The following is a 72,089-nucleotide window of genomic DNA, read 5'->3' as shown; positions in this document are numbered from 1 at the left end:
GTGTGTGTGTGTGTGTGTGTGTGTGTGTGTGTGTGTGTGTGTGTGTGTGTGTGTGTGTGTGTGTGTGTGTGTGTGTGTGTGTGTGTGTGTGTGTGTGTGTGTGTGTGCGTGCGTGCGTGCGTGCGTGCGTGTGTGTGTGCGTTTTTAAGATTATTAAAGAGGAACCACATGTAAAGCAAGTTATTTTTAGTTTGAATAGAGTAGGGTTCTTATTTCAGTCTGCATCCAACTCCAGTGGTAAGGATTTTAACCACTTCACCCCCAATGGTTTTTACCCTGAGCAACAAGAGCAAATTTCATCTGTCAGCGCTCCTCCCTTTCATTAGCCAATGACTTTATCATTACTTGTCACAACAAAATGATCTATATCTTTATGCTGTGTCTGTGATTTGTGAATAAAGTTTTTGGACTTGGAAGTGTGCAGACTCCATCCATACTACAGTTTCCAGCACCTTGGCTTCCAGCACCTCCAATCCGGTAGAGATAGAGCAGTGTTTTTCTCTCCTCCAGAAATGATCTATATCTTGTTTTTTTTTGCCATCAATTAGGCTTTCTTGGGCTTGTTCACACCTAGGGCGTTATGCGTTTTTTTTTTTTTGAGCGCCAGCGATTTTTAAAAACGCCCTGAGATCGCTAGTGCAATGATTCCTTATGTGATAGTTCTTATCAGCGCGTTTCGCCGCTTTCTGCTCAACAAAGCGCTGCATGTACCATTTTCGGGGCAATTTTGCTACATGGTAAGGTATAGGAAAAGCGCAAAACGCTCACAAATCGCTTTATCCGGTGATTGCGTTCGCACTTTCATGAATATATACATTTCTGGGTGAAAGAGTTCACTTCCTGACCGACGTCAGGAAGTGAAAAAACTGAATCGCTCTGCAAATGCGCTTTGTACAAAATCGTAGTGCTCAGTGGAGCGCCAGAAGGGGAAAAAGAACGCACAAAAAATCTAAAATCGCTGGCGTCAGCGATTTCAATTGTAGATGTGAACAAAGCCTTAGGGTGGTACGTTTAGTTATGAATTATTTTATTCTAAATGCGTTTCACAGGAATAATGAGAAAACAATGGGAAAAATGCATTATTTCGGAGTTTTCGGCCATTATAGGTCTAAAATAAAACATGATACTGTGAATAAAGCCCACGTATTTTACTTGCCCATTTTTCCCAGTTATTCAACATTTAAATTATGTCCCTAGTATAATGTATATCCAAGCAAAGCAGGCACCACCTTCAGTAATTTAGGGCCCGTTCACACTGCACGCGTTTCCAGCCGCGTTTTGGAAACGCGTGCAGGTGGCCAAAACGCACGACATCAGACATTGCATAGAGTGCAATGTCTGATGTTCACACTGCATGCGTTCCGGACCTGTGCGGTCCGGGAACGCATGCTGCACGCAGATTTTGCAAAAACGCGTGGCTGTCCCATTCACTTTTCAGTGATGGGATCAGCCACGCAACGCACACAAACGCGGATGGCCATGCGTTCGTACGCGTTGCGGTCCGCACGCATGGCCATCCGCATTTCTGATCTGAACGGGCCCAAGTAGACCTGAACTCAGACCTCCTCTCTGCTCTAAAAGATACACAACAGCATAATAACCTTAAACAAAAAAAAATCTTTATTACAGCTGATACAAATCCTAAAATAAATCTGCACAGTTTCTACTTCCTGATTCATGGAAGCAGACATATTGTTAACAGCCTGTGCTTTCAAATGGACTTATGTGCCATCTCTGCCATAGGCAGTCATGTGACACAGGGGAGGATCAAATTACAACTGGAGATTAGACACAGATGAAGGGGAATTAGACAGTTTATACTCTCTAAATACATACAGGGTGTGTTTCTCTGTTTTCCTTCTGTCCTGTGCAAGAGTTCCGGTCCACTTTAACCACTATGCGACCGCGCGCTGTTTTAGAACATCCTGTAGGTCCCTATTAATGGACCACCGGTTATTTTAAAACCTCCTCCCCGTCGCTGCTACCATGAACGATCGCGGGCTCCCCTCCCCTGTCAGAACCTACAGTACTGCGATTGGTCAAAGGGAACTCCACTTTTTTACTATGTATGGCATGAGGCTATATTACTGTTATATTTGCTAGGGCAAATAATATGGGCTTGTAATTAGTAATGGACATGAAAATAAAAAAAAAATGCACCTTTATTTCCAAATAAAATATTATTGCCATACATTGTACTAGGAGCAAAAACAACAGAAGTGGAGGAGCACCCATGCAAGAGGATATGGGGTGTGCCGTAGCTTTAAGATCACTGTACCGAGTTTGAAACAGTGGGCTGTCAGCCGCTACAGCCATTTTCATTGCTGACTTGTCACTTTTTATGACTTTTCCAACAAAGAGATACTAGGGCTTGATTCACAAAAGGGTGCAAAGTGTTAGCACGCCTGTGAAAAGGCCCTTAGCACGCCTAAAGAGCTTTAGGTCATGCTAAGCTTCGCACGCTAAGTTAGCGCACGCAAAGTTTAAGCGCCGCTTGGTGCGCGGGGAACGTCGCACCGGGTGCGCCCAAAATGACGCACCGGGTGCGCCTATAACGTCGCACCGGGTGTGCCCAAATCATCGCACCGTGCGACGTTTCGGGTGCACCCGGTGCAATGTTCGTTCCGCTCGCACCAAGCGGCACTAAACTTTGCGCGCAATGAGTAAAAGCTGTGAGCGTGCAAACTACTTAGCACTGTAGTTAGCACACCCAAAGCTTTTAGGCGTGCTAACTAAGTTAGCACGCTTTTGTGAGTGGAGCCCATAGTGTGCTCCTCTGTCCACATTTCTGTACAGCCTGGATGAAACTGTAGTGTTGCAGCCATGCACAAACAAGTCACAGATGACAGGCAATTATCTCAGTAATCAAGCAGCAGCTTACACAGGAAGCAACCCTCTCTCCAAATCCACGAAACGCTAGAGGTTTTTGAAGCAGATTTTCAGAGCGATTCTAGGCATGTTTAGAGAGATTTTCTAAACATGCCTATCATTTTTTGAAGCGTTTTTGTGTAGCAGATTTCATATTTTGTTATAGTAAAGCTGTAACTGAACAGCTTCTGTAACAAAAACGCCTGGAAAACCGCTCTGATCTAGCATTTTTCAGAGCGGTTTTCCACTTTCCTATACTTTACATTGAGGCAGAAACGCTTCAGAAATCTCAAAAATGCTGCAGCTGCCGAGTTTGCGTTTGTGGAGAAAACGAACTGCTCTGGTGTGCACCATCCCATTGAAATACATTACCCAAGCAGTTTTCAGACAGCTAGCATTTTTAAAAAACGCTCCAGCCCTAATGCAGGGGTCCTCACCGGAGAGCAGGTGTTATTCTGTGCACTGACTGCCCTGCCCCAAACAACCTAGATTTACTTCCTGTCCCATCTATACTTTTATTTGATCTATTTGTGGTAAAAAGGAGTCGATGTCCATCTGATTCCATTCGAGTGATCGAGTTTGCAGGAATTTAATGGGAAAATTGATGTGCATAATTACTCTGTGATCTACAAAGGGCCTCTGAATTTTATCCTGACTGAAAAACTACATGTGAAGTTTGGCATTGATTATCCCCGGATGACATGCATGCTGCCTAATTACAGTGGCTTGCAAAAGTATTAACCCCCCTTTAAGTTTTCCACATTTTGTCACATTACTGCCACAAACATGAATCAATTTTATTGGAATTCCACGTGACAGACCAGTACAAAGTGGTGTACACGTGAGAAGTGGAACAAAAATCATACATGATTCCAAACATGTTTTTACAAATAAATAACTGCAAAGTGGGGTGTGCGTAATTATTCAGTCCCCTGAGTCAATACTTTGTAGAACCACCTTTTGCTGCAATTACAGCTGCCAGTCTTTTAGGGTATGTCTCTACCAGCTTTGCACATCTAGAGACCGAAATTCTTGCCCAATCTTCTTTGCAAAACAGCTCCAGCTCAGTCAGATTAGATGGACAGCGTTTGTGAACAGCAGTTTTCAGATCTTGCCACAGATTTTCGATTGGATTTAGATCTGGACTTCGACTGGGCCATTCTAACATATGGATATGATTTGTTTTAAACCATTCCATTGTTGCCCTGGCTTTATGTTGAGGCTAGGTTCACAGTGCTCAGTTGCGATGCAGAAAAATTCTGCATGCCAACTTACTGCCCATATAATTCTATGGGGCTGTTCGCAGTCATGGATTGCGTTATTCTAACTCACTTCATGCAGGCTTTGCATTAAGGTCTATGTCCAGTCTCAGTTGCAATTCACACACATTTTAACACATGCGTTATGCAACTGACCACTGTGAATCCAGCCTGAGGCTAAGTTCACAGTGCTCAGTTGCATTGCAGAAAAATTCTGAATGTCAACTTACTGCCCATACAATTCTATGGATCTTTTCACAGTAATGGATCGCGTTATTCTAACTTGCTGCATGCAGGCTTTGTATTAAAGTCTATGCCCAGTATACTTTGCAGTTCACACTCATTTTAACTTATGCGTTATGCAACTGACCACTGTGAATCCAGCCTAAGGATTGTTGTCCTGCTGGAAGATGAACATCCGCCTCAGTCTCAAGTCTTTTGCAGACTCCAAGAGGTTTTCCAAGATTGCCCTGTATTTGGCTCGATCCGTCTTCCCATCAACTCTGACCAGCTTCTCTGTCCCTGCAGAAGAGATGCACCCCAGAGCATGATGCTGCCCACCATCATGTTTGACAGTGGGGATGGTGTGTTCAGAGTGATGTGCAGTGTTAATTTTCCGCCACACATAGCGTTTTGCCTTTTGGCCAAAAAGTTCCATTTTGGTCTCATCTGACCAGAACACCTTCTTCCACATGGTTGCTGTGTCCCCCACATGGCTTGTGGCAAACTAGAAACGGGACTTATGCTTTTCTGTTAACAATGGCCTTCTTCTTGCCACTCTTCCATAAAGGCCAACTTTTTGCAGTGCATGACTAATAGTTGTCCTATGGACAGATTCCCCCACCTGAGCTGTAGATCTCTGCAGCTTGTCCAGAGTCAACATGGGCCTCTTGACTGCATTTCTGATCAGCGCTCTCCTTGTTCGGCCTGTGAGTTTAGGTGGACGGCCTTGTCTTGGTAGGTTTACAGTTGTGTCATGCGCCTTCCATTTCTGAATGATCGCTTGAACAGTTCTCTGTGGGATGTTCAAGGCTTTGGAAATCTTTTTGTAGCCTAAGCCTGCTTTACATTTCTCAATAACTTGATCCCTGACCTGTCTGGTGTGTTCTTTGGACTTCATGGTGTTGTTGCTCCCAATACTCTCTTAGACAACCTCTGAGGTCATCACAGAGCAGCTGTATTTGTACTGACATTAGATTACACACAGGTGCGCTCTATTTAGTCATTAGCACTCATCAGGCAATGTCCATGGGCAACTGACTGCACTCAGACCAAAGGGGGCTGAATAATTACGCACACCCCAGTTTGCATTTGTTTACTTGTAAAAAATGTTTGGAATCATGTATGATTTTCTTTCCACTTCTCACGTGTACACCACTTTGTATTGGTCTTTCACGTGGAATTCCAATAAAATTGATTCATGTTTGTGGCAATAATGTGACAAAATGTGGAAAACTTCAAGGGGGCCGAATACCTTTGCAAGCCACTGTATGGACCTGGTACTACACTCGCTATCCCATAAAACAAGGAGCTGAGTCTGCAGCGTAAGGCCAGTAATCATTAAAAGCAGAGACATCAGTAGCCACATCTCCTCACCGTGAAAATATTCCATTTAGCGGATGGAATTTCCCATCTACCTTTCCTCCTCCGCCTTATTAAACTAATTCCCCTAAACAGACACAGTCAAAGCAAAGGAAATATTTATTAAATGATGTGAGCCCATTTTTATGTTCGTCGCAGGCCGGGATTTATAGCGGCTCAAGGAAGCAAGTCAAAGGTCTCATTCATGAACCTCCGGGCTTCTGTCCATGAAAACGTTACATTTCATCAAGAGGAAAAAAAGGAATTTGAGGTCTCCGCACAGAAATGTCTGAATCGTATAGTTGGTTCAAATGAAACCAATGATCTATGATTAATATCTGCTCTCCTTTGATTAATATCCACTCAGCAATGCTCTATAATGCCCAGAAAATTACCTATTTCAGGTGGGAGCCAGTTGCTTCCCTGCTGTCTGCACTGAAGGGCCCGTTGCACTAGTTTCCACCTGAAGACAGATGCGAGATGCCGGTGTTCATTCACAAAATGAAAGTAAACACAATCACATGCACATTACAGTGGAACCTTGGTTTGCGAGCATCATTTGTTTTGGGAAACATGCTTGTAATCCAAAGTACTCATATCAAAGCAAATTTCCCCATAAGGATTAATGGAAACCCAGTTGATTCATTCCACAATCCAAAACCAGTTAAGGTGGACATACATCAGAAGACTTTGCAGCCGATCGACCATCCAATTAGATTATTATAATCAAATTGGATGAAAATCGGTGCCCCCAAGTGCATGACCGACCAAGTGACCAATTTCAGGATGGAAATTGGTCGCATTGTCAATGCTGCAAGTTGTCGGGCCAAAGTTGGTTGTTCGGTTGCGTGGCGGGAACGGCGTGCAATTTCCCGACTATTGACGAAACCATCCACCGCCCTCACCGCTGTGTATGTGTAATGTCCCCCCATGCCCCGTGTTAATTATACATTACCTGTCCGTGGCCACCATTGTCCCCTCTTCCTCGGCCTTGTCACCTCTCCTCAGCCTCCACTTGTCCCCTGCAGGCTTCCAGGATGCCTCTTCCACATACACGCACGCCCAACGTGGTTTCCTGGTAAGGGCGTGCACATGACGTCACACGCACGCACCCTTACTAGGAAACTACATGGTGCGTGCGTGTATGCGGAAGAGGAATCCTGGAAGCCTGCGGGGGACAAGTGGAGGACGCGTAGAGGTAATGTATACACTTTGGCACCGGGGAGACATTACATTAGGGGGGCACAGTGGCGAGGCAGCACACAGGGCCGATTCCGGATCGATTTCAGCATGAAATTGATCGGGAATCGGCCTGTGGTGTATGGGCAGCTCACAGATCTCTCTCTTATCAGATTCAATAAGAGAGAGATTTGTCTCGGTCGAATCTGCCCATACATCCCTAGATCTATGACCACCTTAAGGGCTCGTTTCCACTATCGCGAATCCGCATGCGTCCAACGCATGCAGATTCGCACACGTAATGCAAGTGAATGGACCTGTTTCCACTGTAGCGTTTGCGTGGTGCGTTTTTATGAGGGGTGAAAAAACGCACAAAAGAGCCAACGAATTCGCCTGCTAGTGGAATGCATGCGAATCGCCGCTAATGTATTTAATAGGGAAAGCGCATGCGTTTTTTACGCGTTATTTTACGCGATTCCGCATGCGATTCCGCATAGGAACCAATGTAAATTAACACAGGCAGTGACATGGTTAAAAACCTACATAGCCTAACCTATGCGAAATCGCATGCGTAATCGCGTAAAATAACGCGTAAAAAAACGCACCTTCATGCGATTTCTTCTGCGGTGGAATCCAGGCGATTCCGCACCGCTACAGTGGAAACGAGCCCTTATAGTAAAATAGTACAAAATGAAAACGTAAACAAGACTTTCACTATACCAGAATCACTGCCCTCTGATGGCTCGCCCCAACCTTTTTTTTTTGCGTGTGGCTTTAACAAGAAACGTATCCAATCACAGTTGCTTTTGGGGATTTCAAAAACTATCAGCTCAGTTGTGCTGACATGACGCATATATACTTTTTTTTTGCTTGTTTATCAAGACATTGCTTGTATGTCAAGTCAAAATGTAAACACAAATTTTGCTTGTATTGCAAAGCGCTCCTAAACCAAGTTACTGTAAATCCAAGGTTTTACTGTACTTCCTGAGTACGGTTTAGAACACAGGAACGAAATGTGGGGACATCTAGTGGCCAAAATGTAAAAAGACACTATATTACATTAGACAAGACAAGACAAATAAAATTTATATCGCGATTTTCCCCTGGTGGACTGAAAGTGCCAGAGCTGCAGCCACTAGGACGCGCTCTATAGGCAGTAGCAGTGTTAAAATAAATTACCAATTATTTATTAACCCATTATTCTCCTCTCCTCCATAGTTACTTACCACCATAAAACAATTCTAAAAAAAAAAACCAAAGTGACAGCATAAAAAAAATACATAAATAGTTACCTTAGGGACTCAGCTTCTTAACCAATTAACCTTAACTTTTTAACGTAACTTTTACGTCCAGGAGGCCAGGTGCGCTCCCGCGGCCGATCGCGCGCGTGCACGCGTGCTCCCAGCCCGCGGTTCGTTAGCCAGGCAATCAGTGAATCGGGCTATGGTGCCGATCACTGATTCCTCTCCCCCGCAGAAAAAGCGACAGCTTCTCTCGGAAACTTCGCTTTTTCTGGCTCTAGCGTCCCTCCAAGCGTACGCTACGCTTAGAGTGACGTCACGTAAACAAACTCATGGCTGCCATCTTGTGGCCAAAAAGTAAAACTACACCTAAATGTAAAAAAATATAAAAATAATCATATATTTACATTTAAAAATGACAATTTAAATCCCACCCTCCAAAAAATACCCACATGAAATGTTTAAAAAAAAAAACAAAAAAAATTACAATAAAAAAAACAAAACACGTGAATATTTACTTAAGGGTCTAAACTTTTTAAATATCAATGTAAATATGAACTATTTCTATTTTTTTTTAATTATGAGCTTGTAAATAGGGATGGATGCAAAACGGGGAAAAAAAATGCACTTTTATTTCCAAATAAAATATTGTCGCCATACATTGTGATTTTCTCATTCTTCCTGTTAAAATGCATTTACAGTAAAGTGGCTCTTAGCAAAATGTACCCCCCAAAGAAAGCCTAATTGGTGACGGAAAAAACAAGATATAGATCAGTTCATTGTGATAAGTAGTGATAAAGTTATAGGCTAATGAATGGGAGGTGAAAATTGCTCGGATGCATAAAGTGAAAACGACTGAATGCGAAGTGGTTAATATGTATATCATGAGGGTATTTTTGCAAATAAGGCTTGTACTTATTGATATAGCATATGTAAACACAAAATGGAAAAAATACACCTTTATAAAAATAAAATAAAATATTGTCCCCATACATTGCATACACAATAAACATTGCAATAACCAGGATAAATGGACAAATAAACTGTGTGGGTTTTATCTACAGTAGCACATTTTATGTTAAAACTATAATAGCTGAAAACCAATAAATAATTAATTTTTTTATTTCCTTTAAAATGCATGTAATATAAAAAAAACCACCTAAAGAAAGCCTAATCTGTGTCAAAAAAAACAATGTGTAGGTAATTTCGGTGTGATAGGTAGTGATACATTTAGTGATACATTTACTGGTGAATGAATGGGAGGAGCGTGAAATATATAAATTTGTTTTGGTTTTTAAGGGAAAATAATGTGTGGTGGGGAAGTGGTTAATTTACGTGGGGCTCCTTCCAGCCCCCTGTAATCCTCCTATGTGCCGCTGCCCCCTCAGAAAGATCAGCGATTGGAGCTCCAGTCGCAGCTACTGCAGCCAATGCAATTTGCATAACTGAATTCTTAACCCTTAGGCCCCTTTCACACTGGCGCTTTGCATTACCCTGTTTTGCCGCAGTCAATAAAAGTCTATGGGGCACTTCATACCGTGCGTAGTGCAACATGCGCGGCGAACCGGAAATCATGTAAGCCTATGGCGATGCAGTCTTTTCAGTGATTTTTTTAGTGAGTTCGCGGTGCACATGCGCGAAAGCGTATTTTTACAATACACTTCTGCGCAACTTGAATTTTGGAAGTGAACGCTAGAGACCCTCACTTCCTGCTTGGCTCGCAGCCACAAGGGGGATTACCGCACATTACCGCAGTAATCCCCGAAGGCTATTTTTAGCCTAGATCCATGCAGTAATGGCACTGTACATCCACATTTATCTTATTCAGCTCTTGTACCCTTTAAAGTTTTGGGAGGTAAAAGACTTTTTTATACCACGTGCAGTGTCAATTTGCATCGGTTTTGGTCTTATTAGCTTTGCCATCCTGTTATCTACAAAAGATTTTTTTCCCCAATTCCATTAGTAAAAAAATAAAAGTATTGAAGAAAGATGAGTGGTGCCGGACTCATCTTTCTTCAATACGATTTGGAACTGCTGGCTGTCATTTCCTGGTTCCAGGCACATCCCTACCTTTGAGAGCGCTGGGGGTGCGAACAAGATCTACTTTTCTAAAAAAATAAAAGTAACAGTATTCAATAACAACTGAAAAAAACAGAAAGCACAGGTTTTTGGCTCTCAAGCACTATCAATGCTGGTGGACTATGTACAGTATTTTCTGAACAATGCCAGGGTGACAGACAATACGGTAATTATGATCCTATAGTGCTTTTCTTCTGTTGGTCTCAGAGCTGCAGCCACTAGGGTATGCTCCACAGGCCACCCTGGACCCCCATGGAGTCTTGCCCAAGATTTCCTTGCTGGCTGAGTATGTACTGATTGCAGCCAATTCAAACCCTGGTCTCCTATGTAAAAGGTGGTGTCTTTAACCAGTACAGTATCTAGCCACATAGCAGGTTGCAGGATGTAGAAGCTGAACAGGGGGAAGGTTTTTCTTGTCATAATTTTAAAATCAGTGTTCTCAAAGCCACAAGGTCTTTTCGAAAAAAAATATATATATACAGTATATATATTTTTGATATGATGCAACTTGCCACCAGTGGCCCTGACATATGTAGCAAATTTGGAGATGTCCACATTTGGTGGCTTTGCCAAACCAAAACCAATTGAATGCAACAGTGTTTTCCAACCTAAACTTTTTAGGGCTGGCTCGCACTAGGGGCAGTTCCGCTGCCCTTGCCGATTGCCAGAATTCAAATCTCTTTAAACGAGAACACACACGATACAATAAAACAATTTTCCATTTTTTTTAAATGCTGAATATTTTATTTTAATTTTTGATAAAGAAAGGTGATCAAATTTCCATTTCTTTCCAATATTTTTTTTATCAGATGCAGTGGAAAATTTGGTTTAGTTTTTAAGAAAATTGAATGGTGTAGGATAGATTGTACATTTTTTGACTAACAGACAATATTTTTTTTTCACAATTGGGGAAAAAAACGAAACGCACATGTGATACATTTTTTATAAAAAGTCAAGCATAAAAATTGATTGGAAAAATTTAGAAATTGTATAACGTGTGTGGCCAAATAAAAGAGGAGCTGTAGCAAAAATAACATAATGAATACAGTTGCTTATTTTTTATTCATAAATTATTTAGTCAGTGTTTTAACATGACATTGGCAGCCAACTATGAATTTCCAATTTAATACTGTCTTCTATGCAATCATGGACAGTTTGCTGTCTGTGAACCTTGTTGCATTGTGGGAAATAACAGCTTTTTCCAACAGCCAAGCAAGCAGTATCTCCCTCTGTGCAAAGAATGCTAAGTAAATGAACATTCCGCAGAGTTCAGCTGACAGCACTAAAAATGTTGCCACCAGGGATACATTTTAGGATGTAAATCAGAGAGAGTAAAGATTTTATAATGGGCAAACACTGAGTAATCTATAAATGAATATTGTAAAAAAAAATAAGCAATTTTATTAATTATGTTATTTTCACTGCAGTTCATCTTTAAAGGGGAACTTCAGCCTAAACAAACATTTGTCATTAAGTTACATAAGTTATGTTCATTAAAAAAGATAGATAATATAATCTCTTACCCACCCTGTTTTAAAAGGAACAGGCAAATGTTTGTGATTTCATGGGAGCAGCCATCTCTTTCACGGAGGCAGCCATCTTTTTGGTTTAAAGGAGGTGACAGGGAGCATGAGACAAAGTTCCAACTGTCCTGTGTCCTGATCACCCCTCCCAGCTGCACACGGTAGGCTTCAAATCTCAAATTCAAAACAAACAAAAAAAGTGCACCAAATAGCAGAACGAGAACAACAACATCAGAAATCCCATCATGCTTTGCACAGCATCAGGGGAAAAATGCCAGGGCAGTTTTCTTCTGTGCAGCTAAAAATGAGGCTTGGGTAAGAAAAACAAAGTTCTGATGCTGTGAAACTGTTAAATAAACAGCAAGCCTTTTCAGTGCTGCTGAGTAGATTTTTAGTCTGAAGGTTCACTTTAAAGAGAACCAGAGACTAATAAAATAATAGATTTATACATACCTGGGGCTTCCTCCAGCCCCATCAGCCTGGATCGCTCCCACGCCGCCTTTCTCCGCTGCCTCTATCCACCGGTACCAGGTCCCGTAATTTCGGCCAGTGGCAGTCAGGGCCAGTTGACGCAAGCGCAGTGCGCTCCCTCCGTACTGTGTAGGCGCATTCGTAAAGCAGGCGCCGGTCAGATGAGGGAGTCCCTGTGGATGCGAACAGTTCGCCGCGTCCGACGGAAGTGACGGGACCCAGTACCGGCAATAGAGGCAGCGGAGGACAGCGGCGTGGGAGCGATCCATGCGGATGGGGCTGGAGAAAGCCCCAGGTATGTATACATTTTTCCCATTTTCCATCCTCGTACGTCTCTGGTTCCCTTTAAGTGTAAAAGAGCCCTCAGGCTAAGTTCACAGTGGGGTGTTGTGATGTGACACACAGAATGACATAAGAAATGTGAGTCTATGCAAAACGCAACGCACAAAAAATGCATGAAAAACGCACAAAACCCATACATCAAAACATATACGTTGGCTCTTCAAAAATACCATATCAGATATGAAAGAGCCCTTATGCTGGATACACACGGTGCGTTCCCGCACTCGGTGCCCCGCTCGATTCCCGGCCGCTCGATTATTTACGAGCATTTACGAGCGCATTTCGATGATTGTTAGGTCGATTCTCATGCAAAGTATGCCAAATCGACCTAACGATCCATCGAAATGGGAAATAATCGAGCGGCCGGGAATCGAACGGGGAATCGAGTGCGGGAACGCACCGTGTGTCCTCTCCCAGAATCACAAATGCACAAAAATCACATGCGTTTAGCAGTTGCATCTTTAAGTAGGTGGTAGCTTGAATTTGATACAGTGGGTAAGGTATTTATAATCCTATGGGCACAAAATAGTCTTTTTTTATTATTTGTTTTAAGCTTGGCTCTTTAAAGGGATACTGTAGGGGGGTCAGGGGAAAATGAGTTGAACTTACCCGGGGCTTCTAATGGTCCCCTGCAGACATCCTGTGTTGGCGCAGCCACTCCCCAATGCTCCGGCCCCGCCTCCGGTTCACTTCTGGAATTTCTGACTTTAAAGTCAGAAATCCACTGCGCCTGTGTTGCCGTGTCCTTGCTCCCGCTGATGTCACCAGGAGTGTACTGCGCAGACACAGACCATACTGGGCCTGCTCTGTGCGCTCTTGATGACATCAGCGGGATCGAGGACACGGCAACGCAGGCGCAGTGGTTTTCAGACTTTAAAGTCTGAAATTCCAGAAGTGAGCCGGAGGCGGGGCCGGAGCATCGGTGAGTGGCTGCGCGGGCACAGGATGTCTGCGGGGGACCATTAGAAGCCCCGGGTAAGTTCAGCTCATTTTCCCCCGACCCCCTACAGCAGGGATCTCAAACTCAATTTACCTGGGGGGCCGCAAGAGGCAAAGTCAGGATGAGGCTGGGCCGCATAAGGAATTTCACAATCGCGGCGCATCGCCACCTCTGCCCACCCCTCTCACTATTCCTTCACAGAGAGGGGCGGGGAGAGGCGGCGATCCGTTGCCGCGATTGACGTCAGGAGGGGCTGGCAGGCTGATGACGGATCCCCGCTCTGTGTCTCGACAGGAAAAGTGCGCGTGAGCGAGCGCGCGTTCCCTGCTAATCTTGCCCACCACACTTTGACGCCAATTGGCGTTAGACGGTCCCCAGAGAGCCACGCTCCCACCGCCCATCGGGGTTAGGCAGATAGATAACTACAAAAATACTTTTTTTTTTGTAATTTTAACAGATATGTTTATACAGCATTGTCAATCCTTTTTTAATGTTTTATTTTTTTTTTAAAGCTCATCTTTAACTGTGAGAACACTTTTTTTTTTTTAAATTAAGGTTTTCCGATTTAGGCTTACCATCTTGGCAGCCACACACGAACAATAAAATGATCCAACCTTACAGCAATTCGATAAAAAATGATCGTTTGTGCAGAAATATTTAAATTGGTTCAAGAAATCTGATCTAATTGCCTGTTTTTTTTACAATATAAGTCAATCGGGAGTGATGGATTTTGCTTATGAATTTTTATGGAAATTGAATGGTGTAGGGAAGATTGGCAATTTCTGTCAATGTATAGACAAGCAAATTTTTTTCAGAGTTTGCATTTTTTTCCATAATTAGGGAACACATAAGTGGTACATTGGACAGATCTTTCATATGTTATGCCTGATACACACCATGCAATTTTCTGTCAGATTTTGGGTCAAAACAGGTCTGATTTCTGAAAAAAGGTCTAAAATTCAGATCAGACTTGTCAGAAAGGCCTGGTGCACACCAGAGGAGTTTTTCTGAGCGTTTTGAGTTTTTGAAACCTCCTGCTAATGTTATCCTATGTGTCTATGCACACTAGAACGACGAGGTTTTGTAAAAAAAAAAACCCATAGCACAGTGGTCCTCAAACTAAGGCCCGCGGGCCGAATGTGGCCCCCTGAGGCTTTTTTACCGGCCCCTCACACACAAAATGTAATATTGTAACGATCGGTGTAGCAACACAGATGTCTGATTATGTGTGATCTGCAGAATCACCAATAATACAGATGCTATACCTGATTATGTGGTGATCTGCAGAATCACCAATAATGCAAGTATAGCTAACAGGATAATGCAATAGTGTATAGTGCTTGGTGCAACAGTAATAGAATAGTATAACTAGGCCTCACCAGAGGAGCTGGTGGGCACTAAGATACATAGATTGGATGTTTGATAGAACCTCACCAGAGGAGCTGGTGGGTACTATAATAACACAGTAACTGACTAGTCTGGCAGAACCTCACCAGAGGAGCTGGTGGGTACTATTATAACACAGTAACTGACTAGTTTGGCAGAACCTCACCAGAGGAGCTGGTGGGTACTATTATAACACAGTAACTGACTAGTTTGGCAGAACCTCACCAAAGGAGCTGGTGGGTACTATTATAACACAGTAACTGACTTGTTTGGCAGAACCTCACCAGAGGAGCTGGTGGCTACTATTATAACACAGTTACTGACTAGTCTGGCAGAACCTCACCAGAGGAGCTGGTGGGTACTATTATAGAACACCTCACCAGTGGCATGGTCCCACTGGTGAGTAGAGAGGTCAGACAGGCTTAGTTCGGCAACTGAGAGGCAGATACAGTACAGAATCAGTAGGCAAGAGAGTAGTAAGTATTCAGGCAGAAGTTCAGCAACTAGATCAGATGGGCAGAGGTAGAGAATCAATAAGCAAGAGCAGAGTCAGAGGTAGCCAGAGTCATACACAGAATATCAATATACAGTAACACAATAATCCTAGTCTTGTGTGAAATCCCTGGTTTCCTCCCAGATCAAAGCGCACCGGATACTAGTCTAAGGTCTGAGCGCTAACACGTATGTATTCGAGTGAACAGAGAAGGCTTAAAGGGATACTGTAGGGGGGTCGGGGGAAAATGAGCTGAACTTACCCGGGGCTTCTAATGGTCCCCCGCAGACATCATGTGTTGGCGCAGCCACTCCCCAATGCTCCGGCTCCGCCTCCGGTTCACTTCTGGAATTTCTGACTTTAAAGTCAGAAAACCACTGCGCCTGCGTTGCCGTGTCCTCGCTCCCGCTGATGTCACCAGAAGTGTACTGCGCAGACACAGACCATACTGGGCTTGCGCTGTGCGCTCTTGATGACATCAGCGGGATCGAGGACACGGCAATGCAGGCGCAGTGGTTTTCTGACTTTAAAGTCAAAAATTCCAGAAGTGAACCGGAGGCGGGGCCGGAGCATCGGTGAGCAGCTGCGCGGGCACAGAATGTCTGCGGGGGACCATTAGAAGCCCCGGGTAAGTTCAGCTCATTTTCCCCCGACCCCCTACAGTATCCCTTTAAGAAGCAGAGGAGACCTCATAGCCGCTCCCACCACAATCAGCCAATCCAGAGCAGCGCGAGTCCCCTCTGACGTCAGCCGACTAGTAGGTCAGCTGACGCGCCTCCTCCCAGCATAAAGGTCCTGTCTACGCGTGCGGCCGCGCGAAACAGCAACCCTATGTGCCAATGACAATTCCGTCCTCGGCATGCTAGACGCCGACGGACCGGAAAAAAACTCTGAACAGGGAACCGAGGCGGCTGCGGAGACACCCGGCGTGTCCGCAGCCGCAGATGTTGCAATTATAGCTGCGGTTAGCTACATCTTTAAATATTGGTGGTCCACATATAGAATGAAGCCAGAAAGCAGTAATTTGCTGGTTTCCAATCAAATTCCACATCTGGTTACACTGTTGTCCAATTGGACTGCAGGTTGTCACCTGGGTATGCTTCACTGTCTGGCCCACAAAGACATCATTTTATGTATACTTTGGCCCCCCAGTAGTCTCAAGTATGTTGACCCGGCCCTTGACCCAAAATGTTTGGGGACCCCTAGCATTACATTGGGAAGAGCTTTTGAAACCTCTAGCGTTTGGGGAGCTTTTCTGGTGTGTCTCAGCCCAAATTATTCTTTTTAATGCGAAAATCTGATGGGAAATTGCACGGTGTATACCAGGCATTACAATCGATCAGAAAAATTGAAAAAAGAAAGTTTAAAAAATAGTATGTTGAGTGGCTGCCTTCAGTCATAGGGCATGATTCCCAAAGCTTTTTCACCTGTTTCCATCTGTTTTCACCTAATCCATTTTTATGCTCCCAAAGAGCAAAATTATAATATAATTAAGGTAAGAAAAGTAATATTGAAATGAAGTTTATCAGGAACAACTTACTTTGAGGGTCCATTCACACTAGAAGTGCTTTTCTGAGTATTTTGCAATTGATTAGCGTTTTGTTTTTTTAAATCGCTCCCATTCACTTTCATTAAAAAACATGTTAAATTTTGCTGCGATTTTAATTAAAGTGAATGGGAGTGATTTTAAAAAACGCTAATGAATCGCACAACGCTCAGAAAAGCGCTTCTAGTGCGAATGGGCGCTGAAAGGTTATTTTTATTAATTAGGTGATAAATAGGTGGTGTGAGAAGTTTTGTGAATAGAACCCATATTCAATTAACTGTGCAGAGCAAATGGCATATAGCTGTGTACGGTACCCCACAGCCACCAATATACCCACAGGCAGTACCTCTGCACACCTGGCACAGGGATAGCGGCTAGCAGGTGCCCTGACCATTCTAGAAATAGGTGTTCTGCCCTGTGCTGCCCCCCAGCAGCTGCTCAGCCTGTCAGCTCGGAGCCTGGGTGGCGTTTGACAAATGCCAGTGGTAAGCTGTCACCAGCCGGGCATTCCTCTCCCCCCCAGCTGCATTGTGGGTACGAGCAGGATGCAAAGATGGCTGAAAAGCAGCGGCACGACGGCCGGGTGAAGATAGGACACTACATCCTGGGGGACACGCTGGGGGTCGGCACCTTCGGAAAAGTGAAAAGCTGAGTGTAATCTCCCTTCTATCAGCGCGTTGCCGGGGGGACGGGCGGCCGCGGCGCTAGAAGCTGGACTGCGCTGTTGGCGTAGCGTAGCGGCGGCCTCACAGAACCGGGGCGCCCTCTAGCCGCAGCGTAGCGAGCTGTGTGAATAGCGCTGGGAAAGATACACTTTAGTATCAGTGAGGGTCTGCCAGCCCCTCCCCTTTATTTATACCGCTGGTTATAGGCGTAATACAGCTGATGAGGCTGCTGTATGGGGGCACCTGGCAGGGGCTGTCACTGGAGTCTGTTATGCTTATGTTGCTTGGAGGAAGCATGTTGTTGATGGAGGGGGTTTAGGCTATGTACATGTTATTAATGGTTGTTCACATGTAGCTGTGGGGTCTCACAGATATTAACATGTTGCTGTGGGCAGTGTTATACATGTTGCTATTTCAGGGAGCTGTTTGACTCTTTAACCATCAGCGCTTGCATTTAGCTTCTGTGTAGTTTTAAGATGTGCAGGTTTTACTTGTGTATTTTACTTGTGTTTTTTTTTCTTTTATATTTGCTTACATTGAGGCCTGGAACCTACTACAAATCGCAAACCGCTTGCGCAACCGCTAGCGTTTTTAATGAGCTTTTTGTACGTGTTTTTTTGAGCGTTTTTCGGTGACTTGGGTAGCGATTTTAAAAAGTATAAGCTTTTTGCCAGTATTGTGATAGCGTCTAGCCATTTTAATTCTGATCGGTCCTTTCAATTTATTTATTTATTTCTTTTACAGTTTGCAGTCATTTAAAATCGCACACAAATGTGTAGCAATTCATGAGCGATTTGCCATCGCTTCAATACTTTACATTGAAGCGTAAATGCTCCCAAAATGCTGCATGTTCTGCGATTGCGATTTTGCTAATCACAATCACTGCTGGGGAATTTGTTACATTTACTTACATAGGCAGAGCGTTTAGGGAAATTGCTAGTGATTTAAAGCGCTCCCTAAATGCTAAAAAAGCGTTCAAGTGGGTTCCAGGCCAAAAGCTGTTTTCACTACGGTGTCGCTGCTTTTTCTGTCCCAATTGGACATGGCACCCGTGCTGATGCAAATTTGCATCCGAATTCGTGGCTTTGGAGATTCAAATGCAATGCCCCCCCCCCAAAAAAAAATGTCCAGCAGGCATTGTTTTCTTTTTCTGCATGCAAATTGGAAGCAGTCAGTTGATTTCAATAGACTGTGATTCCGAATTCTATGCGGGGAAACGCAAAATCAGCTATAATGGAAACATAGCCTAAGGGTGGCCACACACAATACAATAACATGATGCAATTTTTATGGCAATTCAATTAAAACCTCCGGTTGTATAGAAAAATCATCAGCTTTTTTTTTTCTTAATTTGCTCGAGAAATCGAATTGCATGTTTTTTTTAGGTTTTTTTTCGATAAGAGATCAGCAGTGGCAGGTTTTTTGATAATTTTTTATGGAAATTGAATGGTGCAGGGTCGATAGTTAACTTTCTTAAAGTGAATCCGAGATAAACTTTTACTCATTGCATAATTGTGTTCCTTTCCTATAGTTTATAGGGCATTCCTCAAGCCAAATATTTTTTTGTTTTTGTTTTAATACTCTAATTCCCTATAAACTAAACAAGCCTCACCCACAGCTTTTCAGAGTGCCTTGGCATTTTCAGACAGTAGCAAGGGCTTACAGGAGCTCAGTCTGGGCAGGAGGAGGAGGAGGTTACTAGCCATTGATTTCAGAGGCATAGGGGACGAGGAGAGGGGACTGAATTTACACACAGGCAAGCTGATAGCATCTCCAGCCCTTAAGGTGCTTACACACATGCGACTATAGTCGTTTGTAACGATCGTTCCCCGATCTTTACCAACGACGATCGTTACAAAAAACGAACCACCGACTATTAAGGCAAACGACGAACGAGCCAAATCGCTACAAAAGAAAGTTCTGTCTCGGCGGATTTTAACCAACGACGATCGTTTGCAAAAGTAGTACATCGTTGGAAACGGTCGTTCGTACTAGGCTTGACATGCGCATTTCACTATTTCTCCCTGAAACTTCTCATTTTTATGCGCAGGCGCAATAGTTGCTTTACGTGATGTAACGTTCGTTCTAACGATCAGATCGTTACACACCTTTTAAAACTAACTTTACTTAGGTCGTTCTTTCATCAATTAAAAGTTCGTTCGTCGTTCTCAACGAACGATCGTTGTCGCATGTGTGTACGTAGCATTAGCCTGTGACAATGTGACAAACAGAACATGGCTGCCCTCATTGTATCGCAGGAATAACTATTCATAAACTTTTGCAGCTAGATATGCTTTGTAAACTATCTAAACTTTAGATAAGATATATAGACAAGTTACTTGTTATAGTTAGTTTTTCATCTTGGATCCGCTTTAACCTCTTGAGGACCCCCCTAGTGACTAGACCATTTTTTACAATTCGGGCCACTGCAGCTTTAACTATGTGCTGTAAAGCCGTGCAACTTAGCACACAAATTTATCTTGCCTCCTTTTCTTACCACCAACAGAGCTTTCTGTTGGTGGCATCTGATTACTGCTGCTATGTTCTTTGTTTCTTTTACTTAATTTAAGTGTTCTTCTTTTAAATAAAAATTTCATTTTTTGGGGGGGGGGGAGTGGGACTGAGCAATTGCCATTGTGGAAGTGCTTTTAAAAATAATGAAAACCCTGAGAATCCCCTATGAGGAGATGGACTAGTCCAAAACCTGTTCTGTCAGATTTTTACAATGTATTGTAAGGGACAGTGATATAGGAAAACATATATTCATAGTGCAATTTACTCTGAAACAAACGTACATTTTATATGTATGCAAACACAGGCATTTTCAATTTTACAATATTCTGTGATAGTGGTCAATAATGATACAATCTTGATTGTACAATTTTACCAAATCTATGTAGCTGAAGGGTAGACAAGTGAGTAGTGAATATATTTTGATTGGATACTTTTGGGAGTCCCTCCCTCATATTTCATAAAAGTGGTAAAATGGCACAATCAAGATTGTATCATTAGTGGGCAGCTTTAGGGCTTTTTCTCATAGGCAGTTGACCTTGGCGTGTTGTTCATCCTTTGTCAGCTGCTTCCATGGATGCATTTGGCAGGTGATTGTGTATGACATCACTGGCACCACCCAGAACTGATCACATCCCTCCTCAGCGTTGCTGCCAATAGCCACACCAAATAAATGAACTCCACTCACACATATCATTAGACCAAGCATGTACTTGTCCTGTGAGAACACTGTGTCCTGCTCCTATCTGAACTTTTGTTGGCTTAGGGCTTGTTCCCGCTGAAATCTGCATGTACAGCAGCAGAAAAACCACATACATTTTTTTGTTACATGTCTATGTGCTTTTCTTAGTGCACTTGCATTTAATGGCTGTATTCATAGCATTAAAGAAAAAACATAACCAACAATTAAACTTTATCCCAGTCACTATCTGATAGCCCCTTTCCTATGAGAAATCTTTTCCTTTTCTCAAACGGATCATCAGGGATCTCTGTATGGCTAATATTGTGGTGAAACCCCTCCCACGGTGTGATGTCAGGACCATGGTCTTGACAGTTTCCTATCTGTGATCCTCATTGCATTGTGGAAAATAGCTGTTTACAGCTGTTTTCAACTGCCAAAAAAGCAAGCAGCATCTCCTTCCACTGACATCACCTGCCAGCAGTAAAATTGTCACCACGTGATAAATGTCAGAATGTAAATCAGGGATAGAAAAGATTTTACAATGGGAAAACACTGGCTAAATCATTTATACATAATTATTGTAAAAAATGAAGCACTTGTTTTATTACATTATTTTCACTGGAGTTCCTCTTTAAAGTGTACCTAAGCCGAAGCTCAGGTACACATTGAGATACTTACCTAAAGAGAGGGAAGCCTCAGGATCCTATTGAGGCTTCCCTCAGTGCTCTGATGTCCCCCGGGAATATTAGCAACAAGGCATTGTCACAAATCATATCAGGACCGCGCAGCTCCTCTTCTTGCAGCATGGCCACGCGGTAGCTACGCAGGCTCAGTGCTACTGTACTCATGTGGCTACTGTACGACAACGCACGTAATAGAGGAGGAGTGCAGCTCCGATGTGGAGAGGGGCTGTACTCAGCAACGGGGGAACATCGGACCACCAAGGGAAGCCTCAATGGGAACCTGAGGCTTCCCTTTCTTCGGGTTACTATCTTATTTTGAACCCGAGCTTTGGCTCAGGGTCCCTTTAAGACATGTACATTTCTGTAGGAAATGCATGCAGCAATGTATGATAAACAGGCACTGCAAGTAAAAGCTCATATGTGTTTGTGTGCGAAAACCCACGCATTAGTAGTCGGCAAAACACATAAGTTCGCAAAAATGCACGTTAGAAACAAATCCTCATTGCACATGCTCAAATTGACACATACAGCAGAGACACAGAAAGGCTCCCATACATACTCACAACACCACTGCAAGCACAACAAAGACACAAAAGAAATGCCTCAACTTTGTTTATAATCTCACCACTCAATCAATAAAACGACACCTCTGCAGCATACCTATCCGCACACTATTCTAGTAAATGTTTGCAAATGCAAGCAAAACCCTTCCAACACACCAAACACTGCCAAACGCCACCGCTGGAACTGTAATAATAATCTTACAATTACAAACCCACAAAAAAAGGAACAGTCTTTCAGCACTCTGCTAACTGCACACTTTTATGAGGAGTTAGACAGTTACATCTTCGTTTAACAATCTCTAGTGTTGGAACTGTAAAAAATAAAGAATAAAGAACAAATAAAACTTTCAACACTGCATGCTTTAGCCAGTAATCAGTAATAACTTGTTATAATAAATACCAGCGTTCCGTAGAATCTTATTTACAACTGATTCAAATTATGCAAATGCTTAAAGTGAACCCGAGGTGAAAATAAACTGATGAAATAAACAATTGTATCTACCCTCCTCTCATAAAAATGACCTTTTTTTTAGATATCTCTCAGTTTTGTTTTATGTTTAAATTAACTTTTTAAGTTTTTAATGTGTTATTGTCTCTGCTTAAAGGATACCCGAGGTGACATGTGACATGATGAGATAGACATGGGTATATACAGTGCCTAGCACACAAATAACTAGGCTGTGTTCCTGTTTTTCTTTCTCTGCCTGAAAGAGTTAAATCAGGTATGTAAGTGGCTGACTCAGTCCTGACTCAGTCCTGACTCAGACAGGAAGTGACTACAGTGTGACTACAGTGTGACCCTCACTGGTAAGAAATTCCAACTATAAAACACTTTCCTAGCAGAAAATGGCTTCTGAGAGCCGGAAAGAGATAAAAAGGGTCAATAGTTCCTAGATTTTAGCTCTGGCATACTTCAATGAATGTGTCATTGATCAAAAACATGACAACAGTTAAAACTTAAACAGTAGATTTAAACATAAAATAAAACTGTGGAATACCTTAAAAAAGTCATTTTTAGGAGAAGGAAGATAGATACAATTGTTTATTTCATTACCGTAGTTTATTTTCGCCTTGAGTGTCCTTTAAAGACACAGTCTTTCAGTTGTCCCAGAGCTTAATATATTGACCTTTTTCTATCTACCCTCTGCACCCAAATGCTGTTCTCTGCCAGGAAAGAGTTTTATGTCTGTAATGGTTCATACACACCTATCAACTAACTATCTGCCAAACTTGTCTGTTAAGCCCCATTCACACGCTCAACAGCGGCCTTTTATGCAGCACAATTGTCAAACAGTTTTTGTTGTCAAACAAGTTGAAACAACTTAAAAAGTATTTTGCTATTGTTCAAAAAGCTGATAAGACCGATAAGAAGTCAATTCTTATCAGCCTTATCAGCTGTTTGAAGTTGTATGGGGCTTAACAGATAAGTTTGGTAGATAGTTGGACAGATAGTTGGTAGGTGTGTATGAACCTTAATTCCTTATAAGTGAGGATTATGTTGTTGTCCTGGCTAGAGAGAAACTGTCATTTGCATAACTAAATATGTTAACTCTTTCAGGCAGAATAAAGGTCCGTACACACGCCAGGCTGCAGGAAACGACGGGTCCGTCGTCACCTCCTGCTGGGCGTGTTTTCAGCACACAGTTCCGGCGTGTGTACAGTCTGTCGGCAGACTGATACGGCTGTTTCTGAGCCTCAGAAACAGCCGTATCAGTCTGCAGACAGACTGTACACACGCCGGACTGTCGCTGGAACGCCCACCCAGCGGGAGGTGACGACGGACCCGTTGTTCCCTGAAGTCCGGCGTGTGTACGGACCTTAAGATGAAATGGAACACAGCCTATTTATTTGCATGCTTGGCCATCTGCATTCACATGTCTATCTCATCATGTCTGAGAATCAGAATCCACTTTTTTCACGAGGTACGACAGGTGCTGCACCTAAAATGGCTTTTGGTACACACAAGCATTGGCAGTGGTGCAATTTATCAGAACTAGACAACGTACATGTTAACATACATAGTTTTCCATCAGGCATCATTTGGGGATGTGAGAAAAGCAGGGAGATGGAGATAGTATGGGTATGAGAGGTTGGAGGGTGGGCATGAGTTCAGAAGAAGGACAGCCTGGGGAAAGAAGGTGTTCCTGTGCCTGGAGGTTTTGGTGGGGATGGATATGTAGTGGCGACCTGATGGGAGAAGATTGAAGTAGCTCCAGCAGGGGAGGGAGGGGTTGTTTGTTGACCCTAGTCCTCATTCTAGAGGTGTGTAGGTCCAGTGGAGGCAAGGGGATCCAGATGATCCTCTCCGCAGTATTGATGACCCCTTTCAAGTTTGTATCTACCCCCTGTGGTTGTACCAGCCTGCCAGACGATGACAGAGGAGCAGAGGATTGATTCAATAAGTAGAAGTTGGTCAGTAGCTCCCACTGCATTCCAAATATTTTCAGTTGTCACAGGAAGAACAACTTTTGCTGAGCCTTCTTCTGGGTTTTGACGATGTTCTTACCCCATATAAGCCAGTTTATTTATAGAGAGAAGCCATTTATTTCAAAAAGTTCCAAAACGTTCTTCACAGAAGCAACATTCATCCTCACTTTCTTAAATAATCCCCCAGTCTACACAGCTTGCTTCTCTCTTCCTGCACCGGACACCTATTAGTTATAAGTGCCCTGATTCACAAAGTGTGACTACTAGTTCACTTGGGTGTTCTGTGACACAGATGGTGACAGAGGGCAGTGCTACTGTTCAGACATGTCCGACTTCTGTGCAGTGTCTGGAAAAATTGTGCATTCCGTGAGTTTATGCTGCAGCACTTAAGGGAACGGAACAGACACCAAACAAACCGGACATGTCAGCAGATGTCTGAATGGATTGAATCCGTGACATGTCAGTTGCAGCCTGTTTCAGTTCATTCTGCGATTGGGAATGTGATGAACCAGCCCTACAGTAAAATTATCATGTGCAGACCACACATAGGAATTTTACTGGTATTTACGCAAACCACATAATGCTCATTGCGCACATAGCGCAACCTGCATTATGTATGCAATGCTCATTGTGCTTTAAACTGGTAGCCATTTACCGGCAAGCCGGTGAGTTCATTCGCTTTGTAGTCGCCGAGTCTAACTTTACTTAAAACAAGGGAAAGTTGTATGGTAGTCTACATAATTTGAAATTTAGAAGCACCATTCCTCTTCCTGAATGGAGTGACTGATGGCCAGTTGGTGACCGCTACGACTCACCAGAAAATGCTCGCAATATGCGGCCGACTGATTTGAATCATGGCCATCTACTGCTACTTCTTTAAGTGGCTCTCTGCGCCAAACTGCTGAACAGAGGGTTTGACTACAACATCACTGTTCTGTATCATAGCCTATGACGTTCTCGCTTTCAAAATACTATTTGCTCATTATAGTATGGCGTTCAAACTGTTCAGCACTGAAGGCCTGTGAACGTATTATTGGCTATAGGTTGGCCACTATGAGATTTTTCAGACGACTTTTCTGACGACCGGTGATTTTTTTGAGTTGCGAACGATTGTTTCCGCAATCTTGTGACGTTGGTACGGGTGCAAAATTACCTGAACAATGTTTGGTGATGCGCGGCGATAGCGACCATCACAGCAAATCAAATCTTTCAGATCCCTGATGACTCCTGTGCAAAGTACTCTCATTCACACCCATTGTGTGATGTCGCGTATACCTTCCGGCAGGAAGATGGATCAGGGAACAATGCAGCAATGCTATGATGTGTGCCACACACAACAGTAATTTTGGATCCGGCGATCACCAGACCCCAAATTACACCTTCCTCCGAGTTCCTAAAACTCAGAGGGGGAATAGTATTTAACGACGTTGAAGAGTTTAACGCCAGCGGTTAGAGCCGTCATTCGGCTCGCCCTGCACCCAACTCACCGGCGGCCATATCATATATACATTAGGGGAATGTTTGTTGTCGGGAGACGTCTCTGTGATCCGTCTTACTGCGTCGTTAGGTGAGTATTCAGCTAAAGATCTGCAGCTTACAGCTGACCCAGCACAGGCCTCGTACGCCTTGTAGTTCCACCACTACAGGAAAAGCTCAGGCCGCTTCCATCATCCTCGTACACTATAATCACCGCTAATGCAATCTTGCAGCCAGTCAACTGTGACTGAATCTTAGCAATGGAATGCAGAGCATAGAAACAGTTGAGGCCTCTTTTTAACGGGCAGCTGAGTTCACCGTCTGTCAGCTGCTCCGGTTCACCGCCCAGGAGGTTGCTAGTGCTCAGCACGGGCGGTTGACAGGCAACCCTCCCAATGGAGATGTATCTGAGCACAGCGGTTGCCATCCTCAGATGCAACATAAGTAATTTTTTTTACTGTAACCCCACCGAATATGAAAGGTGACATGCGCAATGTACCGGATGCTGCCATTTGGCTGCATGTATTTGCAGCTGAATGGTGCTTGTGGCCAGGAGCCCTACAAAAGAGCAGTTCCGCTACCCCTGGAAATGAGACCTAAGGTTTCTTTTACTCTGTGTCCATTGTGACAGTGAGCACTGTATTGTAGTATGACAATATACCATTAGATTTGTATTTCAATGCATGGTCAGTACAATTTTGCTTTTAACAAATTGACATTGTGTTGATGGTGTGTTTAAATTAATTTCACTAGATACTGACCCCACACAATCCACAGCATTCAATATACTGTTATCCCTTTATGAGCATTAACTTTACTTACTTAGTGACCTTCAGTTTTGTCAGTAGACCTCTGAGATACTGGTAAAGCAGGTTTACCCTCTGTGTTCAACCTGGTGGCGAGATGTAACTTGATGTAACTGTCTGTGTCTTGTTTACACTTGTTACTTGTATTCTGGCCGTCCCTCTACCCTTTATGTAAGTGTATTAGGCAGATACATAAAGATACTCATGCACAACTTTTTGTTTTCTGTGTGCACGAGGGCTTTCTGCTACTGGCCATCCGTGGACCTAACTCGTGCATGCCCAGTCTGGATGGCTTTGTCCACGGCCATCCATGACCAGAAGAAACCTATTTGACTCACGCTAAGTTGACTAGGGTTTTCGGGTCCCAGCACTTTAGGAAAACATGGGAAGCCTCTGGACTATCCAGAAAGCTCCCGCTTCTGAGATGAGTACTGTAACTTTTTTTTTTCACTTCAGGTGCCCATTAAATCAAGTAAACAGAATAAAAGCAACTTATTTAGCTGACTGCTGAGGGGACAATTTTTTCTCAAACAGCAGACTGAAGGAATGACACTTGCTGAAAACTGTTCATTGCGCCCATTTATTGCACCCTTGCCCAGTGTTTGTCTGCTGAAGTATTGCGCCCAGGCACCCTTTCAGCAAATAGTAATGTGTGATGAATGGGACCTCATCTGGTTAATGCCAGGTTAGAGCAAAGAAGCATTGGTATTGGCTGATGAGAGTATTGTATCCCTTGCAAGCTGCTTCTGGCTGGTTAGCTTGGCTGAGCCAGAGGAGCAGAGTCTAATCATTTCTGAACGGGTGAACAATGTGCAGAATACAACCGTCATTGTCAAATTAAGGCTAAGTTCAAATTTGCCTTCTTAAAACAAGGCGTTCAGTGGTGAAATATTTATTTCCACCAGGCTTGCATGGCCACACTGTGTAACCAATTGACTGCTTGCGACTGTGCAATCGCACAGAGCCACTCATGCTTTGCTGAAAAAGCCAAGCGCTACTGCACAGGCATGAGACTTCCGGCGCTCTGCTGACAAGCTCTGGTCAAGGTGGTTTAGGGGGTTTCGGCGCTGGAACGTCGAGGTGGAGCAAGAGGCGGTAATCCTCTGGATTACCCAGAGGCTTCCTTCTACTGAGGTAAGAATCTATTTGAGGCACTTTTTCCCTGCAGGTTTCCTTTAGGCCCCTTTTATTTTTTTACACGTGCATTGCAAGTGTGCATTGCATTACCCTGCAGTAAAACAGGGTAACGGCAATGCAAGTGTGTGGGGCCTTGCACACTTATCGCGTTCTGTTCGCAGAGCCGGCGCAAAGTCTGCAGCATGTTACTGTATGACATGCAGTGGTGGCGGAAGACATTGGAGTCATTGGGCAATGCAGGAACTTCAACGGGAGCGTGGTACGTCGCAGCAATGAGAATCCCAGTGATGTACATACTGGCCAGCAGGGAGTACATCACTGAGTGGGGGGCGGTGGCGCTATGCATGTGACCCTGTCGGTGCAATCTCCTGCAGAGTCATATGTTTGTCATTTTTTGTGTTGCGGTTGGATGTAGCAGGAGCAACGCTTCTTCACCGCAACGCAAAAAATAAGCAAAACCGGCCTTATTGGGCACGTTTAGCCTACAATAGATGAATAAGACTGTGACTATGGTAGGGATTTCATTGCGAACTCCACTGAGGACACTGATGTGGTCACATGGCCATATACTCTGTAAAGTGCTCATATATATATTGGTATAACATTTAATTGAAGTTGCGTGATATTTTATTACGGGTTGTTGTGTCAAAACATCACTATAAAGCGCCACCCACTACTGTTCGCTGGGGATTGCAGCATTGCCTGAGGCACAGCACTCAATAGCATTTACTGGTGACTGTTTAATAAATCCACAATGTGGCATTACAGGAGGCGGGCTCAGCCAGCCGCAGGGCACTCGGGGCCATTCCATTCATAACAAATTACGCAACTGGGATGTCACCGCTCACTTACTGTGAATTCAGTAACCAGGGCACATCCTTCACGAAACACCAAAGAAACATTCAGATCTCTGAACATCAGCTCTGCTTAGAACATAAACTGGGTCATTCTAAAGACAGGCGAGCCAGGTGTCTGCTTCTCATTATAGGTGACCTAGATATAGGTGCTATGTTAATCGAATTAATGTTGGAGTTACTTCTATAATCTATAAAGGCCATTTACACTGTCAGACACAGCCCGCCGTTGGTGACATTTACAAAAATCCACCTGTGTGTTTTACAGCGTCCTGAATTATAATCTGTTCCTTTAGGCCTCGGCTAATGATGTTTAGAATGTCTGGAGGAATTGGCAGCGGCCGCGAGCCTGACACCTCCTCGGGCTGCTTATTTCATATTTACTAAACATTAGTGACATGATCTGCACTAATTGCCACTCAGATGACAGCCCTGCCTCTTATAGCGCAATTACTGTAACCCAAGTATGGAAAATAAAACACTCACAATAAGGATTTACACCAACAACCGAAAAGGGAACTTCAGGCAAAAGAGGTGGAGAGGGCCTAGCTGAGCCAAGAATCATTAGAGAACACAAGGGATCCTGCCAAACTAATCCACATTTATAAAAGACTGTCTGCTACTCGGTGGCAAGGGTCTGCAACTCCCGCATGGCTCAACTAGACCATAGTAAGAGTGCTTGCAAGGTTAGTGAGGTAGCAGTTGGGTGATTGCAGTCATATGTGTGTCCCTATAGAACAGTGATCTGCAAACTTGACTCTCCAGCTGTTTATTAACTACAAGTCCCACAATACATTGCAGGAGTCTGACAGCCACAGTCATGATTCATAAAGGCAAATGCATTGTGGGACTTGTAGTTCCTTAACAGTTGGAGATCCAAGTTTGCAGATCACTGCGGTAGAACTAAGCTTGTCTGATAGACAAAGGACAGGAGACTTCAGTTGTTGCTGCATAGACAGACATGTGACTGCTACATTTAGTACACCTTCTACAACCTTTACATTGGCCAGTTATGACCCAAGTGTGAGTTGCAACCATTAGCCACTTTATTCTACTCTCAAAAAATTAGCATATTTCATCCGACCAATAAAAGAAAAGTGTTTTTAAAACAAAAAAAGTCAAGCTTCAAATAATTATGTTCAGTTATGCACTCAATACTTGGTCGGGAATCCTTTTGCAGAAATGACTGCTTCAATGCGGCGTGGCATGGAGGCAATCAGCCTGTGGCACCGCTCAGGTGTTATGGAGGCCCAGGATGCTTCGATAGCGACCTTAAGCTCATCCAGAGTGTTGGGTCTTGCGTCTCTCAACTTTCTCTTCACAATATCCCACAGATTCTCTATGGAGTTCAGGTCAGGAGAGTTGGCAGGCCAATTGAGCACAGTAATACCATGGTCAGTAAACCATTTACCAGTGGTAACTGGTAACTGCACTGTGAGCAGGTGCCAGGTCGTGCTGAAAAATGAAATCTTCATCTCCATAAAGCTTTTCAGCAGATGGAAGCATGACGTGCTCCAAAATCTCCTGATAGCTAGCTGCATTGACCCTGCCCTTGATAAAACATAGTGGACCAACACCAGCAGCTGACATGGCACCCCAGACCATCACTGACTGTGGGTACTTGACACTGGACTTCAGGCATTTTGGCATTTCCCTCTCCCCAGTCTTCCTCCAGACTCTGGCACCTTGATTTCTAAATGTGATGAAACGCGGAAAAGCCGCTGTCTCTCAAGGCGAGGCGGCTGTTTCCGCGTACAGGATGGCGTCACAACGCGGAAAAAACGCTGCATGCCGCTTAGGCAGAGCGGCGGAATCCGCATCGGAGGCGGCTCCCGCACTCAGTTCACTGGATACATTGCAAGACAGTACTGGTGTGGCTGGGACTGATAGTCCACCAAGATTCAGACTTACACGCGCGCGAGCACAGAGGCAGAGTTTAAATAGCAGTTAGAAGGGTGTCGGCTGACCAGCTGGGTCAGCTGACAAATTCCACTGCTCTCATTGGACCAGCAATTAGGGAGGTCCTGGAAAGGTCCTAGAGTATATATACTGCTGGTTGTTCACTTGCTCTTTGTCTGGCGTGCGATCACATATGTGGAAGCACCCAGATCCGTAGTCAGATCCGCAAGTGTGCCGGGACCAGCTGGAGCTGTAATCCTACACTTAGCTAGATTTTGTTGATAGCTTAAAGTACTAGTTTGATTGTGATTATTTGTTATGACTTTTGCCTGCCTTGACTACCCTTCTGAACTCTGATCTTGTACCTTGATATTTCTGATACCCTGTTGCCGAACCCCGGCTCGTTTCTAGACTCCGCCTCAGCCTCCTGATTCTGTACCTCGATATTTCTGATACCCCGTTACTGAACCCTGCCTGTACTTAGACTCCGCCTTTGCCTCCTGATCTTGTACTTTATCTGTCCGTGTGTGTACGACCTGGCTTGTCCGACCTCGAGAACCGACCTTACCGTTAGAGGCGGTTCCTCGCTCTGTTAGCGACCCTTCCTCCTGAGGGTCACTTCCAGACATCCTTCCTACTGTCAGTCTGAACTCCTCCCGTCTTGGAGAGCTCAGGTCTGCAGAAGGAATCTGTGCAGTACTCCTTGCTGCACTGAGGCCTAGTCCTCAAAGTGTTACTGTTACACCAAACACTACACTCTACTCAGGTGAACAGAGGTTAGCTAGTATATCGGATTATCGGTGAGACTGCAGATCACTTATAATCTGGTATATATCTGTATTCCCAGTGATACTGCAGATCACCGGTAATCAGATCCTCTCTGTGCTTCACCGATCGTTACACTAAATGACATGTAAAAGTTGCTTTCATCCGAAAAAAGTACTTTGGACCACTGAGCAACAGTCCAGTGCTTCTTCTCTGTAGCCCAGGTCAGGCGCTTCTGCCTCTGTTTCTGGTTCAAAAGTGGGTTCATGCTTCCATCTGCTGAAAAGCTTTATGGAGATGAAGATTTCATTTTTCAGCACGACCTGGAACCTGCTCACAGTGCCAAAACCACTGGTAAATAGTTTATGACCATGGTATTACTGTTCTCAATTGGCCTGCCATCTCTCCTGACCTAAACCCCATAGAGAATCTGTGGGATATTGTGAAGACAAAGTTGAGAGACGCAAGACCCAACACTCTGGATGAGCTTAAGCATCCTGGGCCTCCATAACACCTGAGCATTTCTGCAAAAGGATTCCCAACCAAGTATTGAGTGCATAACTGAACATCATTATTTGAAGGTTGACTTTTTTTGTTTTAAAAACACTTTTCTTGATTGGATGAAATATGCTAATTTTTTGAGATAGGAAATTTGCGTTTTCATGAGCTGTATGCCAAAATCATCAATATTAAAACAATAAAAGGCTTGAACTACGGTACTTCAGTTGTGTGTATTTGAATCTAAAATATATGAAAGTCTAATGTTTATCAGTACATTACAGAAAATAATGAACTTTATCACAATATGCTAATTTTTTGAGAAGATCCTGTATTACATACTATTGTTAATAATGGCATCCTTTGCAACCCCTCCCCCGGCTGCCTCCTTTCATCCATTATAAGTCCCGTTAGTAGGACTGACTAGTACTAGTCAGGACCTTTGAACCAGAAGTAATGACCAGGTTCCCCAAATTTTAATGTAAAGAAATAGTAAACGCTAATTTCTTTGAGAAATGATTGCTAAAGGACTGTTGTCTCTTCTGTTCCTCTTACAGTGGGGGAACACCAGCTGACAGGACATAAAGTAGCTGTGAAGATCTTAAACAGACAAAAGATACGGAACCTGGATGTGGTCGGTAAAATTAAACGTGAAATTCAGAATCTCAAGTTGTTCCGTCACCCTCACATTATAAAGCTGTAAGTGTTTTCTCTCCATATTCTTTGTGACATGTTATGCCTTTACTTCGAAAAATAGCAAATACATCTAAGTTTCAGTATGACGTTTCCTCAAGGCTGGCACTTAAAGGGGAACTTCAGCCTAAGCAAATATACTGTCATTAAGTGACATTAGTTATGTTAATTAAAATAGATAGGTAATATAATCTCTTACCCACCCTATTTTAAAAGAACAGGCTAGTTGAAAGGCGATAACAGAGAGCATGAGACACAGTTCCAACTGTCCTGTGTCCTGATCGGGGTGATCAGTTGCAGGGCAATGAAAACAACAACATCAGAAATCCCATCATGCTTTGCACAGCATCAGGGGAAAAATGCCCGGGCAGATTTCTTCGAAGGGGCGGTGCTTAGCTTCTGTGCAGCTAAAAATGAAGCTTTGGTAATAAAAACAAAGTTCTGATGCTGTGAACCTGTTAAAGAAACACAAAGCCTTTTCAGTGCTGCTGAGTAGATTTTTAGTCTGGAGGTTCACTTTAAACTATTACTGACCATTTATGATTTTTACCTTCCACCTACAGATGGTTTTAGGACTCACGCTTACAGGGACCTGAGGAGGTGGTACTGAATACATACAGCAGACAGCTATTCATTAAAGGACCACTCCAGCAAAAAAAAAATTAAGCAGTTAAAATTTGGCAGAACCGACTAGTTCATCTCCTCATGGGGGATTCTCAGGGATTTCTTTTTCAAAAGCATTTCCTGAATGGCAGTTTAACTGCCAAAATAGTAAGATACCAGCCAGCCTCCCTACTCACTTGCACACTATTTTGTCACCAATGCTGAAAATACACGATGCGTTTTTGCGGTCGATTTGCCGTTCGATCGTGTTTCGATTCGTTTTTCCGCTCGATTTCCTACTCGATTCTCTTATCTTTTCTTATCAATTTCCATTCACTTCTATCAGAAATTGAGCGGTAAAATGATCAAAAGTTAGATTGGACATATCGGAAATTATCTATCGAACCATCTATCTGCCTAAAAAACACATGGTGTATTCCAAGCATAAGACTTAGCAACTGCTGCTCAGAAAACGCTTTTGAAAACAAAGATAACCCTGAGAATCCCCCATGAGGAGATGGACTCGTCCAAAATCTGTCAGTTCTTTCAGATGTTAACTGCTAACTTTTTTCACTGGAGTGGTCCTTTAAATAATCCTGCATCAACTCAGAATTATTTGCATTTCACTGATCATCCCTAGCAGCCACTATGTTTGAGTTTGGGGGTAAAATCAGATCGCATCAATGGAAACGTAGCAGTTTCATGGGGGCAGCCATCTTTCTAGTTGAAAGGAGGTGACAGGGAGCATGAGACACAGTTCCAACTATCCTGAGTCCTGATCACCCTTCCTAGCTGCTAGGCAATGAGAACAACAACATTAGAAATCCCATTATGCTTTGCACAGCATTGGGAAAAAATGCCCGGGCAGATTTCCTCGATGGTGAAGATTATCATTTCAGGGATAATATCGGTGCCCTGCCATTTTGTGGATCATAAATGATCCAAAAACGCAATAAAGCATGCACTGTGGGGAACAAGCCTAACTCTAAATACAGTCAATAGTGATAGCCCCGTTATTGCATTATGCACAAGCTTCTTCTAATAAGTCTGAATATATAATCAGTGTTCTCCCCAGAAATGTTTTCCAGCCGGGTGGCATGAAATAGTAGCCGGGTGGCAAGAAAAAGTAGCCGGGTGGGGCGTGATAACAGAATGCAGGGCTGGCGCTTCTCTGCATACAGCAGAGGAGAAGATGAGCCGATGACAGCCGGGTGGTCACCAAAACTAGCCGGGTGCACAGTCACTGTATAATCAGTGACTCATAGTTGTGTTTATGTTTGTGTTTGACCTTGATGTGTTGCTGCGATTGTGGAATCCGTGCCAAAGTGGATAAACGTGTGTGATTACAGCAGCATTACACTGCCAAGCTGTCAGGAAGACAGTACGATACATCAATACATCATCGTTCGTTGTTGATCTAAACCACTAACATTGCCTGATCCAATTGATTGTAGAGTCGAACACCCGAAGAGATTGTATCATTGCCTGGCAGCCCTGCTGATCTCTTTGGCTGCAGTAGTGTCAGAATAACACGAGAGTCAAGCATGCAGCTGTTTTTGTCACAATAATGTCAGAAACACCTGATCTGCTGCATGCTTGTTCAGGGTCTACGGCTAAAAGTATTAGAGGCAGAGGATTAGCAGGACAGCTAGGCAACTGGTATTGCTTAAAAGTAAATAAATATGGCAGCCTACATATCCCTCTCACTTCAGTTGTCCTTTAAGCTTTTACAGTTATTATGTATTGTTTTGAATCAAAATAAAATTTTTAGGTGGAATAAATTATTGTAAAAATGATAACTTGTATTGGCTAACTGAAAAAAATAAAGTCCTGTCATCTTGCATATTAACAAAAATAAGCTTTTTAAAATATAACGCAAGAAAGTAACAAGCTCCCTGAAAGCTTGCATTATGAGACTGCTAAAAGTTATTACTATACATAGCTCCCAACTGTCCCTCTTTTGGAGGGACAGTCCCTCTTTGGGAGCCCTGTCCATCTGTCCTCCTCATTTGTCCCTCTTTCAGGACTATAGCCCTCTATCTATGTAAATATATATATATTTCTTTACTGAAAAATGTGTTTGATTGACTCTACACTTTATTCCCATCCTTTAAATTGATATATTACTCATTTTAAAATGTTAATATGAAGGAAAATGAACCAGGATAGAAAGGACCAGTGTGGTTTGAATTATAAAACAACATGTTTTTTTCTAATGAAATCTTTATGGTATGCGTGACTAAGGGTGTGTCAAGGGCGTATTCAGGGGTGTGGCAGGGGGCGTATTCAGGGGTGTGGCAGGGGCATGGCTTAAGTGTCCCTCTTTCTTATCTCAAAAAGTTGGGAGGTATGCTATTACATTGTCTTGAGCATCTCTTGACACAACCTACAAAATCATTTTTTTTTCTGTTAAAGCAGTATTTGGATACTCTCTTTCTTTTGCAGGTACCAGGTGATCAGCACTCCAACAGACTTCTTCATGGTGATGGAATATGTGGCCGGTGGGGAGTTATTCGATTACATATGCAAGCACGGTCGGGTGAGTCAGCTGGTAAACTGTCTGCAGGCAGCACAAAGAGCCTCTTCCTTCTGTTCTGCGGTTATGTAAGTCACTTTCCTAGACCAAGTGTTCAGGTCAGGTGACTATTCTCTTACTTCCCTGACCTACACACTTGTACCAGGTGAGGATGAGCATGGTGGTAAGGCTGCTAGCATTTTCAGAAATACTAGTGGGTGGAGGATTCCAAAATTATAAAACAATTAAAAATTCATTAAACAGGAGGGGTATAGTTGGCTTACTTCTCCTGAAGATCTCAAAAATAGCTGATATGACTCCTTCCTTTCAAAACATTATTGCACACAGTAGGGTCAGATGACAACGCGTTTTGCAGTTATTTCTCGCTTCCTCATGACAATTGGCAACTGCCAAAAGTGTGGCCAGAGAGCGGTCAGACTCAAGCACCTCAAAAGCATTTCCAAAAGGAGGACAGCAGTTCCGACCTCTATAATTCCCTCATAATAGGTATGAAGGGCATTAGTGGGTGGTCCTGTGGACACTGACACTTTTGTCATATCAGATTGCTACTTTCCTGTTCTCTATTTTTCACAGCATGATCCACACTTATATAGCCATGTTTGTAAAGGCGCCACCAGTGCTTGTATTTTAGGGTGTCTCTTGGAAGTTGGCACCATCCAAGCCAATAGACCAGTGCTCTGTAGATCCATTGACTTGAATGGTCTACCAGATCCCCAGCCATGTTTGTTAGTTTTGTCTAGAATAAGTGGTGGTAAGCATCCCATTGACTTTCATTGTAAGTACCGTATTTTTCAGACCATTAGATGCACCTTTTCTCCCCCACAAATGGGGAGAAAAAGTTAGTGCGTCTTATGGTCCGAATGCTAGACTTGATCTGCACATGTCCCCCTCCCTGCACATCACAAATCCCCGTGGTGGCCCCCACTAATGCACACGCCCTTCACCTCAACTCTCACTGTGTCCCTGTGATCAGCTGATCCAGCCCCACCGCACTCAGACATCTCACGAGCGGCTCCATGTGTCTTCTGTGCATCACCGTGAGTGTGGCTGCTGCTGCTGGGGACAATCCTGGCGATCTACGTGTTTGGCTGCTAGTGCTGGGGCTGCAGGTTTGTGGCAATAACAACTGTGTCAGATGTAAAGGAGCCACCTGCACTCCTGGGAGCCTGAAATGCACTGCAGTCCCGGTGTGTGAGCTACACACACAGCACTTCAGGCTCCCAGGAGTGCAGGCGGCTCCCCCACAGCCAGAACTGGATTTACTGCTCAGGAGCCTGTAGGCACAGGCGTTCTGGTGCCCTGAACCCCACCCCTCAACTCTGGCCACAACCCCCATATTAGGTATGTATCCTTCCTCCCCACTCGGTAACCCCATTAATCTATGTAGTAGATGTGTCCCCCACCCCAAGTATAGGGAGTCAGATGTGCCTCCACCTCAGTATTAAGTAGCCCCCCCAATGGGTAGGGGGACACTTGGGAAGGGGAGCCTCCTCTCCTACATAAGGAGCCTGTAGGTACATGCCTACAATGCCTTATGGTAAATCTGGCCCTGCCCACAGCTGACGCTGCCGTTGTTGCCAAGCCTACAGCCCTAACAGCTGAACATGTGGATTGCCAGGAACACCCCCAGCAGCAGCCAGTTTCACGGCAGTACAGTGCAGAAACATGGAGCCGTTTGCAAAAGCTTGGAGTGCCGCGGGGCTGAAATCAGTTTATTACAGGTACGCTGTTAGAGGTGAGGTGAAGGGCTGGCCTGGTTTGCATGAGCGGGGGATGTCATGGGGATTTGTGCAGGGAGGGGACACTGGAACATGCCAGCATACACAGGACTTTGGGCTCCCAGCAGTGCAGACGACTCCCTGCAGCTAACGCTGCTGTGGTTGCTACAGCCCATACAAGACGGCAGCTTCAGCATCAGCAGCCAAACACTGGTGTTTCCAGGATCACCCCCCATAGCAGCAGCCAGATGGAAATTTGCCCATTCCTCAGCTGATTATGAACTTATTGGTCATTCTGCAAAAATAAGATTCCAACTCCTGCTTCACAAGACTCCCCTGCACCATAGATGCTCAAAGGTTAGTATACTCTTTTCCCCTGGTTTTTGTCCTCCAAACTCGGGTGCATTTTATGGACAGGTGCATCTTATAGTCCAAAAAATAAGGTACTTATTACTGCTTCCTAAAATGGTAAACAGTAGCAACCTTCAAGATTCTCCACACTTCTTCATTACAGCCTGTGGAATTTACCACAATTAACGTATGGAAAGCTGTATGGTGATTTATAAAGCGTTGGTCAGGCAGATTTATGCTTCACAAACATTACAAGTATATCAATCTTCACTAACATGTCTTTCATGACCCTGTAGTGCCAAAACCAATTCCGGGTACAACTCCCGTTGTACTTGGCGAAATAAACATGATTCTGATTCTGATTCACTAATGACAAAGTGTCAGTCTTGGAAAACTGTTGATCTCTTAGAAAAGTGTTAGTCATTTAAGATGATTATTACTTTTACAAATCTGCCAATCTTTCTGTTTATGAAAGGTCCCCTTCATTTTTTGTTTGTTTGTTTGTTTTATTCTTCCCTATATGAACCAACAAACACAATGTAGACTTTCGTTTGCCCAAAATGATCATTCCTAGTGTTGGTACTCGAGTTCGGCATATCAAATTGGGAACACCCGAATACTCTCGATCACCACACTTCAGCGCCCTAAAATACTGTATGATGGAGAACAAGTAAAAATCACCTACTAAGAACAACAGTCAAAGATTATAGTAATAATTATAATAATTTTATTTGAACACAAACAATACATTTTTGAGTGTTACTTGACTTCTTTAACCCTTTCGGGGCTGGACGGCTCTAGCAGTCCTTTCCCTATTCTGCCCTGTGATTGGCTCACAGTAATCATGGGGTCAGGAGCCAATGAAAATGCGGACGCTCTGCTGTCACTGAGACAGCCAAGCAAGGAGGTGCAGCAACGGAACAGCGCTGCGAACGGGAAGAATGACGTTAGTTGAAATCTACGTCCTGTAAGAGCCGCACAGCCTCCAGCAGCACATTCATTACAAATAGGTTGGTCTGGAAGAGGTTAAAGAGAATCTGTAAATTAAAACCGCCCCCCGGGGGATACTTACCTCGGGAGGGGGAAGCCTCTGGATCCTAACGAGGCTTCCCCTTTTCCACCGATGGCAGCGCTAGAAGTCCCCAAACGGCGTGCATGTAAATATTTACCAGGTGCAGTAGCAGCTCTCCGCTTAGGCCCAGGCAGAAATAGCTGAGCCTGATCAGGTCCACTCTACTGCGCAGGCACAAGTTGCCTGCTCTGCCTCGGCTATTTTCACCTGAGCCCATCGGCGAGCCACTGCTGCCCCTGCGCTGGAACCGGGGAAGGTAAATATTGCAGGCGCTACTGTGCCACAGCAGACTTTCCTTGTCGGGTGTGGTTTGAGGGGGGCAGCGCTGCTAATGTGGGACAGAGGAGGATGGGAAAGCCTTCATAGGATCTAGGGTCTTCCCCCTCCCGAGGTAAGTATCCCCCAGGGGGCGTTTTTAAGTTTACAGTGTCTCTTTAAAGGAAGTGCTTATTGCCTCTTTGCAGAGTATGGGAGCACCTATATTGGTATACAGGTGCTCATGTTCTGCCAATGGGCACTGTATTTGCTAGTTGACGCTCATGAAAAGCTTAGTTGGTAGAACCTTTGTTACTGATCGGTTGTAATCACTAGGAGGCGAGTTTTAACTGTATATGTCGTGGATTAACTCTCCCTGGTTTTGATTCACTAAATGCTGTTAATATTTTTATTTGTCTTCACACAGTAATTTTATTGCAAATAAGTTAGGCAACCCCCTCAGCTGTTTATCTCATCAATTAGCTCTCCTTGGGACGTATTCACTAAATAGCAATAACATTTATGTGCGCAGACAGAGAACATCAGTTTTAATGGACATTGCGCAAATTGCAAGATGCAAGCTGTGCAATTTGCGTAAAGCAAATGTCACTTTCAAAGTGTGTATTACACACATGTAAAATTGTTTAGTGAATATAACCCCTTACTTAGGGCCGCTTCACACTGGCACCGTGTGCCGATTTCCCTTTCGAACGGATCAGTTTTTGTTCCGTTACCGTTCCATTGGTTCACTTCCGTTTCCCCATATCCCCCCCAAACTCCTATCACCAAAGTGGATTTTGCTGGCTAGAACAGGTAATTTTTAGCCAGTGTGCATTGCCCCCAATGCAGTGTTTCAGCGTCTGTTTCTGTTCCACTGGGCTCTACTATCCAGAATAATCGATGCAGCACCAAACTTGCGGTTCGGTCAGCAGAGCGTGTGGAACAGATCCATTTGAATGGACGGATGTGAATGTATTGTTATGTTTACATTGGATCCGTTCGCATCTGTTAGGATCTGTTCCGCTATGATTTGCGAGTGGACTGTTTTTTATTGCCAGCGTGAACTGGGCTTTATTCATTTCTTTCCTTATGGCCCATACTCACGGGCTACTTTTGCTGCCTGTCGCTAGCACAAGGGAGCGTGTGCGCGACAGTTCGCCAGTTCCCTCCGCATACACACGCGGGACTAGGGATGCAACGGAAGCTGTCGCCGACGTTCCTCCCCCCTGCCGGAAACTCAATGCTCCGGCTATTAGGTTGCTGTCGCTAGTCCGCATACACACGCCGCCAATCGGCTGGCGACAGCAGCGACAAGCGACGGTTCGGGGTGCGCGCCTCATACTCACGGGCGACCTGTCGCCGCAACACTCGCGCGCCACGTGGTTGCGGCGACAATTGTAGCCCATGAGTATGTGCCATTATAGTTGAGCTGTAAAATATGTAGTAAGGTGAGATAATTTAAGAGAAAAAAAAGTTGTAAATCGACCCCTGTGGCACTATGATTTCTGTGATGCTCAGGAGGTGCTAGGGAAAATAAAGAAAACAATGATAGGGATTAGAGATGGGAAGTTCGGATCCTTTCAATGATCCGGATGATTCGAATCGGATCATTGAAAAGATCTGGATCTTTGATCCGAATCTCGGATCATTTTACTACCGAAGAATTCGGGGGGGAGGGGGTGAAATGAATAGCAGGACAGGTCTTTCCCTGGAGAAGGGGAGGGGGGTGGACACACAGAGAAGGGAAGAAGATGGACAGAGGGCAGGGAGTAGACAGAGAAGGGAGGAGGGACGAGCAGAGAGCAGAAATGTTTGCTTGCACACAATACCCACATGCTGCAATCATATGCTTTACATGTATTTCACCTATATGTTCATCTGTGTACTTTGAATGCAAACGTCGCACAGTAAAAGAAAGCATTCCCCGAAGCATTCCCAGAAGATAAGTGCAGCTGTTTAGAGCAGTACAGGAGGATCATATTGCACAGCAATCACAGTGCCTGCAAAGTTACTGAGCTGTGCTGAGCTGAGCCAAAAGCTTCCAATGTGTTCACTGTGCACAACTACGGAAGAGACAGCCTATAATCAGCAGCACATTATAGCCAGTATGTGTGCTCTACACATATCTGGCAGTGGCACCCACGTCCCCTCTCTCTCATCTACCTGTCTCCCTGCAAGGCTGCCTCCCATCCAACAGAGCGATCCATCTCAGCTCTGCTTCCAGGACCCCGCTGCCCGCTGAGAGGGGCGTGCCGCTCCTGGCCCCGCCCCTTTTGCGATCCGAATCACTCATTTTGATGATTCGGATGATTCGACTCACAACATAGATTCGGATCAAAGATCCGAATCATTCATGATCCGGACAACACTAATAGGGATCTGCTGTATCCACGTACATTTGGCAGATCTCTTGCTGCTTTGAAACTACAAGTCCCAGCATGCCCAGCCAGCTGCTTGGTTGTCCCTGTGTGCACTTTTTACTTGGCAGTGCATGCAAGGACATGTTGTTCCACAGCAGCTGGAGATCTTAAAGTTCCCTATGACTGTCATGCTGTATTTACAAAACAAACGACTCCTCTTTCCCATTACAGGTTGAGGAACCGGAGGCAAGACGCCTGTTTCAGCAGATTCTGTCGGCCGTGGATTATTGCCACCGACATATGGTGGTTCACCGGGACCTGAAACCTGAGAATGTGTTGCTAGATGCGCACATGAATGCCAAGATTGCTGACTTTGGTATGTGACACCGCAAGCGGCCTAGGAATGCAGCCAAGCGACAGGTCACCCTGTGAAGGTTGTCAGTGTAGAAATGTTTTCCCAGAATACTGTGTTCTGCAGCCTTCACACTGACCTTCAAAGTCTTGCTCCGATTAGGCCGAATTCTGAGACTTTATAAAAATGCAGACATCAAACCAACAGACGTTGATTCTGGTGATACCTGTTTTGACTAACTGTACATGGTTTATTGCAAACTTTTGAAACATATAATTTCTTCTTTAGGCATTATACAGAACTAGATCAGAACTAGGGTTGCTTGTCGGATTCTGCGGAATGGAGATTTCTGCGATTCCGGTCGGAAGTTGGCAATTCCGTTCCGGTGAGCCGGGACGGAAAAGCTGTAACAGTAATCGGAAATAGCGGAATTTCTATGCGGAATTCCGTCGGAATTTAAACAGAAGAGTGTAAAAGCTGCATTAGCCAATCAGAAGGATCGGAAGGGATAGACCCATCACAGAAGCATAAAACATGCTGATTTCTGCATTAAAAACGGAATTTCTGCACCAATTAGAGTTAATTAGAGTCTTAACAAAAACCAACCAATCCTACGTTAGCAACCAGCTCCCTAGCTACCTATCATCAGATATCCCACCCGTTTTGTATATAAGAGAGGTGTGACAGTCACGAAGCTTGTGGGTTTCAGTCTGGTGTTGGAGAGAGGAGAGACAGACCCATATTAGTTGTTTCAACAGAAAACAATAGTCTTTTTAAAGACTGTATATAAAACAAAAGTATTTTTAAAGCCTGTGAGAGAGAATTAGATTGAGTGTGTGAGCTATTAGTAGTAATAGCTAGGTGTATTTGTGAGAGAGTGACAGTAGATTGTTAGTTTGAGTGATAGATTGTAGTGTAGTGTACTAGTAGTTGCTGTGTGGAGAGGGTAATGGCCCATACTCACGGGCTACAGTTGTCGCCGCAACACGCGGCGCGCGCGTGTTGCGGCGACAGGTCGCCCGTGAGTATGAGGCGCAACACGGGCGCGCAACCCGAACCGTCGCTCATCGTTGCTGTCGCCAGGCGATTGGCGCGGTCAATCGCCTGGGGACAGTTGCCGCCGCAACTGTCGCTAGTCCGCGTGTGTGTGCGGACTAGCGACAGCAACAAGCAGGGAATACCTTGAGCTTCCGGCGGGGGGAGGAACAACAGCGACAGCTTCCGCCGCATCAGTTGCCAGGTCCCTCCGCCGCGTGTATGCGGAGGGACCTGGCGACGAGCTATCGCCGACCTGTCGCGCACACGCTCCCGTGTGCTAGTGACAGGCCACAAATGTAGCCCGTGAGTATGGGCCATTAGACAAGCTGCAGGCTTAGTGTTAGAGTGAGAGAGTTAGGTAATTGATTAGTTGAGTGTAGTGCAAGTTTTTTGTTTTTTCTAAGTTCATTTTTTTGTTTTTTGTTCCTCCAGGGTAAAAAGGATGAGAAAGGCTGCCATAGAGCCATATCAATCCCTGCCATAGAGCCATATCAGTCCCTGCCATGCACTAAGGAGGACCAAAAGTTCGAAACAGGCTGTCTGCATGTTGGGTTGATGTGGCTCTGTAAAATTTAAAAATATAGGCTTGCTATGCACCAGCAGTTCTGGATGTAAGCCTGGCTTCAGGGGCATAACGAGGTAATTTGCATATTCAGTAGCAGTGCATTGTGGGTAACTACAGATGTTCACTTAACGCTGAATTATCACAAGTACCTTCTGTTTTAAAGGGATACTGTAGGGGGGTCGGGGGAAAATGAGTTGAACTTACCCGGGGCTTCTAATGGTCCCCCACAGACATCCTGTGCCCGCGCAGCCGCTCACCGATGCTCTGGCCCCGCCTCCGGGTCACTTCTGCAATTTCAGACTTTTAAGTCTGAAAACCACTGCGCCTGCGTTGCCGTGTCCTCGATCCCGCTGATGTCATCAAGAGCGCACAGCGCAGGCCCAGTATGGTCTGTGTCTGCGCGGTACACTCCTGGTGACATCAGCGGGATCGAGGACACGGCAACGCAGGCGCAGTGGTTTTCAGACTTTAAAGTCTGAAATTCCAGAAGTGAACCGGAGGCGGGGCCGGAGCATCGGTGAGTGGCTGCGCGGGCGCAGGATGCCTGCGGGGGACCATTAGAAGCCCCGGGTAGGTTCAGCTCATTTTCCCCCAACCCCCCTACAGTATCCCTTTAAGAAAGCAAAACACACTATCCATTGCTTTTTAGTAGGAGGGCTTTTCGGTCTCTTTTAGTCCCCTATACTTTCCTAGTGGTTTTTGGGTCACCCCGAGCTGTTTGGTTTCTCTGAACAGTGAGGAAGTCTTTTTACACTACAAAAGAGGTAGAAGTGTGTGACATCATGTCAGGCTTAGCCTACAGAATCATTTAGAAGTCTGTATGTGATTCAAACTTCTTATTGTACAGTTCTGATCTAGTTCTGAAAAGAAGAAGAAAAAAAGAAGAGTTTGGAAAGCTTGCAATAAACCAAGTCCAGCTAGTCATTAGAGGTATTACCGGAATCAACAATTGTGGGTTTGATGTCTGTATTTCTGCTCCTCCACTAACATGGGACGCGACTATACAAATACACCACAATAAAACTGGCGGTACACAGATTGAGATTTCCAACAGATTCAATTACTTATGCTGGGCATACACGGCTCGCTTTTGCCGCTTGATTCTCTCGCTTGATCGATTCCCTGCTCGATTACGCAGGCGATTCTCTTATCTTCCGCTGTTTTTTAAAATCTTTTTGCATTGTCTTCAATGCGGAATCAATCGGCAAAACGATCGGGCCGGGGATCGGACATGTCGGAAATGATCTATCGAGGCATCTAAATGGCTCAGAATCGAGCCGTGTATTTCCAGCATTATATGTCGGTGACCTGTTGACTCTAACGTGTCCAGTCAATAAAACAGACAGTTTATTTATTAGTCATTGATGAGTGTGTTTTGTCACAGTGGTTAACCTCCCTAGCGTTCTGATTATTTGTGGCGCACGGCCGCGGAAGGTTTTTTTTTACCTAATTTTTTTTTTATCATGTAGCTAGCCTAGCGCTAGCTACATGATTCCCCCCTCCCTGCGGCGTCCTTCCCACCCCTCCGATCGACGCCGGCGATCATACCCAACAGGAAATCCCGTTCTGAACGGGACTTCCTGTATGAGCTTCCCCCATCGCCATGGCGTAGATTGGAATGACGTCAGGGGGAGCCTTGATCCACCCCATAGCGCAGCCTGGCGGTGATTGGCCAGGCTGCGCAAGGGGTCTGCGGGGGGGCCCTCTTTCGTGGCGGGTAGCGGCGGATCGGCAGCGATTGGAACAAACACGCAGCTAGCAAAGTGCTAGCTGTGTGTTTGAAAAAAAATATATGCAAATCGGCCCACCAGGGCCTGAGCAATCCACTGCGGCGTTACTGGAGGAGCTGAGCTCGTCCGTAACGCTCAGGTTAACAGTGGTCATTTAGTGGTGTAGGAGTGGCAGCAGATCAATGGCCACATAGCATGTTGTTGAGCGATACAATACTAGTGACAGCAACTTTTAATCAACTCTCCTTAAGATTTTTTGCTGAAATATCAAGTGGGGCCAATATGTATATCAATCTGACCTTATTGATTCGAATCAGGGAGTGATCAATTGTCGAATCAGGCCGGTATCAAGCCACAAATGGCTTTCACGTAAATGATAGGAACCTCAGCCATTTGATCAAGACTTGTAAATAACTGGAAACAGGAAATACTTACCTAAGGAGAGGGAAGCTTCTGGATCTTCCCATGCTCTCTTGCGGTCTTCTGCCGCCACACGGGACCCTCCTGCACATGGCTTCTCTTTTGGTATGAGCAAAGCTGTGCTTGAAAAGAAGCATGGCCCCAATGTGATTTCCGACAAGCCCTTATCAGTGATCTTCGGTCTGTAATGGGGGAGCAGAGGACAGCGGGGAAAGTCTCTATAGAATCCAGAGGTAAGTATTTACTTTTGTACCGCCTCGGTACACTTTATGTTTACACTCACCAAGAGTTGAGAAGACACTTAATGAACAAAATTTTACTGCTTTTATGTCTGCCTGTAGGTAGACCACCTCAACACATTCCCAGTGTAATGTCAGTATTTGATCAGCATTGTCGATGCCTGCATTTTATGCATCGCCTAGCAACACAGATCACATAGCAACACAGATGCCTCTGTCTTGTTATTGGATGGATTGTGAAACTGCTTCCTGGCAGTTTCCCATCTGGATTGACACTGATGCTGATGGCGTTTCAGTGTGTTACATATAATGTGTCATTTAGATGGTATCACATAGCCATTTGGCAGTGAACATTTTGTCACTGGTAAGCACGCTCTGTAATCTGATTGGCTTTCCCAGAATAACCATACAGTCCACAATCAAGTCCAATCTTTTACAAAATATTAGGATTGGTGCAAATTGCTATGTGGAAAAATGTCTGGAGGCTAGCAACGTGTCTGTATAGCCTCTGCCCACACTGTCGAGGAGTACATATGTACAAGGCTTAGCTCGCACATCTGTGATCTATTACCTGCAAATCATCCTGATCAGGGCTGTCTGCAATCCATTCCTTACCTGTCTATGCCAAGATCAGACCTGTTATTCAGATAACAGATCATTGATGTGGGATTCAGATTATAGCTGAGCAACACAGACAGACATATTGAAGGGGTGTTAGGATATAAAAGGGAACGGAGGGTATGTCAACACAGCAAGGGGCAGCCACATCAATGAAGTTATACAATTGGCAACCAAGGGGATTGTAAGGTCAGAGAAGTAAAAAACAGTAATGCTTTATAATTGCCTTCTTGATCAGGAAATTATTTGGGTATAATTTTGCATGTTTGTGTTTTAGTACGCTTAAAGGTGTGTGTGTTTTTTTGTTTTTTTTTGCAAAAAACTTTACCTATGAATAAATACAGGTATAGAAATCTGACAGTACATATAAAATGTTTTGGCACAGGCCTATCGAACATGATGTCGGATGGAGAGTTCCTGCGGACAAGCTGCGGCTCGCCAAACTACGCAGCTCCGGAAGTGATATCAGGCAGGTAAGATATATAACAGAGTGATGGGCGTGTGCAGACTCCTCTGACCGTCTGTTGCTTGTAGAGATGGTCAGTGAGATACAAATATTATATATATTTTAGAATAGAGATGGTCCATGAGATGCAAATTATTCAGCATCATGGAAATTTACACAGCTTGGAAACTGACCAATCAAATTCCATTAAAGTGGCAATCAATTGGCATAGCATAAATTTGCATAATCCTGCATCAACCTATTTTTTTTCCCATTATCTATCCCTATATAAGAACCATATATTAACTGGTATGTTGTGGTGTGCAGATTATATGCGGGCCCCGAGGTGGATATATGGAGCTGCGGCGTAATCCTTTATGCCCTTCTTTGTGGTACGCTACCATTCGATGATGAGCATGTGCCAACTCTGTTCAAGAAAATTCGTGGAGGAGTCTTCTACATCCCTGAGTATCTAAACCGCTCCGTTGCCACTTTGTTAATGCATATGCTGCAAGTCGACCCATTGAAACGCGCCACCATCAAAGATATCAGGTACCTTCAAGCATTTGTACAGAACAGTATTATTTAACAAAAATGTTTTCATGTGAAACTAAAGTGCTGCTAAGTTAAAAAAGGTAAAGCAACTTGGACCTATTTATAATAATTGTAAAATCCCATTATATTCAATTCAATTCACTTTATTGTCATTGTGTAACACAACGAAATTACTTTTCATGACAACCCCACGGTACATATAGGGAACATAGTGATAGTAACAAGGAAGAGAAGAAATTATACAAGTATGCCAGGTATTACAGATGTTTAAACAATTTGTACACAGTGTTAATTATTTCAGAGAGGATTCAGAGTTCATCAAGTTTATGGCGGATGGGAATTACAACAACATATTGCCCTGAAACTTTTTTCTCCTTCTTTCAACTGAAGTTGTAAAGAAACAGTCATGTGACCACTTAAAGAGAATCTGTACTCTAAAATTCTTACAATAAAAAGCATACCATTCTATTCATTATGTTCTCCTGGGCCCAGTGGCGTAGCTAAGGAGTTCTGGGCCCCGATGCAAGTTTTACAATGGGGCCCACCAAGCACTCTATACATAACAATTGAAACAGTGCACTAAAACCTGCCAATGGCAACTGCAGTGTCAGAGGTGCAAGAAGGGGATGGGGAACAGTTTGTTAATGATTACCACTATTCAATGCATATATAGAAGTGATTATTATGAGCACAGGACCAATAGAGAGCTAATACTGTATTTGAGGGAGGGCCCTTCGGGGCCCCTCTGGCCCATGGGCCCCGATGCGGTCGCAACCTCTGCAACCCCTATTGCTACGCCCCTGCCTGGGCCCCTCTGTGCTGTTTCTGCCACTCCCTGCTGCGATCCTGGCTTGTAATTGCCAGTGTTTATAAACAAAAGACATGGCTGCTAACCAGCTTGTGATAGGCTGAGAGGAGCTCAGTCTGTGACTCACACAGAGCCTGCAGGGGGTGTGGAGACGGTGTGTATAGCTTCTATCCTATCACAAGCAGAGCAGCCCATTCCTGCCTGAGTGCCTGAGCCTGACAAAGCCGTCATAGGAAAGAAGATTAGATTATATTTCAGAAATAATACAGCCACTGTGCAACTAGGAAAGGCTGCAGTAAGACAGACCACATTAGAACAGGTATAGGAACTTATAGGATAGAAGAAATAAAGCTGAACATTTTGTTACAGAGTCTCTTTAAAGAGTATCTGTCAGGCTGCAAATTTTAAATTTAAACCTCTATTCTCCTGTGTTAAACAGTTTAGAAGGAAGCCAAAAAGGCAATACTGAAGTTAAAAATCTCTGTTACTTTGATGTTTGCTGAACAGCAAGGCTCTGTATTCCCAAGCTCCTAAGGAGGCCGGCAGGACGCATAACAGATACTGCAAAGTATTCTGGGGCTGCTTCTTCTCCCCAGTGCACTCCCTTGGTCCTCCCCTTCATTTCCCTATCCCACCCTAAGGCTGCTTTGACAGTGGGAAGTTACAGGCTCATGTTACAGCAGCTTGTAACAGCAGCCTAACTCACAGCACATGTTCCGTTAGAGTATACTGCGTGAGTCCACTATTTTTCCTAGCCACATGGCTAATTAATATTCACTGCACAGTAGTGTTGTCCGGATCATGAACCATTAGGATCTTTGATCCTGATCTTTTTTGTGAGTCGAATCATCAGGAAGCAGGGTAAGGGAGGATATTACATCACAATTGGCTTCATACAAGACAGACAAACATGGAACCTGTGATGAGCTGTCAGGAGCATTATTCTCTGCAAATACTATATAAAAATTCTGTGAAATCCAAACGTGGACAGTGAAATGCATATGTAATGTAAGTGCAGCCAATATTTAGCTACTGATATATGTGTTTTTTTTCCTCTGAGACCTTATACCTAACAGCTCCTCTTTAAGTCTGTATCATAGCAAATCATGAGCAAAGGATACAGTGACAGTGATGTTGTGACCATTATAGGGCATAGGTCTATAAGTAGATGGTTGTCACAGATAGCCACATCTGTCAGAAAACAAGGCAATATGTGGTGTGACTGCCACTCACAATGAAATTCCTTTTTTTTTTAATTGTCTTATTAAATCAGATTTTGCTGGGGAGTGTAAAAAGGAAAATTAAATTTTTTTTTTTATTACAAAAACAAGGCAAAAAAACAAACAAAAGTGTGATGTCCAACTTGAAAAATCCATATGTGGAGTAACCCCTAAATTTATGGATTATATGGGCTGGTATTGCCCAGGGGTTGAGCCCCTCACAGGTGGGCTCCAGATTCTATGGGGCACACCAGCCTGCATGAAGGATGATGGGTAAACAAGTCTTGGAGAAGAAAAAAAGAAGAAAAACTGACATTATTCCATAACAAGAAAGCAACACGCATAATGTTTTCACACATTCGCTTTACTTCACAGGATGTAGCCACAGGTTCACTTTACACATCAACAGATTGCTGGCAATTTTCAGCCAAATAGCTTTGCGCCATGTGCATCACCCTTCAGTGACCCCAACACTCCAGGGTTGAGGTTTCTCCTTTGATGCAGTGATGTGAAATGATTTAATTTTGTGTTGTGTTATGACAAGTTCATTGTAACCATGACAAAGTGTATTACAGTGTGAAAGGGGGGATTATGGGTAATTTCCTACATCCTGCCTCAGTTGCCAGATACATGAAGGAACAGCTCTAAGATTCTGTGCTTTCATGCGGGTTGTCAGCTGTGAAAACTTCAGTCACCCTTCTTGCACCTCTCAGTATGGCATTTTAAATGTTTTAGGAGCCGCCAGTTTTCAATGTTATTTTTATTTTCTTGCGTGTCAGTGGGGTCTGTTTTCATTGCAAAGAATATAATTGCCTTTGGATGATGAGAGACAAAAGACTGAAACTTGTGCTTCTTCAGTATTATTATTATTCATTTATAAAGCTGGAACATATTATGTGCTTCATTGTGGTACACTTGCTGTAACCACAGTCACCAGGAGGCAATGTACAGAAATGGCGCACTCCTGCAGCTTTCTGTATATTGGAAGATGCAGCAGTCTCCACTGGAGAACTTTTTTTGTATATGTAAGAAAGCAATAGAATGTCGGTAATGTTACCCACATCCTACTATCGGGTTTCCTTACCTCTACCTCACACTACCTTACCCCACCTATGCCTAACACTAATTAGCCTACATAATAACTGAACCACAGGTCTATGATTTACTCGCCCCCACGTTAGCTCCCCTAATATCCAGAGTTTAGCATTGCATAATATGGGCCGCACAGTGGCAAAGTTGTTTGCACTCTCACCTTGCAGCGCTGGGTACCCTGTTCAAATTCCAGCCTAGGCAATATCTGCACAGAGACAGGAAGTTATCCTGCGCTCCAGCCAAGAGGTCACACTGTCAGAGGTGGTTCCCCTTTAAAGTTTCCACACTGCAGCGCTCCGGATAGGGTGATTAGCAAAACAACTAAGGAAGAATAGAGCGCGGCATAGTGCATTAAACGTTTTCAGGGTATTTTATTGACACATAAAAGTTCTATTCACAAACATAGGAGTTAAAATCGCATGTCAGCGGGGAGCCAGCCGCTTCCCTCAGTGGTGGAGGATGACGCGCTGTGGCCAGCAGCGCGGATTCCGATGTCCTGGGCTCCGTTTCGCTCCGTTTCGCTGGGGAGTGGGCGTGGCTGGGTCAGTAAGCGTGTGACGTCATGACGCGTTTCGGCGCACGGCGCCTTCGTCAGATGACGTCTACACGCTGTATTAGGCTTACTTGTAGTGTTTCCTTGTATAGTCGCCATCTATACAAGGAAACACTACAAGTAAGCCTAATACAGCGTGTAGACGTCATCTGACGAAGGCGCCGTGCGCCGAAACGCGTCATGACGTCACACGCTTACTGACCCAGCCACGCCCACTCCCCAGCGAAACGGAGCGAAACGGAGCCCAGGACATCGGAATCCGCGCTACTGGCCACAGCGCGTCATCCTCCACCACTGAGGGAAGCGGCTGGCTGTCCGCTGACATGCGATTTTAACTCCTATGTTTGTGAGTAGAACTTTTATGTGTCAATAAAATACCCTGAAAACGTTTAATATCTGCACAGAGTTTATATGTTCTCCCGTGTCTGTGTGGGTTTCCTCTGGGCACTCCAGTTTTCTCAGACATCCCCAAAAACATAAGTTAATTGGCTTCCCCCTAAATTGGATTACGATACCTACACTACACGATACATACATAGACATAAGACTATGGTAGGGATTAGATTGTGAGCTCCTCTGAGGGACAGTTAAATGATGAGACAATATACTCTGTACAGCGCTGGGGAAGATGTTGGCGCTTTATAAATATTAAATCATTATAATAGCAGACATGTGAAGGAAGAACTAGTCGAGGTGCTCCAATATTGGGCAACACCTATCAGATGCCTACAGACTTGGTTGTAAAAATTGCATGACGCTGTCTGACCAATGAGAGAAGGTGGGAGAGAATGTCCCTGCATTATTAAAAAAAAAAAAAAAAGTGCATTTTTTTTTTAATTAGACAGCATTTTAGGGGTAGGGGTGTAACAACAATGCAGGGGGCTCCATTACAAAATCATCATAAGGTCCCTTAGGATCCAAACTCCTCCCCTCCGATCCTCTCAAGCACACACTTTACTCAAAGTAGCAAAGGAAGCAGAGTAATATTTACCTGGTCCAGCCCTGCGGGTCTCCTCCATGCATCACAGCCACACATTCTCTGCTGCCATTCGCCAGTCCTGATCACGTGACTCTGCATGAGGGTGGAGAGAGGGAGGAGGATCAGACTTCCACAGCCCCTGGGTCCTCCCCGCCAGAGCCATGGGGGCTATTGTTACACCCCTGATTACTGAATATGGTCAGCATACTGAATGTGGTCAGCAGTGCACTGCAATGCAGGTACCTTGTTTTTTTGTAAACCGCAATTCTACCTGCCACACAGAGAAACACTATTGTGTGCTGAGGGTCTTAGAGTGTGCAAGTGCATAGGATTCTATAACCCTTTTGGGTAAATTCTGAAGGTCCATTTTAATACTACAATTATTTCAACAAATGTTTTGTTTCTGTTGACAGAGAACATGAATGGTTCAAGCAAGACCTGCCCAGCTATTTGTTCCCAGAAGACCCTAATTACGATGTCAACGTCATCGATGACGAGGCTGTGAAGGAGGTGTGCGAGAAGTTTGAATGCACAGAGTCCGAGGTGATGAACAGTTTGTACAGCGGTGACCCCCAGGACCAGCTGGCTGTGGCCTACCATCTCATCATAGACAACCGCCGGATAATGAACCAGGCCAGTGAGTTCTACCTGGCCTCCAGCCCACCCACTGGCTCCTTCATGGATGACATGCACATCCCTCCAGGCGTAAAGCCCCACCCAGAACGCATGCCGCCTCTGGTGGCGGACAGTCCCAAGGCTCGCTGCTCTTTGGATGCTCTGAACACAACCAGACCAAAACCCCTTGCTGTGAAGAAAGCCAAGTGGCATCTGGGAATCCGCAGCCAGAGCAAACCGTATGATATCATGGCAGAGGTGTACCGGGCTATGAAGCAACTGGACTTTGAATGGAAGGTGAGAATGAAAATATCTGAATGATCAACATTTTTACCTAAATGGATCCGGAAGTTAGAGGGATATGGAGGTGGTGCATTTCACTGCTACTCCAGTTCAAATTTGCCTTGTCCAGAAGCCTTCGAAAGGCTCCAGAAGCACTCGTGTCCCCAAGTCTTTCCAAAGATGCATGGCTCCATTGCGTATGCGCAGTACGAAGTGGCCTGTCTTCATAAACCTGCAAGTGCTTCTGAGCGTTTTTTAGGATTTCCAAAAGGTGTATTCGACTAAGGTTTTAAACAGATTTGGGGTTGGGGTTACTTTTGCATTTGTTGCCAAATGGGAATGTTTTCCTTGACTTCTGGCTCTCTGTAACTCTAAAGTGAGAAATTTTGAATCAGTGAGGACAGAGAAAAACAGTAAAAACTTTGGGAATGTTCATCTACTTTTCCACACTACTAAACATAGCTGGAATTACTAGTGTAAGCCAGTGCAGATAATGGTCATCGCTGAGCACAGTGGGGTTGATTTGCAAAGTTTACTTATTTTTAACCTTAGCTGTAAAGGTGCCCGTACATCAAACGATGTATGGGCAGATCGACCAATAAACAGCTCTCTCTCTGATCGAACCCGTCTCCTGCAGAGACGGAGCCAGCGGCGGACACCAACACGTAAAGTATTTATGCACGGGCACTGGGGGGGGGGGCAACTTTTACACTAGTAGCTTGTCCTGATAGCGCACGTCATTATCGCCGTGCACCCGATTGTGCATGTCAGCCTTACATCTTGCAGCATATCCAATCAATAAATGCAACCAATTTCGACCCGAAACCTACTTCTTATTTGTAAAGGTTTACATGTATTTTACATTTTAAGATTTTCGCAACAGAGGTCCTTTAAAGGGGTTATTTGGGCTAGTTTAAAAATAAAAAACTGACACTTACCTGGGCTTCTACCGGCCCCCTGCAGATAACATGTCCCTCGACGTCACTGAAGAATCTTCTGTTCCCCGCCGCCGGTCATCGTACACTTTTTTGTCTGACTAAATGAATGCAACTGCACCTGCACAGCCAAGGCCGCACGCGTCCTCGCTCACGTCTCTTAAAGCTTCCTGCGCAGATGCAGTACGAAGTTTTGTGGTACTGCGCCTGCACAGGAAGCACCTGGAGACGTGAGCGAGGATGCGCACGGCCATGCAGGTGCAGTTGCATTCATTGGTGAGGAACAGAAGATTCTTCAGTGATGTTGAGGGACATGTTATCTGCAATGGGCCGGTAGAAGCCCCAGGTAAGTGTCAGTTTTTTAATTTTTAAACTAGCCCATGGAACCCCTTCAAAGTTACAGGCATACTTTAAAAATGTAAAGTTAAAATTCATCTTGGCAAGGGCCTAAACACAAGACCCAGCCCACACCGCAGAGGTCATTCAGTATCCTGAGTCAGCGAAGCAGAAACCCAGCTAGTGCTGGTGGAGCTCACACATCGGTTTCTTCTGCAGGAAGGCCATCAGTCATGCTTTCATCAACGTTTATTTTTCCATCCATTATGAATTAAAATGTTGTGTCCTTCAAAACGCAGGTGTGGGCTGTGAAATGTCCTTACACCTCCTACACAAAGCTAAAGAATGATGGTAAGATCAGGCAAGAAATGTACTGAGGGAAGAGATTTTGCAATGGAGGGGATTACTAATAGGATCTAGTGCTGACTTTTATGATATAATTATATCTTTTAACTATCGGCACAGGCTGTGCAGGAGACCTGGGTTCGAATCTCAGGTTTTCCTAATTAAGTAAGCCCGCACCTATTTCAGTAAGGAGTTTCTTGGGCTTGACTTCCTAACACTGCTACTGCCTACTGAGTGCGCTCTAGTGGCTGCCTTACAAGCACTTTGAGTCCGACAGGAGAAAAACGCTATACAAATACTGGAATTATTATTATTTTTATTATGGCTAAAGTTGCTATGCTTATAAAAAGCCGCTACCAGCGTACTGATCTGACGTTGCTTAAAGGGAACCAGAGAGGAAGGAAAATAAAAAAATAGGAAAAGCTTTTATACATACCTGGGGCTTCCTCCAGCCCCATAAGCCTGGTTCGCTCCCACGCCGCCATCCTCCGCTTCCTCTATCGCCGGTACCGGGTCCCATCACTTCCGGCGGACGCGACCAATTTTCCGCATCACAGGGGCTCCCTCCATATCCTTACGCATGCGTCTGCGTAGTATGGAGCCGCACGTGTAAGGATACAAAGGGAGCCCCTGTGAAACGGTAAATTGGCCGCGTGCTTACATTGACTGGCCGAAACTACGGGACCCGGCACCGGCGGATAGAGGCAGCGGAGGATGGCGGCTTGGGAGCGATCCAGGCTTATGGGGCTGGAGGAAGCCCCAGGTATGTATAAAATATTTTCCCCCAACATCTCTGGTTCTCTTTAACTCCAGTTGAATGCATGTTCAAGACAAGACACAGAACATTTATATCACACTTTTTCTATTGGTGGACTTAACGCACCAGAGCTGCAGCCACTAGGACACGCTCTATGGGCAGTAGCAGTGTTAGTGGGTTTGCGCAAGGTCTCCTACTGAATAGGTGCTGGCTTACTGAACAAGAAGAGCCAAGATTGGAACCCCGGTCTCCTGTGTCAGAGGCAGAGCCCTTAACCAGTACGCTATCCAGCCACTGCAGGTCCAAGTATGATTTGTAAATATTTCTATTTCCCTTTCCAGGTAGTGAACCCGTATCATTTGCGGGTTCGAAGGAAGAACCCGGTGACTGGGAATTATGTGAAGATGAGTCTCCAGCTCTACCAGGTGGACAATCGCAGTTACCTTCTGGACTTTAAAAGCATTGATGGTACGTCAAAGTTTCCCTGTACTCTTCTACAAAGGCACTCGCTACTTATCTTTCACATATATCGGAAGTATTGTACACAGATATTCTTATGCTGTCAGGAGTCACTGATGAATTAAAAAGGATTACCCCTTAATGGGCTCCCTCAAGTGCCTGTCTCTGCCCTTCTTTGTGCACTAGCATCTTCATGCATCCTACTGCTGAGACAGACACATGTCCACCATATCTCAAAGCACTTCACCCTGGAGCTCTGTACATTTCTAGCAGTCCTGACAACCTTCCTGTAATTGCCTTGAAGCAGTCAACCTACCCCTCTCCATGCTTGTAGTTACTATAGAAAGAAGTGCTGAGATGCCAGTTCCCCCAGCTTGACTTTACATAACGCTACTGCTGATTGGAGAATTCTAAAGAGAAGGGGTCCCTTTCCTATTTTTGAAAAAGCATTGAAAAGCATTAAAGGACAACTATCAATAGCCAAGTGTTCTAAAATTACAATGTACTAAAAATGTCTAAGTAGCTATGTAAGCATCTTCCTACTTTTCAGGTTAAATTTCAGAGCCAAAAGCTGTACTTTATTGTGTGTAGGTTTTAGCTGCATTGGGAAGTTTCAGAAGGGCTCATTCCCACTTATGTGTCCATCAAGACGCACCATACACAGTGTCTGAAATGCAGCTAACATGAAAGTCTTCAGACTTTCATGCTACCATTCACACTACAGTGTGTATTCCCGTAGGCTGCATTATAATATGGCTGGCAACATCCTGGAGCACGACGCACACATTTTCAAATTTTTTCAAGATAGTTGTCCTTTAAGAAGAGCCATAGTTTGGAGATATTGAGGGTGATTCAGGAAACGTATCTCCTTCCCCATCTCTCCCCATTCATATAAAACTAGTCTACCTAAGCCCATTGCACACATGCGTAGTACAAAAAAAACACGGACGGACACACAGGGAAAGTGGATGACGCAGGGACAGTTAGATTTTACTGTATAGGATAACTTGTTTCTTTTCAACGAAAAAAAAACCCAAAGTAAGTTACTCGTGGTAACCTTCAGTATTAGTTTTCTTGTCTTAAGAACTTTTTTGATGCTTGAAAGCTTTTATGATAATAATGATAATGATTATAATTCATGAGGCATGTTTTGTGCATTAACCCCAATGAGTGGCATGTTGGTCAATCTGAAATCTCCATTTCTTCCCTTTATTCCCAGATGAAATGATGGAGCACAAATCAGGTTCCTCCAGCATCCAGCGGTCCTGCTCGGCAGCCGGATTGCAGCGACAAAGGCTGAGCATCGACTCCACCGCCTCTGATGGGCATTCCCAGCCCGGCTCCCTCTACAGCTCCTTCTCTGGCTCCTTTTCCTTGGTCAGCCCTCGGATAGGTAGCCACACCATGGATTTCTTTGAAATGTGTGCCAGCCTAATTACAACATTAGCTCGCTGATGAGTAACTAGATTCCTCACTGGATGATCTATACAGGTCTCTTTCATATTCCTACTGGGGCAGATCACAACCCTATTCCTGTCTGATGTCAGACTATAGCATATTTGTGATACACTTGGAGGAGAAGGCAAAAGGTGGAGGTATATCAGGCAAGATTGCACAAGAATCCAGTCCTATTATAGCTTAGGTCAAATAATAATGCAGCAGAGGTGTACATACTTTTGTGTTTCCTGCATTTTAACCCATTAGCAGCTTCATAGGAATTATCTTGTTTGAGATAAGTTCACTGCTTTAGACCTCAGACGGCAGAACTCATTGTGCTGTAAATTCTTGGAATGCTTTGATGTCTCTCTACTAGCAGAGGATATAGAAACTGAAAGCAAATGTCCTCCATTATTGTCTCACACTGCCCCTAGTGACAAGTGGCCATAAGTACACACTACATCAGTACTAATTAATAGCAAGGACATGTAACAAATTAGAAATAAATAAAATGTGCTAATATAAATTAACATGGAGCACATGCAAGCCTCTAAATAAATGGAATTGGCTGCTAAAGGGTTAAGTGCTCTGCATCTGAGTTTAATTGGCTATAGATATGGTGAGAGAAGTAAAGGCACCAATCAGAAGACACTTAGCAGGTTTTATTTTGGGGCGGTACTGTGTGTGAAGGAGGTTCATGACTGAAGCTCCTCCTCCGTTATATGAACACCATTTATAAATCTCCCCCAATGCTTGTAATAGTTATTAGTCAAATTATGGAGGGAAGTAACTGAGAATGAAATAGGATAGCACGGAATACTGTAAAATGAAATGGAATACATTAGAGTACAGTGTTAGAATGGAATGTAGTGGACTGGCCTGAAATTGAATCAAATAGATGGAGGATGGGATGTAATAGAGTGGTGTGAGTTTGAATAGAGCAGGTGTTTGGTGTTTGATGGTCCTTAGGCTTTATGAATTTGGAGCAGAGATAACAGGACTGCAACTAAACACTAATATTGTGTGATCATCCCCAACAGTTGTACCCTAAAGGTGGCCATACAAGTTACAATCAAATAGATCAATTTCTGATTTTTAGAAAAGAAACGATTGGATGTGTTGGAAAAATCTGGTAAAGGAATGAAATAATTGAAATTTGTGTAAAAAAAAAAGATTGTAAATGCCAAAAAAGTTGGTCTGAATTTTCCAACATGTCGTCCAATTTAAAAAAAATCAAGAAAGACAGGAAATTAAATGTTTCGGTACAAATGATTGTTTTAATTTAATTGGGGTAAAATTTAATTGAAAAAATGTAACACGTGTGGCCAACTTTAGACCATGATATGGGCATTAGACAGACTATAGTCAGGATTAGAGTATGACCTCCTCTGAATGACAGTTGGTGACATGGCTATGTACTCTGTAAAGTGCTGTCTAAGATAATAATAATTAATAGTCAATGTAAATTATCTTCCACCTATCCTTCTCCATCTAAATACTCATGTAAGCCCAGAACCCTCAGTTCCTGTTCCCAGGTGGCCTAGCTATGAAAGAGACCTGGCTGTAGAGCACCTGTGATGATGTATATGTAGCGTTAGTTGTATCATAGAAGCTGTATTACTGATCTCAGGCAATGTGTGCAGTGCTGCATAGTGCACTAGTACACCACAAACCCAGGAGAGCTGCTGCTTCCTCTAGTGAGCTGTATCATATTGTACAATGTGTTCCTCTCCTATCCGTGTGTGTGTGCTACTTTATTTTTAGGAGAACTACGTGTGCTGATTATATTAAACAGCTAATTTATTCTTAGAACTGGAGATAGCAGTTTATTTATTTTTGGGTATTTTTCGAGAGTTTTATGAAGAACGGCACCTTTTTATTTTATATGTGTAATCACAATTGAATTTCTCTGCCGCAGATTCGTCTGTCAGCGAGGCCATTATTATTGAGTGCGATAAAGGGGAGCCCCGGGCAGAGAATAAGGCTGTGAATTTGAACTGCTGTATTTAATTATTTTTTTAAGCATATCCCGTATATTTACCTATTAAAATTTGTATTCGATTTTAATGCAAAATATGAAATCGGGTTCATGGTAGGAGTGGCTGACAGATAAATAGGAAAGACAGAAATCTGTAGTGAGTGATGCCTTCCTTAAAGGACAACCGATGTGACATGATGAGATAGACACTTTCCTATCAGTAAATGGCTTCTGAGAGCAGGAAAGAGATAAAAAGGGTCAATAATCCATAGATTTGAGCTCTGGCATACTTCAATGAAGGTGTCATTGAGCAGAGACAATGAAACAGTCAAAACTACATTTAAATATAAAATAAAACTGTGGGATATCTAAAAAAAAAAAGTCATTTTTAGGAGATGGAGGGTAGACACAATTGTTTTTCTCATTAGTTTCTTTTCACCTCGGATGTCCTTTTAATTGCCCATGAGGAGCCATGCTGATTGACACGTGATCACTTTAATCACATCAGTGGCATAACTACAATTCATGGGGCCCCCCAATCTTTACACCCCTTCCCTTGCTGCCCCCCCCCCCCCCCCCCTTCCCTTTGTGCCCTCACAGCCTGGGAGCCCATCTCACAAGGGTCATAGAACAAGTGTGGCCATCATGATCTTCACACCCATAACAAGTGTAGCCACAAGAACACCTGATGTGAAGTGTAGTCCTCTGTATCGGAGGAAGGGAAGGTTAGTAGTTGGGGCCCCCACAGCTCTGGGCCCCCTGCAGGTGCTGATCTCCTCTAGTTACGCCTCAGGATCACATGGTCACTGAATCTTAATTTCCACATCTTTTAATTACCTGTCAAGTACCTAAAAAAATAATCTATATCATGTTGACATCTTGGTATGGAAAACCTATAGAATAATCAGTTCATGCTGCAATTCAAAATATTTACATATTTTTGGTTAAAAAGAATTCAGACATTTTATAAGGGCCTGGGAGGGGCACAGACTAAATTAGGAAAGTAAGTACAAGTACTAAAGCACATTATCGAAGAGTGTCAGTTATCCAGTAGAGAGTGGAATTGGCCAAGACAGAACAACATACACTGTACATGCTATCAGGTCACCAAGAATGAGTGCCACAGGATTGCTTACTGGAGAACCTGTGTGGTCTGTTCCAGCACTGCCCTGCATGTCTTGCATCACTTCCCATATATACGTTTATCCACGATCTCTTCATTTCACAGGTGTCCGCTTACATCTCAAAGCCCTGATCACACCTCTTTCCCTGCCTGCCTTCAGCTAGTTCCACCCACTAATGCTAATGCTAGTGTTAGTCTATGGGAGCACTGAACAGCTAAAAGCAGCAGAAAAGCTGTGGTCTACATTGGGGCGATTCTTCAGCGATTTGCTGACCGCCAGCGATCAGCAATGCGCCGCTACAATGTATCCCTATGGTTACATTCACACTGCAGCGGTTGCGATTTTAAGCAATCACAAACGCGCTGCATGCAGTGTTTTGGGGGCGATTGCTCTGTGATTCCCATTCTGTTGCATGGGAATCAAAAGCACAAATGGCGCTGAATTGCAAGAGTGCGATCGCGGGCAAAGCACCAAGTCTGAACCAGCCCTAAGATGACAGGGATGTAGGTGGGGAGAAGGGTATAGATACACTGCAGCATGGAAAACAAGAGCAGAGGAAGGAAAGACATACAGGGCAGTGCTGAACTAGTCTAAATAAAGTTTGTTTTGTGGGTGCGTGCACATTTTTGGGGGTTTAAAAAAATAACTTGACCATCGTTATATTTATTTGTTCCTCTCTACTTTTATATCACACATATTTAAACAGCACAATTCGGAGAGCAGGCAAGTAATCTGAGGAATTGAAACTTTTTATTAGGTATAAAACACAATATTAAGCCTTCTCAGCATCGAGTCCATTAAAACTACAGAGTTTCTCCTTTCATGATGCCTAGTGACAGGTGCACTTTATAGTATCACATGACTTATTCCTGCCTCCTGTATGGTGGCTCCCACAATCGCACATTATTGGTGCTTTCTGCACAAACATGAATGGCCTATTATAAAAGTGTTTTTATTTTGTGAACAGATTTTAAATGATTATTGATGGAAATTTGCAGTATATTGTTAGAACTCTCGCTTAAAGAGGACCGGTCTACTCTGCAACAAGACATGGGGCGGCTCTCAGAATAGCCAGCTGAATCATAATTGCCTGTAATAAAACAGGGAATTTGGGATGAGGCAGATCAAGAAGGTCTAATGGCTTATACACACCATGCAGTTTTCCCATCACATTGACAAATTGAACGATAATTTCCAGCATGTCCGATCTGATCGAAAAAGAGATCAATTCTGAGATCAGTACTGCACTGACAGGAAAATTGCATGGTGTGTATAAGGCATAAGATGAGTTATACACGTACTTTTATTCAATCATTATCTACAGCTTATAAATTACTCTTGTGTTACCGCATAGACCAGTCCTCTTTAGAGTTTTGCTTGTTTTGAAAAACCCTGACCCCAGACTGCCTAATTTTCTGTTGTTTGTAATAATTCTAATCTGAGTTTCTGTAGAAAACAAAACAAACCTTATTGGTCTGTTTGCATTGTAATTTTGCTCTGTTCATAGCTTTCAGTGTATTTCAGTACACAGAGAGAGAGAGACAGCAATTAACGTAAATAAATAAAAAATATACAGTACATACCTGGAGCTTTCTCCAGCCCCGTTCAGGCTCAGTGGTCCTTCGCTGTCCTCCAACTCCTGGATTCTCCGCAATGTGACCTGGCAGTTAGGGGGAATTCCGCATGCACGGCTCAGCTGCGCGCACACCCCCTATCATGCTCCCGTCACTGGGAGCACTCTGCGCCTGCGCAGGTACTACTGAGCGGTTGCAGAATGTTCCCGACGACGGGAACGCGTGTGGTTGACCTGCGCCAGCGCCAATTGGCCGAACTACTGGGCCAGATTGCAGAGAATCCAGGAAGCAGAGGCGGACGGAGAGAGACCACTGAGCCTGAGCGGGGCAGGAGAAAGCCACAGGTATGTATATTTTATCATTTATTTTAGATCTCAGGTACACTTTAAGTTCAGCCTGATATGGTCCCATATATATGGGTTTGCAGGAATGCTGGAAGGACACAGAGGCTGGGCATTGTATACAGAATGTGCCTCTGTGTACTAATAGGATTTGTCAAACTCACCTTGGGTTCACTTTAACACATGAAGATCAAGTCCAGAGGTTCAGCCGACCCGGATGAATTAATTAATAAATATTACACGTAGTCGCTAAGGACTCATTTCCATGCCTGCTGTGTGGGCAACACAGGTAGCCGCGACCCAGGGCACTGCATTGCTCTGCGGGGTTACCTGTTGCGGTTGTGATCCCTAGCCGGTAAACAATGCCTCACATACACAAATCTACAGTGTGCACTTGCCTCCGCTGCCTTATATTCTTTTGTAACCTTTCAAATGTGATTGTTAAAATAATGTGTTTCGCTGTGTCTCAAATAACTGTGGCATGAATAGCGAGGCTCAAGATTTAGAGACCACCTGCGCTGAGAAATATGTAGGCTGTTATTACTGAGATGGCACTTTTTTTGCCTACAATAATTTGCACTGGGCTTATATTTGGAAGTTAATAATAGCTTGATTAATAGGCCCTATGCAAAGTTTGGGTTCAGCTGCATTTATTCCACTTCCCTTACGTCTGGTACACATCACGCAATTTCCCGTCAGATAGAGGGGTCAAAAGGATTATTTCTGTCAGGTCCAATCTGATTTCCGATCATTTTTCCGATTGATTTTACGATCACTTCTATACAAAATCGATCAGGCTGTAGACGCACTATGAGCACCTTCTGAGAGCTTTTCTGACCATTTGAGCTTTCTGAGCAATTTTTTTTTTAAAAATTCTCTTATTGACTTGCATTAAAATCGCGGTAAAATTGGCATGTCCGCAATTTTTGGGAAAAATAGACATCACGGCGAATCTACCACAATCTTAATCCAATTCAATGTGAAGGGTTCTTAAAAAATGCGCAGAAAGCCAAATGGTCAGAAAAGCGCTCAGAAAACGCTCATAGTGTGTCTACAGCAGGGAACACATGCGTTATTCCCATAGCACATAGTGGAAAACGCATGCGATTCTGCTAAGTGTGTTCCCTGCCTGGGGCCTGGAACTCACTACAAAACGCTATCGCTAATCTCAATCGCTAGTGTTTTGTATGAGCGGGTTGTAAGCGATTTCATGAGCGTTTTCGGTACGGATTTGAAAAATGTAAGCAATTTGCCAGCGGTTGTGTATCGATTAGCATTTTTAATTCTGATTGGTCCTTTCAATTAATTTTAATTTTGTTACAGTGTACAGTAATGTAAAAACGCTAGCAAACTCGCTCTGTGTAGGTTTTGACGAACGATTATGCCAGCGTTTATATACTTTACATTGCAGAAAAGCTAATCCCTAATGCTCAAAAATGCTGTATGTCCTGCATTTGCTATTTTAGTAATCGCAACCGCTCCAGTGGAGTTTGGCCCATCCATTAACATTAGCTGAGCCTTTAGGGCCCGTTCTCACCTGAGCGGGAATCGCGCGATTGCCGCTCACGGCAAACCGCTAGCGGTTCTGCAAGAACCGCTACACTATGTAGCGAGTGGCAGTGTTCTCACTGCCGCGGTTGCGGTTAGCGATAACCGCAACCGCGCTGCATTACTATTATTTAGTATTTATATAGCGCCGACATATTACGCAGCGCTGTACAGTGTATATATATATCTTGTCACTAACTGTCCCTCAAAGGAGCTCACAATCTAATCCCTACCTTTGCCATATGTCTATATTATGTAGTGTAAGTATTGTAGTCTAGGGCCAATTTTAGGCGGAGCCAATTAACTTATCCGTATGTTTTTGTGGAATGTGGGAGGAAACCGGAGTGCACGGAGGAAACCCACACAGACACGGAGAGAACATACAAACTCTTTGCAGATAGTGCCCTGGCTGGGATTCGAACCAGGGACCCAGCGCTGCAAGGCGAGAGAGCTAACCACTACGCCACCGTGCATGCAGCGGTTTGCCAGCGACGAGCGTTCCGCGATTAGCGATCGTGATTAGCGTGCATGCATAGCACGCTAATCGCGATCGTTCCAAAACCGCCGCAGTGTCCAGTGATTTTTCCTCGCTAATCGCGGGAAAATCACTCCCGCAAAACGCCGTCGGCAATCGCCGGCGTTCTGCGATTTTAAGTGTGAACGGGCCCTTAGGGAAATCGCTAGCGGTTTGAATCGCTCCCTAAACGCTCACAAAATCTCTCTAGTGGGCTCCAGCCCTTAGTGTGGGCTGAACTGGAACTTTCCATGGGGCTAATCAGATTTCTTGATTAATTGACAGCTTAAAAATCTAGTTGTCAGTTAACTCATCTTTAGTCCTATGCGAAGAAAAAATACATAGCTGTATATGAAAAATAAAAAATTGAAAGTCAAACAAATATCTAGTGTTTCATTCAGTTTCTCTGCACCAATCAAAAACTGAAATATGAGTTTATAGCGTATTGTCCCTTTCAATAACTGTTCTTGAATTTTTGAAGGATTTGTGCTTTTTGTCTCAGTACTGTGTTGACGTCACACATCACCGGTCCTGTTTATATTGCTTCTGTTTCTTACACTCGACAATCTTCTAACAAACCTCACATCAAAGCTCTATGTAATAATAAGCAACAAAATTTCTATATATCCAAGTGAGATCCTGCAGCGCCCCCAGCGGTTGAGAGTGGAACTTACAAGTGCCAACATGCTGTGGATTGCCAGGAAATGCTGGATGTTGTAGTCCGGCTGCAGGCAGAGCATTGTCAGTTAACCCAATATAGATAAAAAGAACCTTAACCCTTTGTAAATGAGGTCTCCCTAGACTGCTATGTGCAATATGGTATAGTCGTGGGTGATGTAATATTGATTTGTAGATTTTGTACACTATGTAGAATATCAGTGATGCAATATAAAGCGATTTTAGCACAGCAAATACAGCTATTGTGTTTTATCTGAAGTATTTGCTCATCATTAAACTTTGGAAGTGTTTAAAGAGATTCTGTCTGGCATTTTATTATTGATACTGATTTATTGTTATCATTCACACATTACATGAATCCACAGGCTACATGCCAGCATGGAGCAGCCTGATGCAGAAACCACTGGGAGCCCTGGTGGTGGGTGGGCCTTGAAGGCAAGGGGGAACCTTAGCTGGGGCCTTCCGAATATGCAACATTATCATTGGAAGTGTTTCTCCCCAAACGCTTGGCTCGCCATAATTGATATCTGTATAGATAACCCCCCATACATAACACCCGTTACTCTTCCATTAACCACTTGAGCTTTGGGATGCAGCTCCTACGTCCAAAAATGCATGTTGAATGTAGGAGCTACGTCCATGAAAAACCCGTCGCCGTGGCTGATCGCACGTTCACCTGTGGGGGTACTCGGCGCTGCTTGTGAGCCCGGAGATCAATGAATGAGAACGCAGTTCCCATTCATTGATCTAAGTCCCCGTATCAATGGATGCCGGCATCAATGAAATCCCTGCATCATTACTTCCTGTTTAGCGTACTAATTGTACTCAATAGAAAGAAATGCGTGAGGACATCTTGTGGCCAAATAGTAAAATTACATTCACATACATTTATTTTACTTAATAAATTATTCTAAAATTAACGCCTTACTTTCCACACTCCCAAAAATTCCCAAATACATTTTAAATAAAAAAAATTACAATAAAAAAAAATAGTTACCTTAGGGCATACATGTCAAACTAAGGTCCGTGGGGTGAATCTGACCCTCAGAGACATTCAATTTGGCCCTCAAGTGGTTTTCCCACTTTGCATTATGTATGGCCCACTTTAGACCACCACGGAAGCAATATTGAAAGTGAAGCCCTAAATCACCAGTGAAGGAAAGGTGCGCTAGACACTAGGAAACTGTATAGGGAAGGGAAGGGGCACTAGACACTAGGGAACTGTAAAGGGGAGGGAGGGGGGCACTAGACACTAGGGAACTGTAAAGGGGAGGGAGGGGGGCACTAGACACCAGGGAACTGTAAAGGGGAGGGTGGGGGTCACTAGACACCAGGGAAGTGTATAAGGGAGGAAGTTGGGCACTAGACATTGAAGTTGGCCCACGACTTGGTCCCAATGTTTAATTTCGGCCCACTTTGAATTTGCGTTTGACACATCTGCCTTAGTGTCTGAACGATTTTAATATGCCTGTCTAGATGGTATATTACTATTACTTTTTAAGGGATATAATTTAAACGATGTAATAGATGGGCAAATAAAATACATAGGTTTTAATTCCGGTAGCTTGTATTATTTTAAAACTTTAATGGCTGACATCTGATAATAAATAATGTTTTTTTTTTCAATTTTTTCATAATATTTCCGTTAAAATGCATTTAGAAGAAAAAATTCTTAGCAAAATGTAACACCCAAAGAAAGCCTAATTGGTGGTGGAAAAAACAAGCTATAGATCATATTGTTGTGATAAGTAGTGACAAAGTTATTGGGGAATGAATGGGAGGAGCGCTGAAATGATGCATAAGGTGAAAAACACTGAAGGCAGGGAAGCCCTGAACTACCTGCAAAATCATGGTGAAGCTCTGCCCCCGAAATTACTGCTAAGCTCCGCCCCCAAACCGAACCATATCTCCTCATTAAACCGTGGAGGATTTTTTTCTTGTGAGAGTAGGAGCCTTGAGTGGTAATTTATATCACCTTTCCCTCCCTTACAAATCTGCAGTGGGGACTCCCTGTCTCCCTCTTTCCTACCACATAAACTGGGAACTGGGTACCTGTACTGGGAGGGGGTTCCCTGGTTTAGTATGGGGTGGGGGAGCGCTCTGGTGCTTATTTCAGGGGGCGGGGGGGTTCCTGGCTTCCTATACTGGGCTCTATGGCTACCTATACAGGGGGTGGGGCTAACATTGTTGCCACCAAACCTAACACTAATCTCACCATCTGCATCTACCGCTAGCCTCACCATCACCGCACCTAATGCTAACCTCACTGCCTCCGCACCTACCGCTTTCCTCACCATTGCCACACCTAACACTAACCTCACTGCCTCCGCACCTAACACTTGCCTCATTGCTGCTACCCCTAACGCTAACCTATCCGCCACTGCACCTAATCACACGTAACACTAATCTTACTGCCGCTGCACCTAATGCTAACCTCACTGCTGCCGCTCCCCTAACGCTAACCTCACTGCTACTCCCCTAACGCTAACCTCGCCACTGCAACACCTAACGCTAACCTCACTGCCACTCCCCTAACGCTAACCTCGCCACTGCAGCACCTAACGCTAACCTCACTGCCACTCCCCTAACGCTAACCTCGCCACTGCAACACCTAACGCTAACCTCACTGCCGCCGCACCTAAATCTAACTTCACTGGCGCCGCACCTAACACTAACCTCACTGCCGCTCCCCTAATGCTAACCTCACCACCACCACACCTAACACTAACCCCACTACCATCGCACCTAAAGCTAACTTCACTGGCCCTTGAGGGCCACATAAAATGGCAAGGAGAGCCACATTCAGCTTGCGGGCCTTGAGTTTGACACCTGTGCTGTAGTGTAGGACTTTAGTGGGCTACAGCAAAGATGAAGCATATAAGAAACAGGATGCATGAGAAGGGGACACAAAATCAGATATACTATATTTTTCTGAATGTAAGATGCTCCGACATATAAGATGCACCTAGGTTTAGAGGGCAAAAATCAGGGGGGAAAACAAAACCTAGGTGTTTCTATAGTGCAGGGGCGTCTTATGGATCTCCCCTACTCTCCAAACAGTCTCTAAGTTACACTACACTAATCCCTTCTACACCCACCAGCTAAGCTAAACTATACAACACATTACACTGCACTAACCCCTGCTGCCCACCAGCTAAGCTGCATTACACACTACACTGCACTAACCCCTGCTGCCCACCAGCTAAGCTGCACTACACATTACACTACACTAACCCCTGCTGCCCACCAGCTAAGCTGCATTACACACTACACTGCACTAACCCCTGCTGCCCATCAGCTAAGCTGCACTACACTACACTGCACTAACCCCTGCTGCCCACCAGATAAGATAAACTATACAACACATTACACTACACTAACCCCTGCTGCCCACCAGCTAAGCTGCACTACACATTACACTACACTAACCCCTGCTGCCCACCAGCTAAGCTGCACTACACTACACTGCACTAACCCCTGCTGCCCATCAGCTAAGCTGCACTACACACTACACTGCAATAACCCCTGCTGCCCACCAGCTAAGCTGCACAACACACTACACTGCACTAACCCCTGCTGCCCACCAGCTAAGCTGCACTACTCGCTACACTATGCTAAACTAGCACTGTAGTCACTCTCATCTGATCCTGCCGCCGCACTCCTCTACCCCTCGCTCCGGTCCTGCAGCTCTAAACAAGATCCCCTTCTCCTCCAGTAGTTTCTGTACACAGCAGCCGCCTGCCGCTATACAACTTCGGTCCTCTGTTCTTCGTAAGCGGCTCTTCTTCCTGAGTAATAGTTTTCTGCATGACCCCAGCGGAGCACATGCACATTTCTGACCCGATGGAGGTCATTTTGCAGGGCTCTGGCAGTGCTCCTCCTGTTCCTCCTTGCACAAAGGCGGAGGCAGCGGTCCTGCTCATGAGTTATTGCCCTCCTATGGTCTCCTCCACGTCTCCTGATGTACTGGTCTGTCTCCTGGTAGCGCCTCCATGCTTTGGACACTACACTGACAGACACAGCAAACCTTACCACAGCTCGCATTGGTGTTCCATCCTGGATGAGCTGCATTACCTGAGCCACTTGTGTGGGTTGTAGACTCCTCCTCATGCTACCGCTAGAGTGAAAACACTGCCAGCATTCAAAAGTAACCAAATTTCACATACTGGTATAGCAGAGAGCCTTTTGGTTAATCATTTTGGCCAAAAATGCAATTCCGTGAAAAAAAGAAATAACCCTATCCTCCATCCCTGTTATACAGCTTCTCCTGTTCAATCAATAAGCAATTCTGTTTTTCTGTTAACACCCACTTCACACTATAAAAAAGGCCCAGCTGCCTAAAAGTTGCCCAGTTTTCCCAAATAAACAAAAAACAGCTGTATACAGAAGATAGTCATCTCAATAGAATAGAACTTGTAGGCATGAGATGACAATCCATAAATCCAAATGGTAGCTTCACATTGTGAACGGTACAACCATCAAATTTCATTCAGTTGGGCTGGGCCTTCCACTAAGCAATGTTGGTCCATTTTGGTGACCTAACAACCAATTCGAAACAAATCTGGCTGTGTGCGTTTGGCATTACCCAATTTGATAATTTAACCGTGCATTTTTGTCCAAAAGACCGTAAGCCTGCCCACCAGCGACAAGGTAGGCTCTCTTATGCCTGGTACACACCATGCAATTTCTCACCACATAGTTGGTCCAATAGATAATTTCCAACAGGTCTAATCTAATTCCTGATCGTGTTTCTGATCAATTCTACACAAAATCTATCAGAAAAACAATCGGAAATCAGATCGGACCTGTCAGAAATGATCTATTGGACCAGTGCTGTCCAACTTCATGGGCATGGAGGGCCATTTTTTTTTCAGACCCCATGGTGGAGGGCCGAAGGTTCTTGCTAGAGCCGCTGCCCCCCCCGGAAAAAATGCAATTAAAGGATAGTTAGATTGGCAGCACTTTTCGCAAAGTGCAATTTAAAATAATGGTGAAGTTGTGTGGCGCGCGTAGCGCGCCAGAAAACACGAGGGTACCATTGAGCGGCGCGCGTAGCACGCCGCGCCGAAAAATGGGTGTGGCCATGGACCAGAATGCGGGTGTGGCCACGGGTGGAGACAAATTTACATGAACTTAGCAATGTGGGACATTAGATTAGGATAGTGGTGGTGAACCTTTTGGAGGCCGAGTGTCCAAACTGCAACCCAAAAGTCACTTATCGCAAAGTGGCAACAGCAATTTAAACTACATACAAACGTTTTAACTCATACATGAACATTATGGAAAATCCAAGTTGAAAATAAACTGTGAAGATAAACAATTTCATCCATCCTACTCCTGAAAAATGTGGGGTTTTTTTTAGAACCTCCCAGTTTTATTTTCCGTTTTAAAAAGCTAAAAAAGTAGGTTTAATGCTATTGTCTCATGATGACGATTCAGCTTTTCCATAGTCTCACAGTTCGCAATCATGTGACCCCCAACAAGACAAATTCAGCAATCATGAGGCCCCCAACAAATCATGAGGCCCCCAACAAGACAAATTCAGCAATCATGATGCCCCCAACAAGACAAATTTAGCAATCATGAGGCCCCCAAAAAATCATGAGGCCCCCAACAAGACACATTCAGCAATCTTGAGGCCCCCAACAAGACAAATTTAGCAATCGTGATGCCCCCAACAAATCATGAGGCCCCCAACAAGACAAATTCAGCAGTCATGAGGCACATAAATAGACAGCATTTCACATAAATAAGCAGAATGCCCCTTTAGTGACAGGTGCCCCCCACTTAGATAGTGACAGGTGCCCCCCCAGTTAGATAGTGACAGGAGCCCCCCCAGTTAGATAGTGACAGGAGCCCCCCCAGTTAGTGACAGGAGCCCCCCCAGTTAGTTAGTGACAGGTGCCCCCCCAGTTAGATAGTGACAGGAGCCCCCCCAGTTAGTGACAGGAGCCCCCCCAGTTAGATAGTGACAGGAGCCCCCCCAGTTAGTGACAGGAGCCCCCCCAGTTAGATAGTGACAGGTGCCCCCCCAGTTAGATAGTGACAGGAGCCCCCCCAGCTAGTGACAGGTGCCCCCACCAGTAGCGAGCCCGTTACCTCTGGGGCTGGCCTCTCCTGTGTCCCCGCTGGCCTCTCCGGTGTCCCCGCTGGCCTCTCCGGTGTCCCCGCTGACGATGCCGCTGCCTCTCCTATGTCCCCCTGCTGCCGCTGCCTCTCCTATGTCCCCCCCGCTGCCGCTGCCTCACAGATCAGACCTCACAGATCGCGGCGACTGAAGCAAGCAGAGCGCGCGCATGACACCCGCGCGGCAGAACGTCACATGCGGTAGTGACTAATGATTCACTTCCGCATGTGACGTACTCCGTGCGGGTACCATGCGCCCTCTGTTTACATCAGTCGCCGCGATCTGTGAGGTCTGATCTGTGAGGCAGCGGCAGCGGGGGGACATAGGAGAGGCAGCGGCAGCAGGGGGACATAGGAGAGGCCAGCGGGGACACCGGAGAGGCCAGCGGGGACACAATAAGAGGGAGCAGGCATGGCGCCCATAGCGCAAGCCATGCCTGCATCCCAGGGAGACGAGCGGGCCGCAGCAGGTGGCCTGGCGGGCCGGATGCGGCCCGCGGGCCGCCAGTTGGACAGCACTGTATTGGACCATCTATCTGGTGAGAAATTGCATGGTGTGTACCAGGCATTAGGGCAGGACCTACTCTACACTATCACTAACCTATACTAACCGATGCTAGTCATCATCATCTCCTATGCCTTAGTGTGTGTGTGTGTGTGTGGTGTGTGTGTGTGTGTGTGTGTGGTGTGTGTGGTGTGTGTGTGTGTGTGTGTGTAGGTGTGTGTGTAGGTGTGTGTGTAGGTGTGTGTGTATGGTGTGTGTGTACGTGTGTGTGGTGTGTGTGTGTGGTGTGTGTGTGTGGTGTGTGTGTGTGTGTGGTGTGTGTGTGTGTGGTGTGTGTGTGTGGTGTGTGTGGTGTGTGTGTGTGGTGTGTGTGGTGTGTGTGTGTGTGTGTGTGTGTGTGTGTGTGTGTGTGTGTGTGTGTGTGTGTGTGTGTGTGTGTGCGTCCCTACCTACTCTCTA

The 72,089-nt window shown here is 44.4% G+C and overlaps 1 protein-coding gene across 1 annotated transcript; it reads left to right on the top strand.

Annotated features, from left to right (window-relative positions):
- Nucleotides 1-17,281: 17,281 nt before the first annotated feature.
- On the top strand, nucleotides 17,282-65,289 carry PRKAA2 (protein kinase AMP-activated catalytic subunit alpha 2). The gene is made up of 9 exons (XM_068239416.1): nucleotides 17,282-17,555; nucleotides 32,432-32,573; nucleotides 35,616-35,709; nucleotides 41,694-41,838; nucleotides 46,810-46,897; nucleotides 47,197-47,421; nucleotides 52,490-52,988; nucleotides 55,688-55,814; nucleotides 57,025-65,289. The coding sequence occupies exons 1-9, from the start codon at nucleotides 17,462-17,464 to the stop codon at nucleotides 57,258-57,260; spliced, it is 1,650 nt and encodes a 549-aa protein (XP_068095517.1). The 5' UTR covers nucleotides 17,282-17,461; the 3' UTR covers nucleotides 57,261-65,289.
- The last annotated feature ends 6,800 nt before the right edge of the window (nucleotides 65,290-72,089 follow it).

This window comes from Hyperolius riggenbachi, chromosome 6 (genome assembly GCF_040937935.1).
Source record: "Hyperolius riggenbachi isolate aHypRig1 chromosome 6, aHypRig1.pri, whole genome shotgun sequence".
Taxonomy (NCBI): domain Eukaryota; kingdom Metazoa; phylum Chordata; class Amphibia; order Anura; family Hyperoliidae; genus Hyperolius; species Hyperolius riggenbachi.
Note: the sequence above shows the minus strand (reverse complement) of the source record. Positions and strands in the feature narration are given on the sequence as shown.

Coding starts and splice junctions, on each gene's coding strand:
- PRKAA2 (XM_068239416.1), top strand. CDS start 17,462: ATGGCTGAAAAGCAGCGGCACGACGGCCGGGTGAAGATAGGACACTAC. Junction 17,556..32,431: donor CACCTTCGGAAAAGTGAAAA/GCTGAGTGTAAT, acceptor TTCCTCTTACAG/TGGGGGAACACCAGCTGACA. Junction 52,989..55,687: donor AACTGGACTTTGAATGGAAG/GTGAGAATGAAA, acceptor TTCCCTTTCCAG/GTAGTGAACCCGTATCATTT.